We start from the raw sequence: 72089 nt of genomic DNA, 5'->3' as shown, positions 1-72089 counted from the left end.
GGGCACCTGAATCACAAGGGATTAAGAACATTGGCCTTCAAAAAGATGGTAATTGGCTTATCTGTTCTCAAATCTCCCAATGAGTTATGTACAACCTGCCTAACTGGAAAACAACACAGAGATACAATGCCAAGGAGGAGTTTGTGGAAGGCATCAAAACAGCTCCAGCTAGTACATTCAGATATATGTGGCCCTATCAAGCCAGCATCCCACAGTGGCAAGAGGTACATTCTAAGTTTTATCGATGATTATTCTCGTAAAACTTGGATTTATTTCTTACATGAAAAATCAGAAGCTTTTATTACTTTCAAACATTTTAAAGCTAATGTTGAGAAAGAGATAGGTGCATTCATAACTTGTTTGAGGATTGATAGGGGTGGCGAGTTCACCTCAAATGAGTTTGGAGAATTCTGTAAATCACAGGGCATTAGTAGGCAATTGACAACAATCTATACACCGCAGCAGAACGGAGTTGCCGAGAGAAAGAATCGGACAATTATGAATGATGTCTGATCCATGCTAAATGAAAGAAAAGTTCCCAAAACTTTCTGGTCCGAGGCTGCAAAATGGTGCGTTCATATTCAGAATCGACGCCCGACAGCAGCGGTTGAAGATAAGACCCCAGAAGAGGCATGGAGCAATGAAAAACCGGTGGTAGATTACTTTCGAGTTTTCGGATGTGTGGCACATGTTCATATACCAGATCAAAATAGGACCAAATTAGACGACAAAAGCAGAAGATGTGTTCTTCTAGGAGTGAGCGATGAATCAAAAGCATGGAGGCTTTATGATCCAATCTCAAAGAAAATTATTGTCAGCAAGGATGTTGTTTTTGAAGAAGAAAAAGGTTGGGATTGGGGCAGATCTGTTGAAGAAATAAAGCAAGATATATTGGAGTGTGAAGATGAAGGAGATACTGTGGCGGATCAAAATGAAGAACTTGGTGAAACAAGCCCAAATAACTTGAGTGGCAGTCCTGGAATTTTCAGCAATTCCAACATCTCTAACAGCAGCTCCAACAAATCAAGTAGCCTGACAATTTCACCTCCAAATGAGCCAAGTTCTGATGATAACGAATTAGTTGAAGGGAGAGGCATGCGAGTAAGAAGAGAACCAACATGGATGGAAGATTATGAAACAGAGGAAGGTCTCTCTGATGATGAAAATCTGAATGCAATGATGATGGTAACTGAGAATGACCCTATAATGTTTGAAGAAGCAGTACAATGCAAAAAATGGAGGGAAGCAATGTCATCGGAAATTGAATCCATTGAGAGGAACCAAACTTGGGAACTTACTGTGATTCCTAAAGATATCAAACCTATTGGAGTCAAGTGGGCATTTAAAACAAAGTTAAATGAAGATGGTACTGTGGAGAAGTTCAAAGCGAGGCTCGTAGCAAAAGGGTATGCACAACGCCATGGTATTGATTATACTGAGGTATTTGCTCCGGTGGCAAGACTCGACACTATCCATGTAATTCTTGCAATAGCTGCACAATATAGTTGGGAGGTCTTTCAACTTGATGTAAAAAACGCTTTTCTTCATGGTGAGCTGAAAGAAGAAGTCTATGTTGAGCAACCCGGGGGGTTTGTAAAGAAAGGAGAAGAAGAGAAAGTCTACAAACTAAAAGAGGCATTATATGGGCTCAAACAAGCACCGCGAGCTTGGTACAGCAAAATCGAATCTTATTTCTTACGAGAAGAATTCGAAAGATGTTCTAGCGAGCATACTCTATTTACAAAATCAAAAGGAGGTAAACTCTTAATTGTAAGCCTTTATGTTGATGATTTAATTTTTACCGGGAATGATAGAAGCATGTGTGATGAGTTTAAAAATTCAATGATGTTGGAGTTTGATATGTCTGATTTGGGGAAAATGAAGCATTTTCTTGGAGTAGAAGTGAAGCAATGTGCAGGTGGAATATTCATTTGTCAAAGAAGATATGCAAAGGAGGTTTTAGCTAGATTTGGTATGGAGGACAGTAATGCTGTGAAAAATTCCATTGTACCGGGTACAAAATTACGCAAAGACGAGGGAGGTGTTACCGTTGATGAAACTCTGTATAAGCAAGTGGTTAGAAGCCTTATGTATTTGACTGTAACTAGACCTGACATGATGTTTGGTGTTAGTTTAATAAGCAGGTTCATGGCTAGGCCTACTATGGCACATTGGCTGGCAACAAAGAGGATTTTAAGGTATCTAAAAGGTACAATTAATCTGGGTATCTTTTACAGGAAGCAAGAATACAATCTAAAACTGGTGGCCTTCACTGATAGTGATTATGCTGGTGACTTAGACGATCGAAGAAGCACTTCCGGATTTGTGTTTAAATTGGGAGCGGGAGCTATTTCTTAGGCCTCAAAGAAACAGCCGGTTGTCGCTCTCTCCACCACGGAGGCGGAATACATGACAGCATCTTTATGTGTGTGTCAATGTGTTTGGCTTAGAAGAGTGTTGGAAAAGATTGAAGTCGAGGAAAAAACAGCAACTATGATCATGTGCGACAATAGTTCTACTATACAACTATCCAAAAATCCTGTGTTTCACGGAAAAAGTAAACATATCGATGTGAAATTCCACTTTCTTAGGGACTTAGTAAACAACAGAGTTATCAAGTTGAACTATTGTGCTTCTGAGAATCAAACTGCGGACATTATGACGAAGCCATTGAAATTGGAACAATTTGAAAAACTTCGTGGGATGCTTGGAGTTATGGATATTACTTAAGTAAGCTAAGTTCAGATGAATTAGCTTAAGGGAGGGATTGTTAGAAAGTTTATTATTATTAAAATATTAGCTGTAATTTGTTTGTTTAGCAATTCCTAGTTTTTAGGAAAGACCTATTCTTTAGGAAGAATAGGGTTTGTTTCTTTTTTGATTATTATCACGTTTCAAGTTTGTTAGCAGTAGATTCTGTTTTGCTTGTAAGGCTATTTATAAGCCCTATTCTCTTAATGAATAATTATCCCTTCCAGCTATTTGTTATTCTAAAACTAACATCCGATAGTTTATTATTTCTTTTTAAATTACAAATTTTTGGCAACGATTTAAAACATGGCTGAAAGTCGTGTAATTAAACTTTTAGGACATTGTTCACTTTAGGCAACGTTGTAATTGTCTTTCTTAAACTCGTAATGTTTTAGATGACTTTCTTAAATGAGGCCGGTTAAATTTGTTACTTTAGACAATGGTTTAAAAAGTATTGTTAAAAGGCTTTTGAACCTATTAGACCATGACTTTCTTGTGTTGCATTAATTGGATAACTTATAAAAAAATTATTCGAAATGTAATTTTTTTTAACCATAAATTATTCTTTAAGGGTATTTTTGTCCAATTACATATATTGTAGTGTAGAGGAATAATTATTAATGTTTGGGGTAAGATTTTCACTCTTTAACCTTAATAAATTTTGATCCTTATGCAGTAGTTTGTCTTACATAGCTTCAAAGATTGATCGTAATTTATAAAAAAAATTCAAAATGAAATTCCAACAAACACTATTTGGCAACTTTAAAAAATGTACAAAATTTAATTTTATTAATGGAGTTCTTTTAGATTTAATTAGTTAAAGAACTTTGAAAAATATAGTGATCATTATTTTCTTTTTGTAATCATCTTAAATATATATATATATATATATATATATATATATATATATATATATATATATATATATATATATATATATATATATATATATATATCAATTAAATAACAAAATATATAGAAAAATAAAGTAACTAAAATGTATTATAAATAATTTCAACATCAGTTATATTATTAAATATATTATAAATAATTTCACAAAGATTAAAATGTTATTATTATACTTATAATAATATTAATGAAATGATAGAACAATTTCGTTTACATAATTTTAATATTTTATGGTTTTTTCATTAACCAAATAAATGTTTTATTTAGAAAATATTTTTTCTTATAATAGGTTTTTAAATTATTAGTATTTTAGTATATTAATGTTTCTAATACGATCTATCTATTATTAATAATTTAACTAAACCCGTGCATTACGGGTGTAAGGACTAGTATCTTCTTATTTTGATGAGTTAAATTATAATTTTTTATAAAATCCACTTTTCGTCACAACAGAATCAAACGCATGTTATTATTTGCAAAGTTTTCTTTTCTATTTCTTAAACTAACTTTTAATTTGATTCTATAAAGTGCACTAAATTTTATGTTTTAAAACATATATCGACAAGGAGTTATAAATTAAGACGACAAATCATAGAGTTTTAAGTCAATACATAAATATTGTTAGCAAGTCATAGTCACACTTTTCTTTTTCCAAAAAAAATAAATAAATCAAAAAGTAATATTATTGTTAAGACTTAAGTGCAAAAGCTTCACTAGCGTGCCCTAAGGACCATGACGAATTCTGTCTTTTTTCTTTTAATACAAATAATGTCGATTGAAATAATGTGACATCAAAGATTGAATGGTTGATAATACATATAACGAAATTGTTTTTGTTTTCCACTTTATGAAAAGTGCAAACTTATTTATCACGTTGGTTGCAAAAATTCATGTAAAGAGTGCTTTTCATGTATGTTTAAGGTTTGTTTTCCAATTCTATGATTTGTTTTATTGTGCTAATTAATTAGGTTATTGTTAAACTAAGTTCAGTATAACAACTTATACGAAAAAAGAAAAAAGAAAGATTAAAAGCTTGTTTTATGTCATATCCCAATTTTCTCAAAATATTTTAAATTTTTATTCATTAAACTTTATTTTATATTTTTTAGAATAAAATTTTGGTTTATAGACATATCTATTAAATCGATTCTTAAATATATGTAAAATTAGTGGACGAAAAATTTAAAGATCGTATTTGCAGACGTCAATTTTATTAATCTACGATTCAGATAGTTTAACTTGGTGTGCTCGTTTTATTTTTTCTACTCCTTTCATGGTCGTATTTTGATCAACTTAAGCCTTTATAACCGAGTAATTTTACTCCGAAAGTGGATCAAAACCTATCTTTTTTCCAGCCTGACCACCAACCTTTTATTCAACGACACAATCCTCGTGAGATATTTTTGAATCCTGAGTACGATGTTGAGACATCTTGTCTGACATCTTGGTAGGTCTTTCTTTATCAATCTTCAGACCTTGTAAGCCCCTAATTTCTTCCTCAGATATGCCCTTCTTCTTAAGAACTTCTTTACCTTTGTTGGTGACACCACATTTGGATTTGTAAAAGTTCATATTCCATATTTGATCATTCATATGGTATATGTTGATCACATTGGTAGATGAGCCTTTTCTCAATAGCACCCACCCTCGATTATACTTTGCCAATTTCCCTAAGTCCTTGATTCTTCCATTTTCTCTATGAACTATCTTTTCTTTAGACATGTCTCTGGTACCCCCACTATTACAATGTCAGTCTTCACTCAAGGGAACTTTACTCGTTGTATGAGCTATGAGGCTAGTTGAAGTAGCATTGGATTTCCACTTCTTCTTATCTTGAACTTTCTTGCATCTTCTGCTCATCAGCTTTGATGGACTATCAAGCTGAGGATATCCAAATTTACCATAGTGGTGACATTTTAGCATCAGTTTCCTGTTACTACTATGAAGAGATGACATATGTTTCACATGAAGTTGTAACATGTGGTCCGACCTTGGAACCTCGGTCTCCATTTCAGGTAGAACAACCTTTGTTGAGGGAATCTTCATGTATTAGTTTTTCATGTTCATCCCAAAATTTATTATATTCATGTCTCTAGACATTTCTATAAACTCCACCATTTCGTAAAGCATATTCACATCACTTTCATATTGAATCATGTGTTTAGTTTGAAGTTTAGAGATGAAACCTCTTTTTCTACACTTGTGAAGGTTAAGGCAAGATTCTTTGTTCCTTCTAAAGCACACTTATGGTTTTCTTCTGATTGTCTATAGTTAATCACGCTTCTCCCCTCTTAGTGTGCAAGAGCATGTATGATGTATCAAGTTCTTCTTCAATAAGATCTTTAATACTTGAATCACCTTCATACTCATATCTTCCAGAATAAGCCATCACATTGTTGGCAGTTTCTTCCTAACTTTCATGATAAGAGTCCGACCAAGTAACATAAAGTACCTTTTTTTGTTTCTTTAGAAAGGTACGACATTCTTCTTTAATGTTTCCAAAGCCATCACACTCAAAGTATTGAGTACCCTTCCCACCATTGGGTTTGTCTTCACTACTGCCTTTGATCTAGGGGTTGATGTCCGACCTCTTGTCTTGGACATTTGTCCTTCACTTTTTGTTCATATATTTCAAGAAATTGTTGAACTTTTTACCAAGAAAATCTATATCATCTAAAAATTTCTCTTATTGACTCTCTCCAGTATTCGAAACAAAGATTATATCTTTATTCTTCTTTTCTAGCCTTTCATTGATGGATATCTCAATGGTTTGGAGGGAACCAATGATTTCATCAACCTTAATATTGGTCAAGTCCTGAGCTTCCTCAATAGCATTCACTTTCATATTAAACCTCTTAGGTAATGATTTGAGAATTTTATGGAAAGCTTTTCTTCAGACATCTTTTCACCTAAGGCAAATTAAGTGTTGACAATATCACGCAACTTGATGTGGAATTCACATATAGATTCATCTTCATTCATCCTCATATTCTAAAACTTAGTGGTAAATAGTTATATCATTGACATACAAACTTTGGACGTGCCTTCATGTGCAATTTTGAGAATCTCACATGCATCTTTAGCTTCTAAACATGTGTTGGTCAACCTGAACATGTTCTTTTCAAACCATTGAAATATAATTAAAAGCCTTGGAGTTTCCAAGAGTTTCCTCATCTTCAACATCATTCAATTCAGCTTATGGTTTTAAGCTAGTAGTTCCATCTTCAAAAGTAACCACTAGATATTTCCACTCTTTTATCACAACTTTCCATGTTTTGTTGCCCATGAATTTGAGAAAGACCACCATCACAGTCTTCCAATAATCCTAATCGGTGTCATCCAAAACAGGTGGTTTGTTGACTGATCATCCATCTTTAATTGTCACCATTTAAGAAAATTTTAACTTTCCTAGAGCTCACCCAACAGGTTAGGGTTCCTGCTCGGATGTCAAGTGAAATTTTGTTCCTCACTAAACGTGATGTCCTAGACAATAGGTTCGATAAGTTAAACCAAAATCACCACAATTAACACATAATGAATTGTACAAGATGATAGAGCAAAAAAACAATAAAGAACACAATAATTGGTAACTTAGTTTGATGCAACAACACCTACATCTTGAGGGTTTGGATTCCAACCCAAGAAAGGAAATTAATTACTAGTAGTTTAGTATAATTAGTCTTATATGAACCAACAAACTCTATGTTGTTCAGTGCCTCTTCTTAACACTAGCCAATGACTTTCTATTTAGGACTCCCCCTAAATATGACACCCCCTCTCACTTTCTCTCAATCACTAAATCTAGTGATCAACTTCAATTCACAATATTAAATGTTAATTTACAACTCAACTAGACAAACCTATAACTATGCCAAGTTACTAAAACATAATATGGTGTACATACAACAATAACAATGACTTAAATAAACCATAGTACACTAATATCTTCAATGTATTGCTTTCTTTCTTATTTAGATTTTGAGCTCCTTATATAGCAATATTATTGTGGGATTTTCTCCTTGGATCTTTGATTTAATTTTGTTCAGAATCTTTGCATAATCTGTTGGATATGATTCGTTCCATAAATATCTCTAACAAAAATATATAATTTGGTTTGTTTTAAATTCAAATTTAAAGCACATTTAAATATGATTTGATATTCACAGTTGTCCAACAAATCATATAATCATATTGCTAAATAAAATAAATAAAATCTAATTGAATCTTCAACAAAAAAACCGCCCCAAAACGTGGCAATCCGGATGTTGAGCAAGGCTCAGATGTCGTACCCACATGCTGTGACATCGCATCTAATATGTATCCTTTCTGCACCAGAAAAACATCTTAAAGTAGCTAAGCAATTTTGAACACTTCTCTATTTATTTTGCAAAATGAAGTCAATCCAAAAAGGAACAACTGAAGTAGGCTAAGTGGTATGTCGAACTTGTATAAACCTCTGATTTAGTATCTCTAACTTTATCTTGTTAAATTTTGTTATTTACTTTTATTTTATTCTTGATCTTCTTTGTATGCTTCTTCTCTGTTGTGTTATCTCTTATGAGCTAATATAAACAATTTTAAAGATTTTTCTTTATAAATAAACTTTATTTCTAAATAACACAATTCAACCTCTATTGTGTTTGGAGTCACTTATTTAACAAGTTTAATTACATGGGGTTTCTAGTTGGGGATAATCCCTTTCTTGAAGCCATTTGGGACATTTTAGTAATTTGTTATCCACGAGGCTCAATTCTTGGAAGCACCGGTATGTCAGCTTGGAGGTCGAGTGATCTTGCTTAATTTTGTGTTTAATACTATCCCAAACTTCTTATCTGCATTGAAAATACTTGTGAAAGTTTGAAAGAAGCATGTGAGGATCCAAAGAAGGTTCCTTTGGGGAGGTGTGAAAGGAGACTCTAAGATCTTCTGAGTTAAGTATTATGATGTATGCAAATCTAAGAGTAAAGATGGTTTGGGGGTTATGGATCTCCCTTTGGCTAATTTATCCATTTATCTCATCTAATTTAGTTGGGATCCTTCTAAGGTTATGGTTTTTTCTTAAAATCTCTTGTAAGATAGGTTTCTTTCTAGAGAGAACATATTTAAACGAATGGTGATTCATGATATAGATGAAGTCTCTAATCCTTTTTGTGGGAGTGTGGTCGAATCAAACTCCCATATGCTTGTTACATGTGAGATAGCTTTAACTATGTGGGATATAATCTTTACGTGGTTGAGGTTGGCATGTGGTTCTCCCTAGGGATCCAAGGCTTGTTTTTTACTTCATTCTCTCTTTAGATGGTAAGGCAAGGGTCGGGGGTTTTGCTATGATTTGGAAAGATGTTGTTTGGATTGTTTGGTATGTTGTATGTTCGTAATGATATTAGTTTTTCCAATTTTTCATCAAATGTGAAAGAAATGAAGGAAAAAAAATAATTTTTTAGTTTGAAAATCATTTTAAGGTAGTTTAGTGGGAAACACATTGTACTCTCTTTAATTGGCTTCAAAATCTTATCTCTAACTTAATCAATAGCGAATCGAAGCTTTTGATTTGGTTTTAGAATTGTTTGTCGTTTTGATACTCTTCTTAAAGGTCTATGTTCTATTGATGGGGTGAGATCTCTAGTTGTTTCAATTTTCCGGTTGGTTGGTGTTGTTGTTGGTTGGCGCTGTTGTTATGCTAATTTTATTTTGTATTTTTTTGTCTTAGCTCTTATTGAATCGGTTGTTTTTCAAAGTTTTTAGTTTGATACGTCTTATAATGTCAGATTATCTTTTTATATTTTGTTGAGTTACTTATCTCACTTCTATTATTAATCTATTAAAAAAAAGAAACTGTGGATAAAATTAAAGTCATTTTTCCTCTCCTATTTTATTGTTCCTTTTTTAAAATTTTGTCTCTCTTTTTCATTAATGATTCCTTAAACTAGTTTACTATTTCAATAATTCAGTTTGATCAAATCAACAAGTTTTTAAATAAAATATGTGGGCAAGGTACTTCCAAAGCTTATTATTGTTGGGAAAGTGTATTACTCAAACAGGTTCATAACATTGCATTCAACTTTTTCCCGTAGTTATTGGAAAAGTCTTTGTTCTATGACCAAGACTATATGAATATTTATATTATTAATAATAATGAATTACATAATTATCATCAATTAAACGAATGACCCATAAATAAAACAATTTATACATTTATATAAAAAATTTAGGAGATATATGAATAGGAAATCATGGCCAATAATTTGGCACGTAGTTTCATATTAGTGATACCAAATATATACAAAAACATGAACATGAACATGAACATGAACATGAACCTTTACAAGTACATAACACACCAACCAGATATCTGTCATTTCCTTATTTGAGATGAAGAGTGTGTCTGTATTTGAGTGTAGTGTGTCCATCACCATGTAACTTTGTGACGGTCACCAAATATATAATTACTTGTTAGGTTTTGGTTTAAATGAAAAGACTCATGGTGTATGTTGGGATGACTAAATATATGGTTGAGCTGCATATGGTGTAGCTAATTAATTAGCGCATGATCAGTTGGTCTTTCTTTTTCCTTTTGAATTATTTGATACGCTCTATTTTTCTCTCTAAAAATTATAAATTAGGTATATTCTACATGAGATTAAAAGACTGCTTTTTTAATAGGAGATGGCCACAATAAACATTAATTTAAAATATATATATATATAATATTAAAATTTATTAACATATTATAATATATATGATTAAGTTTATACATCATAAAATAAAATGCAACATTTCTTCTTTTTGGGTGACAAAATTAATTCTCTTAAATACTGTATAAATGATTAAAAACACACATGATTATGTATGAGATTTTTGATTATATGTAAAAGATCACCGTAATGATACTAAGAAATCAAAAGTTTAAAAAAAATTATATTAAAATATGTTGATGTTCGAACAAGTTTTTTCATGTTCGATTAATTTACTTGAAACGATTTTGAGAGTTGTCTTTCTCACATTAAGACATTTAATCCTCGGTCTTGCCTGTAAAAAATCTCAATCAAATTCGCACATGCATGTTTTCCTCCCATCCAAATGTACATCAAAGTATATTTCGGCCTAAATGCCGATCTCTTCTCCAATAGGTCAGTGAAGAAATTTGCAGACGTCTCTTTTTTCACAAATACTTCAGTCCGTTAAAATATTTCAAATAAGACATCCCTACCACAACCATGTCAATATTCAAAGCCCAATTTCTTTTACAATGAATCATATTCTTCAAATATTCCAAACATGTCTTGTGACAAATAAGATAAACCTTGTCAATAGAAAATAAAAGAATCATAAAGCAATATTATTCTATCAATAATATATCAATAAGAATAGTAATGAAAATATTCTCAACATATGCGGCTTACAAACAACACTTCTATATCTATATATCTTGAACAATTTTTATTATAAAAAAAAACATTTACCAAAAAAATATATTGTGCTTTAGGAGAACCGGTGTTAAATATCATAACCAAAGTTTGTGGTATGGAAGTGCGTACTTAGGAAGTTAGAAAGCTCGATTGAAAAGATCCTATAACAACTTGATAGTCATCAACATGATATGAAAGAAATTAAATATTATTCATTTTGTGAAAGAAGATTATTGGATGCAACTATACGTCCGGTCAAAATCAATGAGTGGGATCCAACTGTGAGGTGATAACAATATGCCATTATCCAATTGTTACTTACTTGATTTATTAATGTCTTAAAAGTGATAATGTTAAATGAAAGGTAAAACTACACTCGGAATCCTTTAAATGATTTAATTATAATTGATTTTAAGTTATTTAACATCTACATTATTGTCCTTTTTCTAAATTTTATTTCAAAAATGAATATTTGACATTAGCGTTGGTGATGTGGCACTAACAACGCTGCCATACAATTTTATTTTATTTTTCTTTAAATAATTACTCAAAAACCTTTTCTCTTCTTCTTCCCCACACTCAATAGTATCATGGATTTATATATGATAACAAAAGCAACAGAACCATCTAAAACATATTCTTTCCCTTTTTCTCATTTTCCTCTACAATGGTGGAGCAGAAGCTTTTGAACTCTGTTATGTTCTGCTATAGAGTTTCAATCAACAACAATAATTTTTTTGTCGGAGTCTCTATGCGGTAAATAACGCCCAAGCCACCATTTTCGACAATATTTGAATCCGACAACTTTGAGACCACGTCGTTGATGTTGAAGTTAAACTTTTGGAATGGAGTGAAAGACCATTCCATTTCAACTTCATCAAAATTATTTTTCCCATAATAACTATCCCCTTGAATCCATAGTGCTAAAATAACTCCAGAAGTGACAATAGTAGAAGTTAAAATAACATAAAAAAAATGTAAATGATATATTTCTCTAACCTCGTGCTCACTTCTATGTCAAACACATTGATGAAGGTTCCCATAAATAGGCATAACTTTCTGAAATTAATATCAAAATTGTTTTATAAGGAGATTGTTGTAAGAGATTCAAATGCTTTCACCATTTCAAATATGGAAGATGCTCTTGTAATGACTATTGGTAACATATCACCTGCAAGCCACCATAGAAGAACAATAAGAGAGAAGAATAATAGAACAATGGTGAAAACTCAGAAATTTCCAACTTTTTTCTCTTTCTTCAAAAGCTATGTGTCATAGTTTTATTGAGGAGACACAATTCTGGGTTGACTATTTCATTCCATGTCGGCAACATTAATTTACACATCAGCAACGTTAATGTCACACAATCATTTTTGGAACAGAATCATTAAAAAATATCAAAAGTGTAGACGTTAGGTAACTCAAAGGACTGACTTGTAGCAAAAAAAACTTAAATGACCAACATGTTATAATTAAATATCTTAAAGGATCCCGAGAGTAATTTTACCTAAATAGAAAGATGTCAAGAACCATATGCATGGTCCATTATTAATTAGTATTTTTTTATCGAAAGTTATTTGACCATGTAGTTTTGATAGGTACAACGGATATCCAAAACCCAAATATATTTTAAAATTTAAATTTACTTAAAAAATACTTAAATACAATATTGTTTGCAAAGTCTATAGTAAAAGGCAAAGAGAGGGCATATAAAATAGTTAGACATTCACTTGACTAGAAGTAAACAATTCTCCACTTCGACGCATCAATCACCATATGATCAAATCACAGGACTGCTTGCGTAGCACGCCACATCATACATGAAAGATTTCAACCTCTCTTGATATATAAGCGTGAAACGCGTCAATTCATGTATTCAAATTCATTCTTATTCACACATTAATTATGATTTCTCTCTATAACTTTGGCGTTGAAGTGATAATCTTGTAGGTCAGTTCCTTTTCCACCGCATAGTACAGATCCGCCATAGCAAGACACACCTTCACTACCTCACCTTTCAATTCTAGTTCCTAACCGAATAGATAGTGGTGTCGTATGTGACAATTGGCTTTTGATTCCCGCTAGTTTCCACGAAAAGACAATCGTCTCTCCATCAAATATCCAGGTCTTCTTTTCTTGAAGTTTCAACGATCTTCTTCCTTGAAGTTTCAACCTCTTCCTCCTGCAGACCTATCATCAAATTCATCAAGCATGATGACATCCAAAGTCACTCGCATTATCACTCAACGACAAGATGCAGTTGTACTCGCTAAAGCTATTAGTGTTCCTCCTCTTCCTCATCATTTTCTTGCAAAAGACAATCCACTATTGGTGGCTTATCCTTTTGAACCCACACAACAAGATTTTTCTCTTCCATGAATTGGATAAAGAACATTCGAGGCTCTTTAATTCTTTGATTAAAACAACAACTTCACTAAGGTGAGCCATTGCAGCGACCACCTTTACTACCTATTATACTTGGACAAGAAATGCTCCTAAGCTTTCAACTTTTCCATGCGAACCTTGGATACCAGGGAGCCACATACCTTCTATACAACATCTACAATATAGTGGGCATGCAGAATTCATAATTCGAAGCTAAAATGATTGTCAAGATTGAAGAGAATATTTAGTATGTTCAAAGAAGATACAGTATTGTACATGACGCATTATCCATGGGCAATCAATTTGTTGCACTAAAGCCAGTTCCCGCTGGTACAACTATGCCACAGATATAAGTCTTAATGTCATAAGCTCACGATCAGTTCCAAGCAAAAAGCAACAGGCATACTCCTCTTGAAGCCTGCCACCTTTACCATTCACCGACACGTCATTCCCAAAGAAGGAAATACATGTCGTAGAAGCTTCAACTCTGGAACAAAAGAAGAACTATTTGTTCGTCTGCATCCTCAAGAACATGATCTCATGGTCTTTGAAGAAGCTTCAAATGTTGCAAATCTATGAGAGAATAGGGTATCCAAATGAATATTTTAATCATGTAGACGACAAACTTGATTATGACCATATCCAAAGGGCATGGAAGTGAAAGCTCTTTGCATTAAACTTGATTTGAGTTGCAATTATATGGTTCAAAACCCTCAAAGATGGGATCATAAAGTAGTGGAAAGACCTCTATAACACCTTCACCGCAAACTTTACTACACAAAATCAAAAATTGATGATATTGGTCGTCTTCAACGGGGCCACTCAGCAAAGAAGGAAATCCTACACGATTACATTGACCACTTCTCAAAAGCGGTTGTATAGATGAGGGCAGAAATGACGGCCGATATACTAGATGTATAAGAAAGGATTGAGACCATAATGCATGTCCTGGGAAAAGATGGGGCTCGAGGGAGCCTGTAGTTTGAGCAATTGTTTAAATAAGGATTATCCATATATCGAATAGGAAGATGAACTTTTGGATAAAGTGGGAGATAGAGTTTGGAGAACATGGAACTCTGGGTACGACAAGGCACCAAAAAGAGATAACAACCATCTTAGGAAGGGCAGGGATTGCGGACTTTGATCCAAGTTTAACGCTTAAACTCCAATGAACAATTTGAGGAGAAAGTTTGGCAAGAGGTTTTGAACGCCGAGTTCAAGAAAGCCATGATCGAGAATCAATACATGGTTAGAGAATCAACTAGGATGGACAAATCAAAATGTCATATTTTCCGTAAGAATCACAACCACACAAAAAAATGCATCCATCTAAAGGATATGATAGAAGAGTTGATTAAGAAGGGACAACTTAATGAGTACACTAGGTATTATGAATGAAAGGGAGGTTGGTACAATAAGTAAGGACGTAGGAGCTAAAAGGATTCTCAAAAGAAGAAAAACTTCCTTCGCAAAGAAAAGTCATCCTCTAAAAAATCTATTGAACCTGACACTGAGGAAAAATGAGTAAAATAAAGCATGAGTAAAGAAGGTGAAGACCGTACATGAAAGGGCGGGTACATTGCATCAAATACTAGTGGTCTTCTAAGGGAAAAGAGCCCGTACAAGGGGAAGATGAAGAGGAAAATTGTTGAGCTAATGTCCGTGAGAAAAGAGAGGGGAAACCTTTAACCGAGGCACCATAAAGACCTATCCCTAGATTTCGGGATAGTGAAAAGGCAGGAGGGACCCCAAACGAGATATTTTCTTTTATCATTGTTGGACAAGTGACTTTAAACACAAGTGTGTGTGTGTGTGGTGGGGGGGGGGGGGGGGGTGAATTGTGGTTAGGGGTGTTCGCGGTGCAGTTTGGGCGGTTTTTGCGATAAAAATCATCCGAACCGCAAGAGAAAAAAGCATGAGGTTCGGTTTGGTTCGGTTGACTTTTAGAAATAAAACCAAACCAAACCAAACCAAATCAATGTGGTTTGGGTTGGTTCGGTTGGTTCGGTTTTTTATAATATTTTTATTGAGCCATATATACTCCTATAAATAACGACATAACTTTGTGTTTAGTCATTCATACATTACTAAATAACATCAAAATTCATCATATTTAGACAAAAACGTTTCATTCAATATACAAAAAATCAGATTAGACAAAAGTGGAATAAAAGACAAATATAAATAGTACCATAAAATAATATCGAAGACATTATAATAAAACATAAAAAAAAATATGAGATGAGAGATTAGAGAAGATGAAAAAAAGAACATAAGAGATGCGAGATTGAGAAGAAAAGTGCAATAAAAACGTAATTGGAAGAGAAAATAGTAACATAAAAGATAAAAAAGAAAGAACACAATAGATGACTTATTAGAGTAGAATAGGAGAGACCTACATAGAAAAGAAGATGAGAAGAACGTGTGATACTACTATGAGAGATTTAAAAAGGTTGAAATTGAAACCCTAAGTGTGATTAAGAGAAAATTGTTTGTAATTGTAAGGTTAAGGCATACTAGGTTTGAGGTTTGGGTTGGATGTGAGATAAGTGAACTTTGGGTTGTAACATAATGCGGTTTGGTTTGGTTTAGTTCGGTTTGCAAAATACAAACCGCAAACCAAACCAAACCGTGCGGTTTTATTAAAAAATGACCCAAACGAATCCGAACCAAATGCGGTTTTTTACGGTTTGGTTTGGTTTGGTTTGGTTTGCGGTTTTCTATTGGGTTGGTTTGGTTTTGAACACCCCTAATTGTGGTATTCAAAATTCATGATTAATTTTAACCTTTTCTCTTTTAAGATCATATTATTAATTTTATGTGAGTAATGGCAGCGAAAATTTAAATAACGAAAGTAAATTGCAAAAAAGTAAAAGGATAGGGTTAGAAAGATTGCACTAGAGATTTGTAGAAGTTTGTCCGAACATTGGCCTAATCCTGTCACCAAGAGGTCTTCTTGAGACTTTCACTATAAAATTTGAGCTTTTAAAGGTTATGCCCATGAACCTTTATACAAATTACCCCCAATCAAATGACAAATTTTACCCAGGCTACGTTATCAAACCATTTACAGATTTGTGGCTGATCTCAATAACCAAAACAAAGTTTTTCTGACAAAGCTCAGTAAACCAAGAATAGAGATTTATGGTTGATCTCAAGAACCCGACAAAAGTAAGGAGAAGAGTACGCATATAAGTTTGCACACTTAGTTGCTGAGAAGATTGCAAGTAGATTATATTGTCAATAATATTAATGGCAGGTTACTTCATTTGGCACTGAACTTTTATTTGTTTTGTAGAATTCGGTTGGAAAGACCAGTGAAGGTTCCTTTTTTCCACATGAACACCATGATATATTAGTAAAAGCCAGTGAAACAAATGAGCATGATGGGTGTGTTCATGGTATTGGACGAGGTATCAGCTTGAGGCAAAATTTTAGAACATCTTTAGTTAATGTAGATTTGTGCTTTAGAGAGATAGAAAAGAAACTTATTCAACGATTGCAACACTAATTGGAGGAGGGTATAGAAAATTCTATGATTGTGGTATGTATATGTTTAGTTTTGGAACACTCGTTTTTGTTTGTCTGTTTAAAATCATGTGTTATTTGTTCCTGTTGTTTGTGTTTTTAAAATTATGTGTTGTGTGGTTCTATTATTTATGGTTTTAAAATTATTTGTTGTGTGTTGATTTTATTTTTATGATGTAGATATTGATATCGATGAGTTTAATCTCTCAATAGAATACAAAACTAGTAGACTATTCTGAAAAAGTTGTTGGGCGTGCAAGCACAAAAGGTAGTTATTATGCCGTCCATGACAATAATGAGAAGTCTTTTCCACTAGATGCATTAAAAAGATTGACATGCTTGGTCATGGATCTTAAACATCTTGTCAGTATACAATTAGATCATGATCCAAAACATATACATCTTTTTTATCTTTCACCGAAGAATATTAGATATCTGGTGTGGAATATTAAGTGGTTTGACATATCTATAATACATTTTTGGTGCGCGCAAGTACATTTTTTAAAGTGATGCCAATTTATGTATTGTTCTCAATTTCTTATAATTCCATGTCTCACTTTAATATTTTACTTTTGTTTTAACATTTAAATACTTGCATCATCTTTTTAGGGAAGCAAATAAGTCTGATTTATATGGATTCTTGGACCCCTACCATATTCATAATGGGAAATTAAGACACAATAAACGGATATAAAATTCCTCGTACTTGTAGGAACCTTGAGGATCAACAACAAATATAAGACAACAAATGGAACAAATAAAGACACAAAAGAACACCGATATTTTTAATGTGGAAAACCCCTCAATATGTGAGTAAAAATCATGAGTCGTCTAGACCATAGAAATAACTCCACTATAATCAATTAAGGGTACAAGATAGTTTTAAAGTGATTCATAAACTAGTGCTAACAAACGCAAATCACAAAGCAAACTAGCTTATAATTAAGAATAAAAATGTTGAAATTTTTTCCAAATCCGCGGCTTCAGTGCAAAGCAGATAACTCTCACCTTAGACGTTTTTTTTTTAATTCTGAATGAACAAAAGTTAGATATATGTGTTACAAACCTGTCATCCAAATTTGAGCTCGATTTGACGGTTAACGAATCGGGGATCATTGATTTAGTGAGACTGGCTGTAGAAAAACGAGAATGAGTTTCTCGTCTCTTCTCTCTCTTTTGAATCCTTATTTTCTCTCTATCTTTCAATCCTAAATTGATCATCTCCACTTAAATAAGTGAGACAAATAGACTAATCATATTTGAACATTTCTCTACATAGGAAGGGAGCCCAAACCCAACAATTCAATATTCAGGGTGTCAACTAAGAGATATTCAAGCCTACATGTAAAATCAGTTAAATAAATAGAAAAAAAAGTTTACTATTTAGCATCATTTATGTGTGCGTAAGTATATATGAATTTGTGTTCTCTCTTATTTAACATTTAATTTTATACCCATTACTAATTATTCTCATGTTAATGCAATGATCATTTAAAAATAATATTTATTTGTCCCACTGAGAATAACATAATTATGTTATGTTCGATAGATAAAATAATTGATTCAAAGATAAAAAATATAATTAACTTGTATGTTTATATTTTATTTGAAATTATAATATATATTTATAATACTAATGTGTACATTTTATTTTTAAATATTTTTTATCAATGTTTAAATTATTTTTAACATATAGAGTTATGCAGGGATACCATTTATTGCATGGTGTTATAAATAAAATGTCTAATTTATTATCTCTAAAGTAAATGTATTAATTATGATATTCATTTATATCCCTAATAATTACTTCTTTCCAGAATTGTCAATTTATGGAAGCACATAATATATTTATAATTATCGAATAATAGTTTGTTATTATTTTAAGTGTTTTTACATTTATTCAATTTATAGGTATTTAACAAATGAACCTCATTCACGAAAAAAGATTTATACGACATCCGTGGATGTCACGAACTTTGTTTTCTTGAGTTTTATGAGTGACTCTAATTTATTGTTTGTTGGTTATTGTTTTGTTGGTTTAACCATTTAATATATTTTTGTTTTGTTGTAAAAAACAAAATTAACATGTATAGTTTCAGAGAGTCACTCTAAGTATGTTTGAGTAGTCTTATTTAACCGGTGTAAATATATATTCATTCTGATCACATTTGGAGTCACTCTAAATACTATTTAAATATATGATATAAAATATGTGTTATTTAAGTTTTTGTTAAATATTTACAAATGTTGCTTTGACCTTATAGCATTTTTGCATTTCAGTCTTCATCTTTTTATATATAGTTTCCTTAAATATTCCAACACCGATATATGAAAAGAAAATTGTTGTCAATGGCTTGACACGTACATGTGCAATAAAAGGTTTGATAAGAACAAACCTCTTGAGCGACACGTAGTTTCATATTATATACCAAATGTATACATAAGCATGAACCCGAACAAAAGTAGACTAGACACACCAACCATGTATCTGTAATTGCCTTATTTAGGATCAAGATTGTGTGTTCATGACCATGTAGCTATATATGTAATGGACACCTAATATAATTACTCGTTATGTTTTAGTTTAGATGAAAAGAGAAAAATGGTATCAAAATCAAAATCTTAAAGCTTCACGATTCATATATATCGTGTGTTATTGGATAAATATATGGTTGAGCTACCTATTAATTAGTGCATCATCACTTGGTCTTTTTTTTAACCTCTTAAATTATTTAGTAGCTTCTATCTTATAAGAATTAGATTTATATGTTTGATCAAAATGAATGAGTTGGACCCAAGTGTGAGGTTATAACATAATGCCATTATCCAATTGTTAGTTAGTTGATTTATTAATGTCTTAAAAGTTAATGGAAAGAACCATATGCATGGTCCATTGGAATATCACGTTCTCAATATCTCAAATTTTCATCAATAGACCAACTCCAAAGAGTTCACAATATTAAATTAAGTTTTGCCTATCAACAAAATTAGGGTATTTTAAATATTTTACTTCCATATATTTTATGGTTGAGCTACCTATTAATTTATTATTTTAAAATATATGGTTGAGTTTTATTACAATATTAAAACTTCCAATGAAAAAAATATAAATAAAATTGAAAAGAGTTTTAGAATTTTTTTTAAAGGATGTGATTATTTTTATAAATTCTTTTATTTATGAGACCGGAGGGAGTATTACCTATTATACAAAATAAAATTTTCAAAAATTTATAAATATTTTTAGTTATAAATTGTGGTCACCTAAAATATTACACTCTAACCTTCAACAACCACAAATTAGTATAACTTTATGGCCAAAGCCAAATCTCTTTACCTATATATATCACCATTCCTTTGCACTTTATTTTCACTCAAAAACAAATCCTCTCATCCATTCCTATATACACTTAGTTACCTCTTCCCACATAACATTTTGATACCATGCAGACTCCATTTTCTACTCATATGAATAATCTCTTATTCAATTGTTTCATTGCATATTTTCTCTTCTTTTCTCTCTTGTTTGTGCATGGTAAAGAATTATCATGCAATCAAACACCATACCCTCATGTTTGCAACCATTACATTGGAACCACTAATACACTATCAACCATTGATTCTTATTCATTCCATGATGTTTCCCTTAAGGTTACCATGGACCAAGCTATTGACGCATACAAACTTGTGTCCACCATGGATTTGAATAATTTCAAAGACAATAGAGCCAAGTCTGCATGGGAAGATTGTGTAGAGCTTTATGAGGATACAATTTATCAACTTAATCGCTCCATAAACTCAAACAATTTCAATGACAAATTAACTTGGCAAAGTGCTTCCATTACCAATCATCAAACTTGCCAGAATGGTTTCATTGATTTCAATCTTCCGTCCCACTTAAACTACTTTCCTTCCATCTTAACCAACTTTACTAAGTTGCTTAGCAATTCCTTGTCCATTACCAACACTCTAGCTGCTTCGTCCTCATTGTCATCCTCAAATCCGAAACAAAACGGAGGTAGAAGGTTGTTATCAGAAGGATTTCCCCATTGGCTTTCCGGTTCAGATAGGAAACTTCTGCAGACAACACCAAGCGCTGATATTGTGGTGGCACAAGATGGAAGTGGAAACTATAAGACAATCTCAGAGGGTGTAGCAGCTGCTAAGGGAAGTGGAAAAGGAAGAGTTGTGATTCATGTGAAAGCAGGTGTATATAAAGAGAACATTGATATAAAGAAGACAGTGAAGAATATAATGATATTTGGAGATGGAATGGATTCCACCATTGTTACTGGTAATCATAACGCTCAAGATGGTTCTACTACTTTCCGTTCGGCAACTTTTGGTAAGTTCTGAGTTAATTGTCGCTAATCTAAATGTAAATAACATTTGTATGTAAGAATATTAGACTTGTGTCTACATACATGAAGAAATCATATGATGAATGAAATAGTAACACTAATAGTAATAGTTGTAATATAAAAACACTTTTGAATTAATTGAATCAATAATTAAGAAAGGGACATGCAGTACTTTTTATATACAAATTGTGTTACAGATATCATAAACTTTTTGTCATATATATTGCTATCAAAATATTAATTAACAATTACTGTGAATAATGACTGCAGCTGTTATGGGAGATGGTTTCATAGCAAAAGATATGACCTTCGAGAATACTGCCGGACCACAAAAACACCAGGCGGTGGCTCTCCGTTCCGGCGCCGATCACTCCGTTTTCTACCGTTGCTCTTTCAAAGGCTATCAGGACACTCTATACGTCTATGCCAACCGTCAATTCTACCGTGACTGTAACATCTACGGAACAGTCGATTTCATCTTTGGCAACGCAGTTACAGTTCTTCAAAACTGCAATATCTTAGTTAGAAAACCTATGGGCAACCAACAGAACACCGTAACGGCACAGGGAAGAACAGATCCAAACGAGAATACCGGAATAGTGATCCATAACTGCCGTGTAACCGCTGCTGGTGATTTGAAAGCATCTCAAAATTCAGTGAAAAGTTATCTAGGAAGACCGTGGCAGAAGTATTCAAGAACGGTTGTAATGAAAAGTAACATTGATGGTGTTATAAACTCTCAAGGTTGGGCTCCATGGAGTGGTGGTTTTGCTCTGAGTACACTTTATTATGCAGAATATATGAATGTTGGTGATGGTGCTAATACTAATGGGAGAGTAAACTGGTCTGGTTTTCATGTAATTACAAATCCATCAGAAGCTGTTAAGTTCTGTGTTGGTAATTTCTTGGCTGGTGAATCTTGGATATCTGGTGTGCCGTTTGATGCAGGTTTATGAAAGTGATATGGTGAAGTGAGTGGTGACAATTATTGTGATGTAGTTTTTTGTTTGGTTTTCGTTTGTACAAAGGTTATGAAAAGATGTCATGTTTATCGGTTGCCTCTTTTGTCAAAAGAGTCAACTATAGGAACTATAGATAGTGTTAAGTTAGTTTTCCTCTTTTATTACTAGTACTATTTAATTTGTTATTTTGTATATATACGTATTAAAGTCTTTGTCTTCTGCTTAAATAAATCATTATATATATATTTATTATTAGGTTTAATAATAACTACATGGGTTTAATTTTTGTATTAACGGATTTTATTTATTTATTATAACTAAGTGACTGCTATTTTTGAATTTTTAAGATTGTAATTTTTAATACCTTAAAAATTATAATTTTGCAATAAAGAGAAGTTGAACTCAGATGCTGTTCCAATTTTTTTTATTTAAAATAATCAACTTTTTTAAATAAATCTTTAAAATAAACATTATTTTAAATTATTTATTAATATCACCGCGTTTCATGAATCCTTTTAAAGCATGCGTCATTTGGACTAACGCATGCATGTTACTGTTGAACTAAGATGTCAATTGAAATGATGCATGCATGAATATGAAGTCAATGCAATTGACGCATGTTTTATGATATAAAATGCATGATGCAATGGTGGCTGATGTGAAGGTCCGGTGGAAGGTCTAGTAGTATTTGACAAATTGGTTGTGAGGTTGGGTGTTTGGTGATTGGGTGTATCTATTACTATATATAAAGAGGATAGACAATTTTGGCGTGGCTCTTTTTATGTTCCAAATTTATCCTTGAATAATAGCATATTTTATACCAATTATACCCTTTATTATTTTCTTTATTTTTTTTTCTTTAATTCTTAATATATATTTTTGATTATCCTATTTCATGACAAATATAATGTAACTCCCCCTTTAGAGTGGGAAGTAACTTCCACATAATATTAACCGTATCTTTTTTTTTATAAGAATGAAAAACCAACATTTTTATAAATCTCATATTTTTCATTTTATTATGTAACTTCCTTCAATAACTACCATCTTTAATTTACACTTTCAAATTGTATAATAAAATGACCCTTATTAACATTGTAATTATTGTTTGTTCTAGATCTTCATTTTTCTCCTACAACGATGTTCTGTGTGACCGTGGAAGAAAAGAGGTTATAAAATGTCAGTTTCATTTCTCTTGCATATTTATCATTTCTCTTAAGTAAGTTCCTATGATAATTATCATTTTTTATTGACACATTTTTAATCATTATTAAAAGTTAACCAATAATAGAATAAATTATCGCTGTACACATTCATATTGTTGTTTGTTGATTTTCTTTTTGAAATATTAGAAATTCTCTTACATATTTATTATAGTTTTTTTTGTTGATTTACTTCTACATGTTTTTTTTTCTCTTTCTCATTTCTATTTTAATTTTTTTTAATCTTTTGACCGGGTAAAAGGAAGGGAAAGAAAAAGGACACAATTTTATGGTGGTGATAATAACTAAGGTGTAACAATAAAAAATTTATTTTTTTAATACACATAAATATTTAATTTTAAATATTTATATTCAAATTATAAATTACAAAAGTTATTTTGTAGAGTTGTTACATTGTTTTTTTTTCTTTTATGTTTCTATTCAAATTAAAAAAAAAAACTGCATCTGCATTTCACTTTTCTATTCAAAATTTGTAATATTTTCTTTTTTTATTCAGTTTCTCTCTTTATCATTTTCAATGATAATCTTTTATCATTTTTTATATATGCTAATATTTTTTTATGTCAAAGAAATAAAAACAATTTAAAATGTACATAAAAGAAAAATCTATAAGTATATTGGATATGATTTTCTTTTCCTAATTACAAATTAAATTGGTTTATTTACTCATTCTACTTACAAAATTGTTGTCTCACTGTTGTGTAATAGATAATACATTAAAATGTTAATAGTAAATTAAGTGTGAGTTGAAATCTTATATCTATATCTATAATCTATAATCTATAATCTATCTATAACAATATATAAAGGCAAATCATTATTTTGGTGTAGCTTTTTTTTCTTTCAATTTTCTTCTGAATTCATCTATGACAATATACTATTTTACCCTAAACATAATAATAAATTATCGAAATAAAAATTAAAACATAAAAGTCAGGCCATTTATTTTATGTAGAAGATACCGTCAAATTCTACATCTACTATTAAAAAAATATTTGAATGGTTATAGAATATAAATATATTTATTCCAACTTCCATTACAAGAATCCTATTTCTTTTATCTTTTTCTCTCTCACTAATTCTCCATAATTATCTGTGAGTATTATTTCTTTCTCTATGATTTTTATTCCTTATTAAGTTTCAAAATTTTATTTTGAAATTTGTGTTCTTTAATGTTTTTGGCATGGGGATGCAATGCACATCACATACACATGAAAATAATTAAACGTCTCTTAAACAACATAGTAAGAATGCAACGGTAATATAGATTAAATAATTAAAAATTGCATCTTTCAATTTACAATGTATTTTACGTAATTATATCTATATATTCTACTCCAAATTAAATTATATAAATGATAAGATTAATCTATTCTATCAATGACTATCTATAACTTTAAATATTAATAGTATATTATGAAGTAGTTAATCATCTCTCTAAAACATAAAATACACAACGATGGAACAATTTATACAAACAATTATATTTATTATCTCTTCTATTTCTTTTTATACAAACAATACTATTCATCGTAAACACTCCGGAACACTTAAATTTAATTGAGTATTAATACTTTCATTCAATTAAATAATATCATTTTTGATATTTATTTTATTTAAAAATATATTAATATTTTAAATCGAATTTCATTAAAGGTACTGATACTCAATTACTTATCATGAGTATCAAAGAATTTGCCACTATTTATTATCTCTCTTTTATTTCTTTTTACTTAAATTTTTTTTTTTGCATTAATATGTTTCAGTTTTTGTTTCTTTTCAATTTTTATATTTTTTTATATATAAATTAATTTTGAATATTTATGAGTTCATTTATTTTGAATATTAATTTTATTTATTTATTGTTTTTTTAAATTTAGGTTACTCGCAACTACACAACTCAAATATGAGAGGGAAGGAGGGAGGGAGAGAGGGATAGGAAGAGATAGGGAGGGAGAGAGAGGGAGAGGGAAAAGGAGATAGAGAGGGGGGAGAGGAGAGAGAGAGAGTGAGAGAGAGTTAATGTTTATGTTTATTTTTATTTGTTTAGTAAATTGAGAGATGCAATTTTTAATTATTTAATCTATATACTTTTATAGGTTGTATAATGTATTTTTATTAACAACTTTAAAAATAACATATCTATTTTAATTTTCAAATATTGACAGACTACTACATATTATAAATAAAATTTAATATAGATTTAAACAGATATCACATGTTTGATCATATAAATAATGTATATTAAAATAATTTTTTTTCAAAAAGACATTGTTAATATTTCTAAACGTTTGTGCAATAAAAAAAATAACAATGTCACTTAATGTCTCTGTTAACGTTTATGTTTAATTATTTAATAAACACATTTTTATCTTATTTTATCTAAATCTTCTTATGATTTTCAACTATCTATAAAGTTATATAAATACAAAACTTAATTAAACCACCAAATTATTCCACTTACATTATTGATTTGCTTGAAAACAACTGGTTGAACAAAGTCACGTCAAAATGCGGTTTTCTCAATTCAAACAAAATTTAACGCACGAATATTACACGTTACAATCAAAACTTAATATGTATCTGAATAAATACCAATATAATTCATCATATAAATAATTTATATTAAAATCAAATATATATAAAAAGAGACGCTGTTAATATTTTCAAGCGTTAGCGCAGTAAAAAAAAGCGGACAAACGGGCACGGAGTGCCCGTTTGGACGCTAGTATGGTATAATGATGGTGTGAGCTTGGTCGTTAGGTTTTGGTGGGTTGACATTGTTCTTGGGTTTGGTAAAGGTGTGTGGTTGGTTGTTGGGCGGGGATTTGTAGTTGGGCGTATGATGACAAAGCTCGTTGGCATGTATCAACCAAATACATTTGCTCAGACATAAACTGTGGCGTTGTAACCGACCTAAACCATGCCATATAATATTGAGTTGGTCTAGCACCATGTATGATTAATTCGTGTAAGATGTGCTGACGTTGATTCCTCAAATGACGACACATATCTTTTGCGAAGTCTCTCTAATCTAAATAATCCAATTGACCATCGACGATTTATTGATGCCAATCTCCCAAACACGTCGGAGGTTCTGGAATTTGTTGTTGCATGCCGAACTGTAGTTTAACACTGTCACTCTAGTGTATCTCCACAGTAGTGAACTGGATGATTGGTGTGTTTGCTGCCCAAACTGCAACCTCGTCGTGGTTAACCTGATGGTCAAGACCCAAATACGACCTCCATATAAATTGTATAAGAATTTGACATGATTAAAGGATATGTAATTGGATAAATTTTATAAATCAAAAGTAGAGTTGTTTAGTAGTAATACATCGTTTGGTCCAATGTGGTCTAAAAGATTGTGATAGACTACTACAACGTGTTTGGGACACTTGTTGTTGTTCATCCCCTAAACTGACCATCTAGATCGAAAATATTGAAAATATATTAGTTACAGTCGGTTGTAGTATAAAGTTTAACAAATTATAAGATTTAAGATAAACTTACTTTGTTGCGTAGGAGAAAGTGAATGGCTTCTCGTTGACCGGGGCAAGTGACGACATTCTTGACCAACCCAATGCTTGTAGCAAATAGGCGCAACAATAAAATATACAAGTATTTTTTTGGCAATAAGGTATAATATCTATTGTCGTAATGAGCTATGCTTGTTCCGGTTGTCAGCATCTTACCGGAAGAGGAATGATTCTTGGAGATATGTTCTATTGGTCCAGTTCAAACTTTCTTAATCATGAACCCGATGCAGGACCATCGCAAACTCAGGTCTCAGTTAATATGCGATGAATTTTTTTCTGTCAGTAGCGACAATCCGTCGTTAAAGGTGAGTACAATAATCTCGCATATTGTTACACAATACAACTATACTCCATCATACAGGAAGACATGAATAGTTAGGAGTAAGGCAATTGAAAAAGTGTTTAGCAATTTGGAGGAGTCATACAAAGAATTTCCAAAATACTTGGTGGCACTTAAGCATTATGCTCCAGGGACTATTGTCAATTTGGAAACGTTGTCAGTGTATACCCCAAACGGGACTTGTGCTAGTGGTAATGGCATATTCCACCGACTCTTCTGGGTGTATCAACCATGCATCAAAGGTTTTTATATCTGTAAACCTATTATACAAATTGATGGTACATGGTTATACGGGAAATATAAAGGAACACCACTCATGGCAATGACACAAGATGACAATAACAACATTTTTCCAATCGCCTTTGCACTAGTTGAAGGGGAGACTGCTGGGGGATGAAGTTTTTTCCTAAAAAATATATGATTACGCGTTGCTTCTCAGCCTAACTTATGTTTGATCTTAGACAAATACCCATCAATTGTGAGTGCCTATTAAAACATTGATAATGGCTGGCAGGGTCCTCCTTCGACGCATGTCTATTGTATCAGACATATCACTCAAAATTTCATGCGGGAGATCAAAGAAAAAACGCTACGGAAGAAGGTTGTCAACGTAGGGTATGCATTAACAGAACCTTCCTTCAAACACTACCACGAAGACATCAGATTATAAAACGCATATGCAGTAAGGTGGATCGACAATATTCCATTGGAGAAGTGGACTAGGGCATACGACAACGATCAACGATTGGGCCATATGATAACAAATCTTGTGGAATCAATGAACTTTGTCTTCAAAGGCATCTGAAACCTACCAATAACCGCTTTAGTGCAAGCAAACTATTTTAGGCTAGAGGCGTTGTTTGAGATCAAACGGTCAAAATGGAGTTCAATGTTACAATATAGACAGTTATTCAATGATGCTTCAATAAAAATCATTAAAGAATAAGTTGTCAAAGATAACACGCATGTGGTCACAGTGTTTGATCATACTAAAGATTGGTACAGTGTTATTGAGTCAATGGATCACAATGAAGGCATGCCGAGAGGACACTATCGAGTGGAACTAGATAGAAGTTGGTGCGACTGCGGAAAGTTCCAAGCCTTTTGTATGCCCTGCTCCTATGTCATAACGCCATGTTCAAAGGCTCGACATGATCCTTCCAACTTACTATATGTCATTTACAAAGTGATAAACATATGCAATGTTTACAAATTAGATTTTCGATGGTAGCAAAAGAGAATTATTGACCTGCATATCAAGGGGACATACTCTGGTACAATGAAATAATGCGAAGAAAGAAAAAGGATTGCCCAAACAACACTTGTATTCAAACCGAAATGGATACGACGAACAATATGGTTAAATTATGTACTTTATGTCGTTAGTCTGGTCATAATCGTACAAACTGTCCCAGTGTTGGACCAAGCACAACAACATAATTTTAATTTTAACCCTTTTTCTTTATATTAAAAACAACAGTCATTTCATAAATATCATAAAATTCAGTTACAATAACTTGAAAACAACAATTAAACAATAATTTAAACAACAATTCAACAATAATTAAACAACAACACAAACAATTACAACAATAAAATAACATCAAAAACAAATACAATAAATAAACAACATAATCATGCGATTACAACCATCAAAACAATTTTGTGAGAAGTATACATCATCCTGTGAACGTCTCTGTCAATTTTAACATTCACCCAAATACGAACTTCTCCATTTTGGTTGAACGTGATATCAAGCCATTGAATTCTTCTGATCTTTTCACCCTCTGCAATTTCTCCATCTAACCAACGGTTCAAGGTTTTGTTAAGATGTTCAAATGTATCTACATTCCAAAGTCGAATCTTTATAAGAGGTTGCATTGATGAAAAAATAAATCAGCATTTCTCTTGTGAATATAAAGACACATATACGAATATGAGGACATCTTAAAAAAATGGAAGGAGAATGAAGAAAAATGGAAGGAGATAGTAAGAAGATGTGTGAAAAATTATGGGAGGGAGATGTTGTATTTATAGATGAAGTGCAGGAGCAGCAGCCACATACATTGGCGTCTCCACTGAGTGGACTATGCATGCGCCATTACATGTGGCGCATAGGACATGCATGTGCCACTTCTAGTGGCGCCATGGACATGCATGTGTCAATGCCAATGTCACCTATGTACAATATTTTCATTGGATGCGCCAACGCAACTAGCGCCTTTGTTACATTTTTTTTAAAAGTCGTTATTTTTGGTAAATATTTTGAAACATTGGTTATTTTTGAAATTTATTTGAAAAACTTGGTTATTTTAAATAAAAATTATCCCCTTCCTATTAAGCCTAGCCCATTACCATTGGGCCAAGTTGCTTGCTTTAAATTTTCATCTCATTTAAATATACATATTACATCCTTAGTTTGTTTGAATAGGATAAATATATTTTATTCTAATATATTTTAAACTTTTTTATTACATTTTTGTTTCAAAAATATTTATTCTACATTTAGTACATGATATTTAATACATGATTATTTAAAAAAAATGATTTAGTATTTAATAATAGGGTTAGTAGCTTTTGCCCTTGTAATATTGACCATTTTCGAAAAACTCTTGTAAAAAAAGTTTGATGAATTCCCTCAACATTTGAAGATTCTCTCACTTTTTACCTTCGTCAAGCCAACTTATCAAAAAAGTTGATGTGACACTATTTTTTTTATCATTCAAACTAATTTTCACATGTGTATTATGGTGTGTAAGATTACATAAATGTCCCTAATATTACAATAAAACATTTAGAGGACAGAGAGAGAGAAAGAGAGAGAGTGATTCCTTAGTTTACGAAAAAAAAAACCTAACATTCCATCCAGTCTTTTTCGTCTTCTTTGTTCTTCCCTGTCCACCATTGAAACACACTGAAGCATTCAACGAACAACATATTTCATATATTTCACGTGTTATTTATTTTCATAGGTCCTTAAGTGCGAAAAAAAAGGTATGATTGTAATAAGTTAATGGAATTTGCAGGGGTCCTGAAGTGCAACAAAAAAGGTACAATTGTAATAAGTTAATGGAATTTGCAGTGGTCCCAATGCATGTTGCATTAAATTTTAGTATTCAAAATTTAGATTTTTACTGTGTAGGTAAATCATTGTCATTTTCTTAAACTGTGAATGTTAAACTTGTTAATCGTATTTTAACTTGTGGGCATATTTGTAATTGCAGAAATGGGGTTATTCAGTGAGATTTTTCACCATGGGGGAAAATTTGTTCACGACAAGCACAAGTTTTAAAGAGGGGGGAATGAAACTTTTATAGAAGGGCAAGACTCTGGTAAGTGGTTTTTTAGGCAGTTAGCTTAGTTAAAGACTAGGGCTATGATGAATTTAGACTTTGGAGAAATATATCAGGACTTAATGAAGGGTTTACTCACTTCATTAATGATGTACAAGCTATAGAACATTGTGTTGATGGACATATATGAGTAGAACATGATGTTGAAGACATGTTAAGCAAGGTGTTGAAGCCTGATGTTGATCAATTTAGTGAATGTAGTGATGATGATAGCACTGATGATGATGATGAAGGAATAAGCTTTGATGATATTGAACAAGAAATTACTTGTAAAAGAGGAAGGATTTGTTCAAGTTGAAGTGGAAAGACCAATTGACGGTAATAGGGTTGAGGTTAATGGGAAGTCTCTAAGATTCAAGGTTATGGATTCCAAAGGTACAAAAGATATTAAATTCCCAAGAAAGGTGAATATACTTGTTCCTGCAAGTGTTTTGGGAGCTAGTTCAAAGTGGAATACCAATAATATTGAAATTTAAGATATGGACTATGATAGTGAAGACTTGGAAAGCTCTGACCCTGATGATAGTGACAATGAAAAAAATCTAAGCCTAAGTATGTGAAGTTCAGAGCAGAGCTGTTGAACAAGGATTTCCAATTTAAATTAGGTATGAAATTTAATTCTTTGTCTGAATTTAAAGATGCAGTTTGGGAGTGGTTTGTTTTAAATGGTAGAGAGATAACATTTGTAATGCATATTAGGTGCACATTTTGGATCAACATGTACTGATTTTGTAACTTCTATGATATGCACAATATGTTCTACTGTTATATGATTTGGTGCACATTTGTGTTCATCTACTTTTATTCTATTTTGTGCACAACTATGTTGAATTATGCACCAATTACTCAATCATCCTAAATGTGCCAATTATGCACCAATTTTATGTCATAACATATGTGCACATGGATGCACCAATTACTCAGTTATCCTAAATGTGTCAATTATGCATCAATGTCATAACATAAATGAACCATTTATACAATACCAATTATGTCAACATATAATAGCATTTGATTCATTCAAAACAAGTTACAAATAATACCTTACAAAACAATTACATCAAAACATATTACATAAGTTACATCAAACCCTATTACATGATCCTAAACCTAGAAGGAAGAAAACCCAGAAACAAATAAGTATAACTATTACAATGTTCATCTTCTTCCTTATATGGTCAATATTTTTCTTCAGATCTTTCATCCCTCTTGAACCAATCTATTTCCCAAACTCTTTCTCCATTTCCTCATCAGTTCTATAATTTCTCCTTCAGTTAGAGTAATGTTGCAGCGGTAAAAAATTTGAGATTAAGCTATTGATTAACTTAACTCATAAAGCAAGAGTCGCCACCGTGCTTTTATTATTTCCAAAGGAAAAGGGAAAAAGTACGAACAAAATCCAAAGATATTTTAAAACAAAACTAATAAAAAGAGATAAGGGTCCAGGGGTTAGTTATGCAAAGGAAAGGTATTAGCATCCTAAACATCCATGGTACTCCATGTAAACCTATTTGAAAATGTACATTTTAATTTGAGAAAGGTTTTGTTTGGAAAAGATTGGAAAGATGGGGAAAGAAATATGTTTTTTTCTTAATTTTGTGTTTTCCAAGACTTTTGAATTCTCATGCCAACGTACCAACAAAGTGAAATGGAGGATCAAAACCTCGTAGTTCATGGTAAAAATATCAAATATGTTTGTTTTGATTCATTTTTAAGGAAAAAACATTTTTTCATTTTTAGGAGGATACTCAACTAGCCACCCACGAGTATGAGAACTTTGCATCACCATAGAGAAGGGCTCCAACTTGGATAAAGATCAACAAGTATGCAACTAGGTCTCTTAGATGGGGAAGAATTATCATCAATACTACGGGATAGGAGATTTATATTTCAATTATTGAAGTGACGCATGTCTAAACTTTGAGAAAAGTTTTAAAAGGAAAAGTGCATAAAGGAAGGCATAAAATGATTTGAATGAGTTATGCATTTTTAAGTCTTTTGAAATTGGTCTGAATATGCTTAAGATGGATTAACATTTATTAGGAAAAGGTTTTGAAAATCACTTGACGAAAGTCAAGGTTTATTGAGAAAGTAGTTCAAGTTTGAAATCAAGAAGATTTTTTAAAAGAGGGAGAAGATTTTGAAAATTAAAGAAAAAGATGAGAAGAAGAGACTATCCTAGAGCATAAAGTAAAATCTAGGGAGGAAAGATCTAACCAAGATATAGCAAGTTTTGTTACATAAGTCAAGCAAGAATTCCCTCATTTGGATTAAGCCTCAAGGAAACCAAATAAGCAAAGAATAATCATCCATCAGATGAAATCAAAATAACCAAGCCAAGTCTTCATAAAGAAGTCCAAAGTCAAATGTATCAAATGAATCATAAGGTCTCAAATCACAATCTCCCAAAGCAAAGGTCAAGGTCCTAGCTCTAAGTCCATAACTCCATAACAATGCTAAGGATAGTAACCTCAAGTCCATGAATAAAGGGAAACAAAACTTTTAGGGGTTTTTTCTTTATTAATATTTTTTACAAGGAAATGAAAGTCCCAATGGACAAAGAACAAATTATATGCCACAAAATAATATGATATAAGATGTGTTCTGGACTGGGCCATGACACTAGGCACGGCACGGCCCAATGCTCGCCAAGCCCACGTCCAAACGACCGTGTCCAAACGACCACGAGGACACGTCAGGTGAACGACCGTCCGCCCGACGAACGTCTCCCCGGCCCCTTAAATACGTGTCGGACAACGAGCGGGTCCTCCTCATATGATCTCCATCCACTCATCGTCAACCCACGTCGCGGACACCTAAGTTGTGTCGGGCAGAGCCATAACGGCATCTCACTCACCACGTCACCCAACTCCCCTATATTGTCTCCTTAGGGATAGGGGCAGTTGGACCAGGGGGCAGACCTTGGTCTAGGTCTTAACGCTTCTTACGCGTCCCCTGGCAGCTCCTCCTTGGGCCTAGCTAATCCAGCCCATTAGGAGCCTTGGCCCAGCGCTGGGGGCTCAATATAAATACCCCTTTCATGGCAAAGGGGCAGGTATTCTAACTCACACTCTGATAACCTCATTCTGTACCTTTTCTGACTTAAGCATTGGAGCACCTTGCAGGTACACCCCCCTCTCATTTCATTCTCTGGCCCATTCACCAAGACCTTGGAAGGCCCTCCTGATCAGGTAAGATCAGTGGCGCCGTCTGTGGGAAATAGCTATCCCCATCTTCATCAAACGAGGATCAAAAGCTCATTTATTTCTGTCCTTCCAACATGGCCGGAGAACAACATAGCGATCACAGCCGTCCCCTCGACAACTACAATATGGACGACGGCCCGCCATCCCATGAAACGGGCGCTCGGGACGGTCATCCATCCACCCCGTCTCCAGAGCCCCAAAACAACGGGGATGCCTCTCACGCCCACAATTTAGGGGCAGAGACATTTCATCCCATTCCCGTTCCCGTTGAAGGAGACGCCGTAATGATTGCCATGGTGAATGCCCTCAATCAGGCCGGTTCTATGCTCCACCAGCAGCACGAACGAATCATGGCCCTCGAAGCCGAACGACAAGAAGCCCGGCCCCAGCCGGTGAGTAGGATACAACAACGTTCGGAGCCAACGAAGAAGCGGGGACGTCGCTCTCCAGAACCCCACGTCAGCAGGGCACGCGCCCGTCGTGACGGTGGTCGAGCGGGAACATCACCAAGGCGCGGACACAGCCCCGACAACAACGAACTGTCTCCCTTAAGGAGCGACGAGGAAGATTTGCATTGCCCCCTATCTCGGGCAATAATGGAAGCCCCGCTCCCCAAAGGCATGGAGAAACCACCAAATCTAGCTGTGTACGACGGGACTACAGATCCCGACGATCACGTCGACAACGTCAACGCGATGCTCGACTACCGCAATGATATAACCGGGCACCTCAAATGCCGACTGTTCTCAACGACCCTCAGGAAAGGGGCCATGGCTTGGTACAAAAGCTTGGCCCCTGAGTCCATTACGTCATGGAGAGTCATGAGGTCCATGTTCACCAGGCACTTTACAGCTTCCCGTCGTCACCCCAAGACTGAGGCGACCCTTGAAGCCATAGTGCAGAAGAAGAATGAAACACTGCGCTCATACATCGAGCGATTCAACCAGGAAGCTGTCGAGGTAGATACCACCGAGCACATGAAGAAGTATCTCCTCGAGAGAGGTCTCTTGCCCGGCAGTGAACTTAGCAGAGCCGTAGGGATCGAGCCTCCCCGCACCTTAAACGAGCTCCTGCATAAAGCCCAGGCCTACATCAGATACGAGGAAAAGCAGGTGGCACACAATGCCCGCAGCGGACGTAACGCTGGGGAAACCGAGCACTCAAAACGCGAGGACACGAGCATTTCCCGTCGCAACGGAGACAAACGAAGAGAAGAAAGACCTCGCGAGCTCCGGGAAGGAAGAGGCCCCGCGGGCAGATATAGCGAGTACACCTTACTGACAGCTCCTCGGGAGCGCATCCTCGCAGAATGTATCAACTCTGAATTTAAGCAGGGCAGGGTCAGGTTCCCAAAACCGTCTGCACCAAAGCCCCACACCGACAAATCAAAGTACTGCCGGTTCCACAGAAGTCACGGGCACGTGACCGAAGACTGCGTCCACCTGAAGGATGCGATAGAAATTTTAATCCAAGAGGGGCACCTGAAGCAGTATACGAGGAAGAACGAAGCTCCCAGACACGACGAGCCAGAGAAGAAGAGACCCCGGGAAGACACACCCCCTGACAACTCTCCCTATCAAGTGGCCCTCTGCGTGTCACGACCGGAAGATTTCTTCCTCCCCGAACCATTGCCCGAGGACAAGATCACTGCACTCAGCCCCTGGGAAAACTTCCCTGCCACACTGGTGATATCAGGAGGAGGAACTAACGGGGAATCCGCGGCCCTCTCCGTCAAACGTAAGTTCGACGAACTCCTACTGACTGCCCCCGAGCAGAAAGCGACATTGACAAAATACCGGGGAAAATCCAACCCAATATCCTTCTTCCTGGAGGAACTCCCGGGCGGATCCCCGAACTCGGGCATCCCACTATTGATAAGGGCAAAGATGGCCCAATTCGACGTACGACGCATCCTGGTCGACCAAGGCAGCTCAGTGGATATCATGTACGTCCACCTCTTCAAGACTCTGAAGCTAGACAAGACCAACTTAGCCCCCTACGTCGGATCAGATCTCCAAGGATTCAACGGAGCAACAACCAGACCGTGGGGATATGTTGAGCTCCTCGTCACCTTCGGCGAACAAGAAACGGCCAGGGAAGTCAAAATCCAATTCCTGGTCGTAGACTGTCCGTCTCTCTACAATTGCATCTTTGGACGCCCGACACTGGCCGAACTCACCGCGGTCCCATCCACCGTCCACCTGAAGATGAAATACTACACCAAATTGGGACGTGTCGTCACCATCCATGGTGACATCGAAGCAGCCCGGCGATGCTACGACGCCGCAGTAAAAGGACAGGCCGTAGTCAGCACGAAGAGCAACTGCGACAACAAAAAACTCAAGACCGAGGATCCTGCCCGAGGAGTCAACGCCATCGACCTCGACTGTCGCATCGGGCTGGACGAGACCGAAGAGGGGAGGTTCCCCAAGGAACGCTCTCTCGAACACCCGGTCCGACCAATCCCCGACGGGGAGTTCGAACTCATTCCTCTTGGGGACGATCCGGAAAGGACGGTGAAGATAGGTAAGGGACTACCCGAGGAAACAAGAGAAGAGCTAGTAGCATGCCTCAAAGAGAACTCCGACCTCTTCGCGTGGAATGCCGCAGAAATGCCCGGGCTGGACCCCGAGATCGCGTGTCATAAGCTAGCTTTAGACCGGGCAGCCAAGCCCATAGCACAGCGTAGACGCAAGCAATCGCCCGAAAAGGCAGAGGCTGCCGAGCGGGCTGTAAAAGACCTCTTAGAGGCAAATTTTATTTCTGAAGCCCAGTACACAACCTGGCTCTCTAATGTAGTCCTCGTTAAGAAAAATAATGGAAAATGGCGTATGTGTGTTGATTATACTGATCTTAATAGGGCTTGCCCGAAAGATGCTTTCCCCCTCCCTAATATAGACTTGCTCATTGACAACTCTGCAGGTTTTAAACTCTTGTCCTTCATGGACGCATATAGTGGATACAACCAGATCCCTATGTCGCCCGCAGACAAGAAACACACAGCGTTCATGACCCCAACGGGCAATTACTATTACAACGTGATGTCGTTCGGACTCAAGAACGCTGGCGCTACATACCAACGCATGATGAACAAAGTCTTCAAGGACGAAATAGGGGACATGCTCGAAGTGTACATGGACGACATGATCGTCAAATCACATGAGGAGATAACCCATGCTCGACACCTTGCGAAGGTATTCGAGCAGGCGAGACAGTGTAAAATGAGGTTCAACCCCGAAAAATGCACGTTCGGAGTCCGGGCAGGCAAGTTCCTCGGTTTCTATCTCACCGAAAGAGGGATCGAGGCCAACCCCGACAAATGCCGGGCATTCTCGGAATTTCCGACCCCGAAAACCAAAAAATCGATCCAGTCACTCAATGGAGTGCTCGCCTCACTCTCCCGTTTCATCGCCAAGTCCGCCCAGCACGCATTGCCATTCTTCAGACTCCTTCGCAAAGAGGCTACCTTCGACTGGACCGATGAATGCGAGCAAGCGCTACTCCATCTAAAGAAGGTTCTGTCCCAACCCCCGGTCTTATCACGGCCATCAGAAAAGGAAACCCTATACTTATACCTATCCGTGGCGACCGAGGCCGTCAGCGCCGTTCTAATAAGAGAAACCGACGAAGGACAAAAGCCCATCTATTTTACGAGTAAAGCACTCCAAGGTCCCGAGCTCCGATATCAGCAAATCGAAAAGGTCGCCCTGGCCCTCATCAACACAGCGAGGAGACTACGATATTACTTCCTCGCACACACGATAAAGGTGAGGACCGACCAGCCAATCAAACAGCTGCTCGGGCGCCCTGATATGGCCGGGAGGATGCTCAGGTGGTCACTAGAACTCTCCGAATTCGACATACAATACGAAAGTAGGAAAGCCTTGAAAGCTCAGGCACTGGCCGACTTCGTCGCGGAGATGACCCACTGCCCGACTCCAGCAGAAAGCGCCCACAAATGGACGATCTTCGTCGATGGCGCCTCTAGCACATCAGGCAGCGGGGCCGGGATCATCCTCGAAAATGAGGAAGGGATCCTGATAGAGGTATCATTGGCGCTAGCGTTCCCAACATCAAACAACCAAGCCGAATACGAAGCCTTCCTCGCAGGCCTGAGGTTAGCCGAGGACCTGGGAGCAAAAGAGGTAAAAATATCCACCGACTCCCAGCTCGTGGCCTCACAAGTGCGAGGAGAATACCAAACCAAGAACGACAACCTCCTCGAGTACTTGTCCCTCGTCAAAGAAAAACTTGATAGATTTGAAAAATGGGAAGTTCAACACATACCCCGCGAGCACAACACACGGGCAGACGTTCTCTCGAAACTAGCCAGCACGAGGAAAAAGGGTGGGAATAAATCAGTAATCCAAGAAATTCTCCCTCGGCCCAGCATCGACAAACTACCGCCTCCACTCGAGGTCAACGCTATTGGAGATGCCCACTGTTGGATGACACCCATCTACAATTACCTCACACGAGACGAACTCCCGGCTGACCCGAAAGAGGCGACCACTGTCAAACGACGCGCATGCTCGTACGTACTCCTCGAGGGCAAACTCTACCGGAGAGGATTCTCCATCCCACTACTCAAATGCGTCGAGGAAGAGAAAGTCCCCGACATACTTGGAGAGATACACCGGGGAATTAACGCTCAACACCTCGGCGGACGATCGCTCGCACGAAAAGCCCTTCGAGCAGGCTACTACTGGCCGACCATGCAAAACGATTCGAAAGAGCACGTCAAAAGATGTGACAAATGCCAACGACATGCCGACATGCACCTCGCACCCCCGAACGACCTCAAATCACTGTCTTCCCCATGGCCCTTCGCGTGGTGGGGCATGGACATCCTCGGACCCTTCGTCACCGGATCATATCAGAATAAATACCTCATCGTCGGGGTGGATTACTTCACCAAATGGATCGAGGCGGAGGCACTGGCTAAAATAACCGCGCAGAACATTCTCCGGTTCTTCAAACGCAACATCCTCGCTCGGTTCGCTATACCCCCGGCACTTGTCACAGACAACGGGACACAATTCACGGACGGAGGATTCCAGGACTTCATCGCCAGCCTGGGCACCACACAGCATTTCACGTCTGTCGAGCATCCACAGACGAACGGGCAAGCAGAGGCGGCCAATAGGGTAATCTTACGTGGCCTCAAACGCAGACTCGGTGAGGCAAAGAGGGCATGGGTCGAGGAGCTACATAGCGTGCTATGGGCCTACCGCACGACTCCACATTCTACCACCGGGGAAACCCCGTTCCGACTAACTTACGGCACCGAGGCAGTCATCCCGGTGGAGATACGGACGCCAACGAGGAGGACGGAGGAGCCCCTAGACGAGGAAATGAACGATGAAACCCTTAGAGCCGAGCTCGACCTAGTCGAGGAGATACGTTCCGAAGCAGCTCTCAGGGAAACAACCCTCAAACAAAAAATAGCACTACGCCATGACGCGAAAGTCATAAAAAGAGAGTTCCAGGTCGGCACCCTGGTCCTCAGAAGAAACCAGAAAAACCCGAGAGAGGGCAAACTGGCGGCCAACTGGGAAGGCCCTTACCGCGTCCGCGACAAAACGAGCAACGGGGCCTATTACCTGGAAAACCTACAAGGAGAACAACTCGCTCGACCATGGAACGCAGAAAAACTTAGACAATATTACAGCTAAATACACCACGGGGAGACGTGGCAGGTACGACCACGCTCTTCGTCCCCAAAACCCCAGGGAGGAACCACGAGACCCGGGAACGATCCGGGGTCACATGACAAACACAACCCTCCCCGACGGTTGGGATCTTGACCAAGACTCAACGTCGAAGTACCAGGACTGGCAGGGCACCCAGCTCGCGATGGGAGGGCCCAAGCCTCGGGACCAGGGTTCGAACAACGGACCCGGGCCTCGATACCCACGGGCACAAAGCCCGACACTTCGTCGGTTCCCTAAACCGAGGAGATTATCAAAGTCGAGCAGAGTACGAATTCATACAAACAAGTATCAAACACAAACGAGCACAATGAATGATAACGTAAATATTCATGCATTAAAAACGATAAGAGCGGCCGAAGCCAAGTACGCCCGAAGGCCATATTACAACGCCCGAAGGCCAAATACATAAGGCACGCAGGCCATGATAACTAAAATCAAAGAAAAACAAATAAACTAAGACTCCGCTCGGAGCACCTCTTCATCCTCTTCTTCTTCTTCTCCCCCCAGCTCCTCCTCCGCTTCAAACGGGCAGATAATCTCACCGTCCCGGACGCAGCAGTTATAGGCCGACCCTACTGTCACCAACTCAGGGTTCAGAAGCCCGAGCTGCTCGACAGCATTGTCGAAACCCTCTTTGAAGCAGGCCACGAGATCTTGGTTGAGAGTCCGAATGTGCCCTAGCAGCTCACCGCGCGAACCAAGGGCGTGTTCCTCCTCGGTCTCATCTGCCAAAGGACGGACCTTTCCCTCGAGAGACTCAACCTGAGCCCGTAGGCAAGCGTTGTCCTCGGTCAGCTTCTGATGGTCGACCACCTGCTCTTCCAAGCTCGCCTTAGCAGCCTTCAACTGGTCCCTCTCCTTTTCCACCTCCTCCAGCTTCTGGCTCAGCCCTTCCTGCAGCTGATGCTCTTCTTTGTAGTCCGACAGATCTTGAGATAGTCTTTCCTTCTCCGTCCGAACCTGCAAAAGGGCATCCTCCAGCGAGGCGGTGGAGACCGAAGTGTCGGTCAAAACCATGGCCGTCTCCATCACCCGGATGACAGCAGCAATATCCCTGGCCAGATCTTTCCTCCGGGCAGCAACATCCTGGTCCAGAATAGCCTTGGCCTCAGGCGCAGGCACAGCAATCGACTCCTCGGCCTTGAAGAACGACCGTTCCACATAGCAGGGAGGTAGAAGATAGCTGCCCGGTCCATGCGAACTTCCTGGAGACGACCTGGTAAGGGCCCCAGCCGGACGCTTCCGTTTATGGAGGGGAGAAGCCGCTGGCGACGGACTGCTATCAGGAATGTTGATCGGGTTAGATCGAGGAGGAGAGGAAGGAATCACGCTCGCCGCCTGCGAGGGACTAGCCCCGGCATCGCCAGCAGTCTCCAAGGGACGGGCCACAGTTTTCTTCTTCTTCTTGGGCACCCGGTCAGGAGCGCCGACCTGATTCGCTAGCTTCAGCACCCGATCACGAGCATTGGGCATGGCACCTGCAAATAAATTACACACCAACATTAGCGAGCGAAGTCATAAACAGAAATAAAAAGCTAAACAAAGTCTGCCTACTCAATAACGCCAGAGCTTCCTCCTCGGTATCACACTCGAGCAGAGCCTTCGTATTGATATAACGCGCCTCGGTGATTAGTTCCCCGGCCTCATCCAGGTAGGGCACGCCCTGTCGATTCGCCCAGAACCCCAAGCTGAAGCTCTGCACGTAATCGACCAGCTTCTTGTACGCGAGCCTATCCTCCTCGCCGAGCATCGCATACTTGACTCGGTAATGCGCCGTGGAGAGATCGAAATGATCACGCTGCCACCTCAGCGGTATCTTCGACATCAGCGTCTCCTCCCCATTGGGTGTCCGCTGATAGTAGTATAGAGAGTGAAGGGCAGCCCGGGTAATCGGCATCACCACGTACCACCGGTTTTTGAAATGGCGAACAGAATCCTCGTACGTCTTGAACAGACGCACGGGCTGCTTGAAAGAAACCCAACTGTGGCGACCACGGGAACCGGACCTCTGGAGATGGAAAACGTGGAAGAAGAGAGCCCGGGTGCAACCAATGCCGAGGAACTGGCAAACTAACTCGAATGCCCGCATAAATGCGAGAGCATTAGGATGTAGTTGGGACGGCGCCAGCCGGAGCCACTTGAAGACCGACATCTGGAAGGAGTTGAAGGGCAGTCTAATCCCCGCCTCACGGAAAGCAAATTCATACATGGTGAACTGCTTCCCCGGGAAATGATGGCAAATGCGGTCTTCTTCCTTGGGGGCGCAGCAATACCAGTTCGGTGGATCCTCCCGGCTTATGGTCTCGACCATAGCGTAAGCAATGACGGCCTCGTCACAGAAGTCTGATTCCTCCTCCAAGGGCTCGTCCGCAACCCATGAGAAGTCGACCTGCCCGGAAGAGGAGGCGTGTTCGGTACCATCTCGGACACTCCCATCCCCGACAGGGAGACGAGCGATTGTCGCGTCTTCGGTGGAGGACCCAGAATCTTCCCTCCTCGGTCGTAAGCGCCCGGTAGCACCTGAAACGCAGACAGAAAGAGTGAATTCGACGTCGTATCAAATCCACCCTTCCACCGCAGGTCAAGTGAAAGGGCGTAGCGGCGACGGACACTAACCGTGCTCAACTCGGTGACGCGCGCATTCTATGGAGACCGGGCATAAACTTCATACAGCCTATGCAAGTATTGCCCGGCATATGAAATTTATGCCCGGTACAGTATGATCCCAACCCTATTTTCTACCACCTAATATACACCTACAGTCCACTACACTGTTCCTAAGTTAAACCTAACCACATTTCTACAAAAATAGCACGCGTTTGACAGAAAACAACAAGGAAAAACAGTGGGTCACAGTGGAAAATCATACCTGTCATAGTTAAGTTGAAAGGGGTACGGTGGTGCCCGAGCAGAAGACGGTGGTTCAGATAGGAGGACGGGCGGAGACGGCGGTCCAGACGGTAGAGCGAGCAAACGAGGGAGAATGTGGAGAACTCCGGTGAACGTGTGAGCGAAAAAAGTGGAAATGAAGTTACTCAACCCCTTTTTTATAGGGCTTGGCACGTGGACCAACACGCTAGGTCATCATTGCCTAGCCTGCCTACGCCGTCTTTGCACACGAAACGAAGCGACCCCACTAATTCTGAGACACGTCTATCAAAGATAAGAAACTGAAACGACCCGAGCACCTATCCGTCTCCTCGACTCACCAAGACGCCACCTCCCCGCGTCATACCCACGTTTACCACAAGGAAGGTGCGGACCAACCGATCACCTCCATCCCCGACATTCCCGGAGAAAGGGTCGGTCATGAACAGGTCTGTTACGACCTCACCTGTCTAACGATGAAGCTTCCCCATCGCCTCGGGGAACCCTTAGTTGAAACATAAGTCATCTCTCTGGCTCAGAGACTCGACTTGGGGGGCTCCTGTTCTGGACTGGGCCATGACACTAGGCACGGCACGGCCCAATGCTCGCCAAGCCCACGTCCAAACGACCGTGTCCAAACGACCACGAGGACACGTCAGGTGAACGACCGTCCGCCCGACGAACGTCTCCCCGGCCCCTTAAATACGTGTCGGACAACGAGCGGGTCCTCCTCATATGATCTCCATCCACTCATCGTCAACCCACGTCGCGGACACCTAAGTTGTGTCGGGCAGAGCCATAACGGCATCTCACTCACCACGTCACCCAACTCCCCTATATTGTCTCCTTAGGGATAGGGGCAGTTGGACCAGGGGGCAGACCTTGGTCTAGGTCTTAACGCTTCTTACGCGTCCCCTGGCAGCTCCTCCTTGGGCCTAGCTAATCCAGCCCATTAGGAGCCTTGGCCCAGCGCTGGGGGCTCAATATAAATACCCCTTTCATGGCAAAGGGGCAGGTATTCTAACTCACACTCTGATAACCTCATTCTGTACCTTTTCTGACTTAAGCATTGGAGCACCTTGCAGGTACACCCCCCTCTCATTTCATTCTCTGGCCCATTCACCAAGACCTTGGAAGGCCCTCCTGATCAGGTAAGATCAAGATGCTAAAATAAAAGCGTAAAGTAAATAACAAGAAATAGAAACAGAAAATAAATGACATTAAAATAAAGGTAATATAATAAGATGTTAGTAAATTATGGTAGTGATAAAAAATGAAATATGTTTTGGTCATTTTTTGGAGAACACTCAACTAATTCACCCACAAGCATGAAAATATGAGCCCATACATCACCATGAGAAGGGCCCCAACTTGGATAAAATCAACAAGTATGCCACTAGCTCTTACAAATGAAAAGGGAACAATATTTTCACACAATACCATGAGGAATAGGAGACTTACAATCTCACTTGTGAAAATTCCTTACTTTCGGGACAAATTTAGCACTATGTTAAGCAATCGTAATTGGACTTATATAGAAGTCACAGCTATCTAAGGTCGGTCAATAATAATGCTAGTGTTAATACATGCTAGAGAAATGATATGTAAACCATTATCCTAAAAACATGCCACACAAAAAGAAAAAAAAGAAATGATCAAGCACAAAGACTAGAAGGATGGTCCATTACATCAATCCATACTTCATAGTGCTTAGGACAAACTTATGCATTAATCCAAAGTACCTTAAATGATTCATGATCAATTAGGAGGTAGATTTGAAATGATGAAAGTTTATCAAGTATCAATCCATACATCATGAACAAGATGGACACAAGCCATCCATTTGATCTTGAGGAAAGAAAGAGATGAAGAAGAAGGGGACAAGAGAGACCACACACAAATTGGATCAAAGGTTTGATCAAGTCATCATCAAAATCAAACATCTATTTTGGTGGATTATGGTTTTTACCCCATCAACACCCAAGATCCATTGAGTTTGATGAGACCTATGGTCCAAACCATCATGATCCAAGACCAACAGAAGTCAACAAATTTTAAAAACTCCAACAAAGAAACATATCAAAAGGGTGAATGTAGCAACATCCATGGTGGATTAAATAATGAATATATGGAGGTGGAAACTATAGAGGAAGAGATGGGAAGAAAAAACTTGACAAGAGAAATGTCTAATGCTACAATTGTAAAAATTAGGCATTTTGCTGATAAATGTTACGACAACAAGAAAGATCCACAAGAAGATGAAGAAAATCTTGATAGGCAAGAAAATTATTATGAAAACACCCTGCTAACAATGATTGATGAAGAAGGAAGTTGTAGTTGAATACATGCATCTAGTAGCTGAATACCAAAATCCAATTTTCAATTACCAATTGAAGAAAATGTGCTTGTAACCACCATAGAAGAGGAAAAATGCAATTATCAATGGTACCTTACCTCAGGGGGCTCAACTCACATGATTGGTTGTGTAAAATTCAATTAAGCTATGAAGAATAAGTAGAAATATGTAGACAACATCACTATTTCAAACGGGGGGGATTGATGATGTATCAATTAGGAGGAAGAATGGTGAGCATTCCCTAATTTCATATGTGATATACACTTCTAGGATCAAGAGTGATGTTTTAAGATTAGTTCAATTGCTTGGAAAGAATTATAAGATTCACATGGAAGACAAAGTGATGAGGGTACTAGATTCAAAGGGAAACTTGGTCCTCAAGGATCCTATGTTTAAGAATAGAACCATCAAGATTGAGCTCAATGTAATAGAGCATAGACACTTGGAAATAAATGCTACTATAGAGGGATGGATTTGGCATTATAGACATGGGCATCTCAACTTTGGAGATCTCAATTCTACAAAAATGAATGGCATGGTTTTAAGCTTACGAAAGATACCTATGCAATATGAGGTGTGTGAAGAATGTGTCTAAGCCAAGCAGCATAAAGGTAGTTTTAGCAAAGACGCGAGGAGTAATACCTTGTCTTAACTTGAGGTGGTGTATTCTAATGTATGTGGTCATATGCAAGTGGACTCAATGGAGGGAACACATACTTTGTCTAGTTTATTGGTGACTTTAGTAGAAAGCTATAGACATACTTGATCAAGAGAAAATATGAAGTATTTGAAGTGTTCAAGAAGTTCAAGTCCACAGTGGAAAGGAAAAATAGTCACAAACTCAAAACCTTGAGGGCAGATGGTAGAGGTGAACATGTCTCAACGGATTTTGAGAAGTATTGTGACCAAGAAGGTGTTGTTCATGAAGTAGTGACACCCTATACACCTTAACAAAATGGAATTATTGAGAGGAAAAATAGGTCAATCATGAACATGGTAAGGACCATGCTTAAATGTAAGCATTTGTCAAAAGAATTATAGGGAGAAGTTGTATCCACTCTCACATACTTGTTAAATAGATGTCCAACAAAAAAGTTAAGAAACATTACCCTTGAGAAAGCTTTGTTAGTAATGAAACCAAATGTGAGCTATATAAAAGTTTTTAGATCAATTGCGTACAAAAAATGTATCTCATAAATTAGGAAGAAAACCTGATGATAAAGGAGAGAAGATGATACTTGCAGGGTATCACTCAACAGATGGCTACAAAACTTATGATGTGGTAAAGAAGAAGGTTGTGATCAGTAAAGATGTAATCTTTGATGAAATTAAAGAATGGAAGAAAGTGGTAGTTGAATACCACAAACCTGGAACAATATAAGAAATGTTTGAAGAATCAAATTTTGCACCAGGAAGAGTTTAAGAGGAAGGAAATGTGAGGATATCAACAAGGAAAAAAGCATGCATGCTAGATTACAAGATTGTGATGTCTTTCTTGATAATTCAATACCTGATAGTGGTAACCTTGTCCATTTTGCACTCATTGCTGAATCTCAACCTGTGAATTTAAAGGAGGCATTAAGTGATCCAAAATGAATATGTGCATTGAATGAAGAGCTGTAGTCAATTGAGAAGAACAAGACATGAGGGATGATTAATCTACAATAAAGGAAGAAGGCAATTGATGTGGAGTGGATGTTCAAAGTCAAGACAAATCCCAAAGGCGAGTAATCAAGCACAAGACTAGATTAGTGGCAAAGAGATTCTTGCAAAGAGAAGGCATAAATTTTGAGGAAGTATTTGCACATGTGGCAAGGATTGAGACCATTAGACTATTTATTGCAATTACAAATAGAAAAAAAAATCCATCTATCAGATGGATTTTAAGTTAGAATTTTTGGATGGTCCAGTAGAAGAAGAGGTGTATGTAGCACAAGCTTATGGGTTTGTTGTAAAAAATTAAGAGTCGAAATTTTACAAATTAAGGAAAGCTTTGTATGGCCTCAAGAAAGCTCCTAGGGCTTAAAAAAAAGGATTATGGTTTCCTAAATGAATTAAGATTTTACATAAGTGTATCTGAACATGACGAATGATCAAGAAAGATGCAAGCAAATGGATAATCATTCTATGTCTTTATGTTAACGACCTTCTGAACATACGAGAGGATTACATTAGAGGGTTTATGAGTGACTTGATGAATGAGTTTAATATGATATATCTTGGCCATATCACATAATTCACTTCCATTGAATTTCAGAAGACAAGAAAAATGTTTCTTATGCATCAAAGGAGATATGCACTTGAAATTTTGAATAAGTTTTAAATGGAACATTGCAATGTTGCAACAACACCTAGAAAACCAAGGATGGAATTGTGATAAGAAGAAGGGGGAAAAGGGTTGATTCAATACAATATAGAAGATTGATTGAAGCATTGAAATACTTGTGCAACACAAGACCAGACCTAGCATATAGTGTGAGAATGATAAGTAGGTTTACGAAGAAGCCAAAAGTCCATCACTTAGTTGTAGCCAAAAGGATCCTTATGTACATTAAAGGACCAACGTATTGTGGCATCTTATTTCCAACAATTAACAAGGGAAGAAGTCGCAAATGACTTGGATACACTAGTTCTAATTGGTGTGGTGACAAAGATGACATGAAATCAAGTGAAGGATACAATTTTCTGTATGGAAAAGCAACAATGGTGCTCAAAGAAACATGTACCTTGTCATCATGTGAATATGAGTGCATTGCAACATCCTTGTCTGCTTGTCATGATGTGTGGTTGATGAATTTGATGAAAGAGTTGTGCGACGAGAAATATGATGAATTGGTATTGAAGATTGAATAATGTGTCTAAAATAAATCTTGTTAAAAATCTCATAGTTCATGGGAGAAACAAATACATAGAAATGAAATTTCATTACTTGATGGAGCAAGTGAAGGGAAATTGAAGTTGAAATTGTAAAACATTGTAAAACTGAAGATCAAGTGGTTGAACTATTGACCAAAAGTGTAACATCTGAGCTATTCTAGAAATTGAGAAAGATAATGAACTTGGAGACATTAGTAAACTTAAATTAAGACGTTGTGTTGTGATCTTATATATTCAAGTTTTTTTTTGGTATTTGAATACAGAATAGTCGAATACTATATAGGGGTAGCCGAATACATGTATGATAAATTTAATTTTCTGTTAATCGGTTAGTAGTGTTATGTGTAGACAATGTTATATAAATAACCTACTTGGAGTTTAAATTACAGCTCATGCGTATTAATTATTCAAATGTCGTTTTCTTCTCACTGTCCATCTGCCCACTGGCGACTTGTTTTCTGGTAATTAATTATGGACATTGAAGGAAGATAAGCAGCAATTTGAACTTGAATGCTTGGTTAATAATTTCAGATAGTGTCTCTTGTTCGCCCTCAATCAAGGTTTTAATATTAGCCACCTAACTATATTTTCCAATTTAAATTAATGTTATTTTTATTATTATAAAATAATTAAAATATATGGAATAACAAATATGAGAATATAATTTATTAATCACTATTGAAAATATGTTTAACAATTTTATTTAAATACAAAAGAACATTAAAAAAATATGATAAAAATAAAAGAGTTGTAAGACATACAATACAAAAATATTTTACAATTAGAATTTAAAAAATAAAATATTTCTCATATTAAATAAAATACTCCCCTCCACTAAAAAATAAAAATAAAAATAAAAATATATAATTATAAATTAACAACTATAACATGTCTTATCTCCTTAAATGTAGTCGGTTACATGAATCAAATTTTGTATTGGTTTATTCAATATCATGCTTCTATCTAATTCGTTTATTTGGAGATTTTTCTTAATAGTTTCTCTTAAAGTATTTTAAATCTTCTTATACTTCTAGTTGTTTGACTCTTCTCCATATATTTACTCTCTTTACAATATAATTTATCGGTCTTCTCTTTACATGTCAAACCACATAGGCCTATTTTTCATAATATTTTTTATTATAGGTGTTACCCCAAGACTCTCACTCATATTGTCATTTCTAATCTTATCATGTCTAATTTTACCATACATCAAACACAATATTCTCATCTCTGCTACACTTAACTTATTCTCGTGTAAATTCTTAACCGCTTAACATTGTCCGTACAACATCACAATTCTTACCAATGCTCGATAAAAAATTTCTTTCAGCTTTAACGGTACTTTTATGTTACATCAAATCCCTGAGACCGTTCTCCATTTCAACCATCAAATTTGAATTTGATGGCTTACACCCCTTCTATTTTCCCATCATTTTGTATTATAGACTCAAGATATTTAAATCACTTGACTTTTAGGATAGTATGGTCTCTAACTTTTACCTCTAGGTTAGAAACAATATTTTGCTGAACTTACATTTCATATATTCTGTCTTACTTATGCTTAGGCAAAAAACATACATCTTGGTGATAGCTCTTGGATGTGCTCCCTTAGTATATCAAAAATTAAAGTAAAAAGATAGGGGCATAAGGTTGAACTTTGGTGCAATCCTGTTGCAATTTGGAAATCGTCCATCTCTTCAATTTGGAAATCGTCCATCTCTCTAGACATTATATCATGCGCCTTTTCCAAGTCAATAAAAATTAAGTGTTAGTCTTGTTGGTTCATCCAATATTACTCTATCATAGGTCATAGTGGATATATCACTTTCATGGTCGACCTCGTGCATTAAACCAAATTGATTATAAGTAACTTGAGTCTTTTTCGATAGTCTTCATTAAATCACTATTTCCAATACTTCATGGTATGACTCATAAGTTAAATCCTTTTATAATTTGCACAATTTTGTATATCACTCTTGTTCTTATAGATTGGAACTAAAGTGGTTCTTCTCCATCCATCAGACATTTGCTTTAACCTTCTATTTTTACGATACTTTTATTATTTATATGTACTTATGTGTTATAAGAGTAAGCTAAATTTGATGTTTAATATATTTTGGATGTATTATTGATCAATTTACAATTATATCATATTTTTTTAAAGAATTAATATATTTAATAGTGGTTAAAAACCTTCCTAGCATGTTTTAAAAACCGTTGCAAATTACATATTTATTTAAAAATGTACATCACATTTAAATTTAAAACATCATAAATCAACTAACGATAGTTTACACAACAGTTTTTTAAACTGTCACAAACAATGCTCACGAGACCAAGTTTTATGACGGTTGACAAATTATCACAATGTTAATTTTACGGCGGTTCTAACTCCCACAAGTTTCTCTTAAAACCGCCGTAAAACGTATTTTCTTTCCTAATAATGTACCCACTTAGCAGGTATTGTGACCAAACATTTAATTGATGAGAGATTTAGTTCAAGGAGAAAAATCTTCTTTCCATATTATGCGGGAGAACAAGTCTTCCACTCCCTTCATGTTTTTGGTAATTGGAGGAATTAAACTGCTCCTTAACCTAAGTCTAAGGATTCTTCATAAATGTTTTAATTAAAATTGAGCAATGAGATTCACTAATTCTACGTAAACACCACTTACATCTATTGTAACTTTCTTAGATTTTCACTGCCATTGTATTTTTTAATAAGTATAATTTTATTTTTAAATATAATTTTATTGGATCGATAATAATAATATATTCAATTAATTATCTTCTTTTATTTTTCGAAAATTATTTTTCTTCTTAAACTAAAGGTAACAAAACATATTGTTATTCTTTTGAAGAAAAAACAGAATATAATAAGTGATAAGTACGTGTGTATATATATATAAAATGTTGGAAAAATTGAATTAAAGTCGATTCGCTTATGATAAAAGTACAAATTTCACACTAAGTTTTTGATTAGGTTTGTCAACGATTATAAATTCTTAGAAGAATTATTTCTAAAATGGACAAAGACGATTATTTTATAGAATAATGACTAGTAAAAAGGTGGCTCACATGATTTAACAAGCTACATCAATACATATACAGAATTAGACTAATAATGGTCCTTTTGTTGATTTAACATTCTAATTGTAATTACTGATAGTTACATAAACCAATAAGCAAAGACCTCCACTATTGAGGTTTTTTTACCGAGATAACCCAGTTTTTCGAAATAATTCCCAAAATATCCCACGTTTCAAAAAAATTCTCAAACTACCCGACTTTTAGGAGGTGTCGTCAATTGGATTGGCGACTCCTCTTAAAACTTAAAGGGAGGCGCCAATCCAATTGGCGACACCCTTAAAAAAACCTCAAATGAGAAAATCTCCAACATGAAAGTTGTAGATCTTTTCAAGACAATGAATTTGGACATAAACTTTGCATCATTTGGATTTTTGTTTGAGAAAGTTATGGGCAGTTGAATTTGGACTACTGAGTTTTTCAACTGTTATTTGACCTATAATGTTTTGCATTATCGCATGTGTTTCTTTTAGAATTATGAAATTTTGTCCAACATAACATTTGAAGTAGACATCTCAAAATTTGCAATGCACTTGGTCCCACCTCAAAATAATTAAAAATGAGAGAGTTAGGTCCTTGCGAACTTGACCCAAAATTAGGGTTTCTGTCAAAACATGTGTATGTGAATTTTGCCAAAAGGGACCAACTTCAAGCCCTTCTGTTTGAATGATAAAAGTCTCAAATGACAAAACCTTAAACATAAAAGTTGTAGATCTTTTCAAGACAATGAATTTGGACGAAAATTTTGCATCATTTGCATTTTTTTTAGAAAGGTATGGGCACCTGAACTTGGACTCTTTGACATTTCAATTGTTATGTGGCCTATAATGTTTTGTATTATCATATGTGTTTATTTTTTAATTATGAAATTTTGTCCAACATAACAATTTAAGTAGACATCTCAAACTTTGCAATGCACTTTGTCCCACCTCAAAATCATAAAAAATGAGTGAGTTAGGTTCTTGAGTAGTTGACCCAAAATTAGGGTTTCAGTCAAAACATGTGTATGTGAATTTTGCCAAAATGGAGTTTAGACAAAGAAACCTAATGTTTGGAGTTTACACAAAGATAAATTTGATATAATACGACTTGATATTAATAAAATTTGGAGTTTACACAAAGAATCCTAATGGTGATGACCGGGATCACCTAACCGACCTCCGGTCCCACATCCCCTAGCTACCCTAACCCTTGGCCCTAATCCACATTGACAATTCTGCACCGGTGTTTGTTCATCTGAGAGGCCAGAAGCGTCATTACCTCCTACAGGAGAAGATCCGTTGAGGTATTCAGCCAACTCAGCATAGTCTTCAGTATTCAATGATGGTGTACCGGCGTAGCTGAGCTCATGACCCATGCCAGAGAAGTTGGGGTGTGGTTGACTCATGGATGGGCGACCGGGACGGTTGAAGGGAGACATGGGTGTGAATGATGCGTCTAGGAAAGGTTGGAAAGGTTGTTGGGGTGTTTGGAAGACATAGGGTTGTGGGATGTTTTGGTTTTGTGATGTTTGGGCTTCTTGGCTACGGTAGGAGGAGGGGCGGTTAGTGTTTTGGCTAAGGTGACTTTGGTAGGGTGATGGTGTGGGGGCGAAGCGATGTTCGGTCTGAGGTTGATGGTCCATTTGTTGGTGGTGGTATGGGGTATGTTCTTGGTATTGGGGTTGGGTGAATGACATGTTTTGGTTGTATGTTTGTGTGTTTGTGGAACGGAAAGTTTGACGGATAGGTGGTTGTGAGAAACCGGGCTGAGAATGTTGTTGGGGGTTAGATGTTAATCCTTCTTGTGTGTAACTTGTCTGGCGTGGGTCGTAGAGGTACATATCATCGGCAATGAATTGAAAACCAACCGATCTGTACCAAGCCATATAAGTACGGCTTGGTTTTACCTCATTTGGCATGACTGCGTCAGTTAAGACATGGTCATGACGGTGCTTCCACTTGCGACACTCTAATCTTGCGAAGGTTTGCCAAGGGTTGAGGTTCCATTGGTCGTTCACTTTACGCATATGCCATTCTCCTAGACTAGATGGGGGATCTGGGATATTCTGGACCATACCGAACTGCAGCTTCACACGATCGATGTTGTGCATCTCCACAGTTGTGAACCGTATTATCGGTGTGCATGCTGTCCATACGGCTGCGTCTTCTGCGTTGACCTCATGCTCATGATCCAGATTAAGGTATGGACGCCAAATGAACTGAAATGTTAAAGAAGATAGGATTATAATGAATGTAGAAAAAGTTAACATAATATGACGAAATAATGAAGTTATTTTGCTTACGTCTGTCGGTCGAAGGTGATCCAACAGGTTGCGATACTGAGTAATACAGTGTCTCGGACATCTGCTGTAACTCATACCACGTACCGACCATCTACACCAAAAAGTTAAACAAAATTAGTTTGAGGTAATAAACTTTAAGGAAGTAAGTAAAGATATAGCAATTTAAACAACTTACTTTTTTGCATATGGAAAAGTGAAAGGGTTGTTATTGACCGGTGCTAGAGACGGTAGTCTTGACCAACCCCATGCTTGTAGCAACACAGCACATCCAGAAAATGTAGATGTGTCTTTGTGGAAATTTTTGCACAACGAACTATAGAGATAGGCTAGACAAGCGGATCCCCAACTGTAACTACCTATTCTATCTACATGTCTAAGTAGAGGTAAGTACATAATATGCATGCTAGAACCACTACCTTCGGGAAATAAAAAGGATCCTAATAACAGCATAATGTAACACCTAGTTTTTATTATTCGAGCATCTTCGGTAGAATGCTCATCTAAATATAAACTATTATAATATGACTTTAGGCGTTAGAGTAGTATACCTTGACCTCTAGCATTATCATCTAACAAATCAGTTTCTAAAAGCTCCATGCAAATTGAATTTGCATAGTTGGTCTTACCATTAACAGCTTTGCCTTCAATTCGTAGTCCTAAAAGCATGTAGACGTCTTCCAACGTCACGGTACACTCACTGGTTGGAAACCAAAATATGTGTGTGTCTGGCCTCCATCTTTCGCATAAGGCTAGAATGAACTTGTTATCTATAGACCAAGACATAATCTTGCTAATATGACCAAAACCGGCGAGTTCAACATAAGGTTGAATCATCGGGTCCATTGGGACAAATTCGTGGACTCGAGTTCGAAACCTTGATACATCCTATAATAGAAATAATATAACACTTGACTAAGTTGGTATTTCAAAATAAAATGGGGTTGGTGAAGATGAAAGATAAAAAGTTAACAAAAGAAAAAACTTACATATGTTGCGATGTTTGCAACTGTTCCTCTGTGTGCTTCGCCCATTGTGAGTAAAGACATATTGTTGGGGAGTTGGTGTAGATGAAATTGGAAGATGTTGTTGAAGATGAAATTGTAAAAGAAGTATTGTAGAGGAAGTAATGAGAATGTTGGTGTGGAAGAATTGTTGAAGGAGTGGATGTATTTATAGGCAAATGGAAGAGAGCATAAAAATTTGTGTTTTCATGGTGTCTCCACCTCATTTGGCGACCATGTACAATCCTAAAGAGGGGTCGCCATTCAAATTGGCGACACCATAGGGCCATGCATGCAAGGCTAGTTCTGAATGCTTGGTTTCGAGGTCTGATTGCATGGGGTCGCCACTTGAATTGGCGACCATGTACAAGCATTAAGTGGAGGCGCCAAACCATTTGGCGACACCATCTGCATGTCTGACACGTGGCAGTCTTGTCTCCTGCATGCTGAACAAGTCACTTGTGGATGGCTTGCATGATTGAAACATCATCTCTGACTACCTTACATGTCCGACACGTGTCTGTCTTGTCTCCTGCATGCTGATGACTAACTTCTTGATAGCTTGCATGGTTGACACATCATCTCAGACTGTCTTGCATGACTGACACATCATCTCAGAACTAGCTTACATGTCAGACACGTGGCTGTCCTGTCTCCTGCATGCTGAAGAGTCACTTCTTGATAGCTTGCATGGTTGACACATCAACTCACACTGTCTTGCATGACTGACACATCATCTCAGAACTAGCTAGCATGCTTGACACATCATCTCAGAGTAGCTTACATGACAGACACATCATCTCAGAACTAGCTTGCATGCTTGACACATTATCTCAGAGTAGCTTCAATGTCCGACACATCATCTCAGAACTAGCTAGCATGTGAGACACTGATACCATCTATTTAAGTGTCTTACTATCAACATCCAAGACAATTCACTCACATTCATCTGCACTTGCCAAATAGTTTTCATCTCCATAATGTCATCTTCATCATTATACAGTGTCAACGTTCATTGCAACGGTGAAACTTTTGAGTCTGAGCTTCATGGTTTTTGTTTTCGAAACATTGATACCATTAGAATCACGATCAAGAGAAATGCAACCTTTTTGCATTTGAAAAAAAGAATACAATCCTTTATAGGATCAGGTATTGTGTCAAAGATCACATATCAAAATCCAATATTTTTTGAGAATGGTCAATGCAAGTTTTTCCCCCTTAAGGTACGAGACGATGAAGATGTTGAAAACATGTTTGTTAGTCATGAACATTCAGGCATGGATTGTATCGAGTTGTACATTACTCTACAACCATGTATACCGTCTCAACAGTCTCAACTAACCGATCAGGATGAAGCTGGTGAAGATGATGCACAATGGTCAGATGAACTCAACCCAGAAGCAGAAGTAGAAGTCGACGTTGTTGATGAAGAAGAAGAGGAGACTGAGATACAGGTTGATCACATGCTGAACAACGACGATGAAGATGATGCTCAACCACCACCAATACCTCCTAGTCATGCCTACAATCCTCCTCAACATATGACAAATATGGATCTTCACGACGATGAAACATCCGACAGTGTCTTCTATAATCCATATCCGAGACCAGTAGGCGAATTAAAGGTGGGAGACATGTTTCGTACCAAAGAAGAATGTGTCTTGGCAATCAAAAAATTCCACATGAACAACTTTGCTGACTTTACAGTGAAACGCACTGATTCTAGAAGGTATGTTATTGAATGTCATAACATGCTTTGTAAGTTTCGTTTGGCTGCGTCTTACAAGAAGAAAAATGACTCTTGGGAGATCGCTTCAATAGACCCACCGCACAGTTGCGTTGCAACTAACGTTGAACAAGATCACCGTAAACTGAGCACAGCTTTGATATGTCAAGACATTCTGCCATTGGTAAATAAAGACCCATCAGTGAAGGTGAGTATAATTATATCCCATATCCGAACATCATATGATTATACTCCATCTTACAAGAAAGCATGGATTGCGAGGACAAAGGCTGTTGAACAGGTTTTCGGCAACTGGGAGGATTCATTCAAGGAATTGCCACGGTTTTTATGGGCACTAAAAACTTATGTCCCAGGAACTGTGGCAATTATGGAGACAGTGCCAGCAATGATGCCAGACGGAACCTGTGCTACAGGTAATAGAATATTTCACCGTCTCTTTTGGGCATTTGACCCGTGCATCAAAGGTTTCGCTTTCTGCAAACCTCTCTTGCAAATTGATGGCACTTGGTTATACGAAAAATACAAGGGTACTTTGCTCATGGAGGTTGCACAAGACGGTAACAACAATGTCTTTCCCATTGCCTTTGCTTTTGTTGAAGGTGAAACGGTTGGTGGATGGGGTTTCTTTCTTCGACATCTCAGAACGCATGTCGCTCCACAAGCCAATCTATGTTTGATTTCTGATATACATGCTGCCATTGAGAGTGCCTACAACAACCATGACAACGGATGGCATGATCCTCCTTCTACACATGTCTACTGTATCAGACACATTGCACAAAACTTCATGCGTGCTATAAAAGATAAGAATCTTCGCAAGAAGGTGGTGAATGCTGGGTATGCTTTAACTCAACCGTCATTTCAATATTATCGTGATGAAATTAGACTGTCTAATGAAAACGCGGGGAGATGGATAAATAACATACCAGTAGAGCAGTGGACAAGAGCATTTAACGGTGGTTGTCGATGGGGCCACATGACAACAAACATTGTGGAATGCATGAACGGGGTTTTCAAAGGAATTCGAAATATGCCGATAACCGCCTTGGTAAGATCAACCTATTATAGGTTGGCTTCTATGTTCGCAACCAGAGGTGAAAGATGGAGTGCAGTGTTAATGTCCGGACAAGTATTCAGTGAGTGTTGCATGAAGGTCATGAAAGAGGAGAGCATCAAAGCTACGACACACGCTGTAACAGTCTTTGACCGTCATAGACAAAATTTCAGCGTCCAGGAAACAATGGGCAACAACGAGGGGAGACCAAATTTAGCCTACGCTGTTAGACTACACAGAAGTTGGTGCGATTGTGGAAAATTTCAGGCCTTCCGCATACCTTGCTCCCATGTCATTGCAGTATGCGCTTATACTCGTCAAGACGCTTACACCCATTTATCTGATGTGTACAAGGCCAACACCATCATGAATGTATATAGTCAAAGCTTTTCAGTACTACCAATGGAGGATTACTGGCCTCCATATGAAGGAGATATTGTTTGGCACAATGAAGAGATGCGTAGAAAGAAGAAAGGAAGGCCAAACAACACACGTATCAAAACAGAGATGGATTCCACAGATAAAATGATATGATTATGTAGTATCTGTCGTCAACCAGGACACAACAAAAACAACTGTCCCAATCAAGGAGCATCATCTAGATCTTAAGCTTTTTGTAACATTGTATTTCTGTAACAATCAATCATTATATATCATTAAGTTCTTGTTACAACGAGTTTCATAACAAACATCAGTACAAAACATCTGAAAACATAAATGATTCTAACTGATTACAACAATCAAATTAATGTCGTCTCGACCGAACATCATTTCCCTAGCATCCTTATCAGTCTTCATTCGCACCCAACCAAAGATACTGTCAAGTCTCTCAATACTTCTGATTTTTTCCCCTTCTGGTATTTTCCCGTCTAACCATCGAACCAGCTCCTTCTTCAGTTGATCTAACGTGGTGATGTTCCAAAACAACATCAGCAATTGAGGTTTATCTCTCGCATAAATCACCTTACCGTATCAGCGACGAACACCAAACATGATAGCCAAATGATTATATGAGTTGTGGAACAATTGGTCACACAACGCATCTATTTATAAGACAAAAAGGGTATTTTATGAGGGAGTCGCCAATTGAGTTGGCGCCTCCTCTTAAAACCTACACATAGGCGCCAATTGGATTGGCTAGGGCACCTGCCCTAGCCAATCCAATTGGCGCCTCCATTCAAGTTTTAAGAAGAGTCGCCATATGAACAACTTTCATGTTCATCAAAAATCCATTTGTTACTTGGAAGCTCATCATTCATTTCAAAACATTATAGGTCATTTTGACAAAAACCCTAATTTTGGGTCAAGTTCGCAGGGACCTAACTCACTCATTTTTAATTATTTTGAGGTGGGACCAAGTGAATTGCAAAATTTAATATGTCTACTTCAATTTTTATGTTGGACAAAATTTCATAATTCTAAAAGAAACACATGGGATAATACAAAATATTATAGGTCAGATAATAGTTGAAAAACTCAGAAGTCCAACTTCAACTGCCCATAACTTTCTCATAAAAAATCCAAATGATGCAAAATTTATGTCCAAATTCATTGTCTTGAAAAGATCTATAACTTTCATGTTGGAGGGTTTGCCATTTGAGACTTTTTTAAGGGAGTCGCCAATTGAATTGGCGCCTCCTCTTAAAACTTACACATAGGCGCCAATTGGATTGGCTAGGGCACCTGCCCTAGCCAATCCAATTGGCGCCTCCTAGCAATTTTTAAGAGGGGTCGCCAATTCAATTGGCGCCTCCTCCTAAAAGTGGGGTAGATTGGAAATTTTGCTGAAAACTGGGGTATTTTGGGAATTTTTTCGAAAAACTGGGTTATCTCCGTAAAAAAACCCACTATTAATTTGAATTAATTTGATTTGAAACTACAACTCATTTTAAAAATTATTCAAATCTCATTTTCTTCGAAGATTAGTCAAATAAATATTTTTTTTTAAAATTTAAAATTATTAATTAAATAAAAGTTGGATGGATCTGAAAAAATGTAGTCGGATAATCTAACTTGGACAAATTAATAAACAAACTCACATGGTTTAAGTAGCTATATTAGTACATAAACACAATTAGACCAATAATGGTCCTTTTGCTTTGTTGATGTTAACATTCTAATTTTAATTAGTGATAGTTTCATAGGCCAACAAAAAGAAGACTCCAACTATATATTGATTTGAATTAATTTGATGTGAAACTACAGCTCATGCTAATTAATTATTCAAATGTCATTTTTCTTATGGATTAGTCAAATTAGTCTGTTGACTGTAGCATGTTGTAACTAGCATGATGCATGCATCTTATTTTGTGATAAATATTTAATTAGTAGGATAACTAATTATAGTTATTGAAAAGCAAAGGAAAATGAACACATTTGATTGTTAAGGCATACTTTGAACTAGAAAGCTTATCTTACAAGTTACAACAAACTAACACATCCTTCTATCATTTCAGATATAGCACTAATAAACTATTTCAACAACAAAATAAATTCTTTTTAAAAAAAAAAAAATTTATATGCAATCACATTAAATAATGTATTTGTCAAAATTTGGATTTATTACTACTACGACAAAAATCAAGTCTTATCTCACAAAGTGAAGTCAACAACATGGATCAACTTTTGTCATATATATTTTTTAATCATAATTCTCTACAAATCGTTAATCTTTAGATCTTTTTTAATAACTTCTCTTATAATTTTTATAGATCTTCCTCTACCCTAACACTTTGATTCTTCTCCATCGAATTTACTCTCTTTACCATAATATCTACAAGTTTTATCTCTGTTTGGACAAACCACCTAAGTCAATTTACCACAATCTTTTTTATTATAGGTGTTACACTAACACTCTTTCTAATATTCTCATTTCTAATCTTATCACGCATATTCTTACCACACATCTAACGCAACTTCCTCATCTCGACTACACTAACTTTAGTCTGATGCTGATTCTTGACCGCCCAACATTTTGTCTTGTACAACATCGTATGTCTTACCGCAATCATATAAAAATTTCATTCAGCTTGAGCGGTACTTTTGTGTTACATAAAACCTCTGAAGCCCTCCTCAATTTCAACCACCATGCTTGAACTCAATGATTTACAACTCTTTCTAATTCTCTATCACTTTGACTTACAGGCTCAAGATATTTAAACCGTGTGTCTGGAGGAATGATATAGTTTTTAACTTTCACCTATGTAGGTGTTTAATTGGCTGCATTAGATGGTAAAACACTAGCTGGATTCTAATGTCTTGACTGATGTCATGACATGGTGTGTATGTGTGACTGCACTGTAGGTTAGAATATCTAACTGTACTCTGATGTCTTGACTGATGTCATGACACACTTGAGTAGTTACTGCAGGATTAGCTAATACAGGATTTATTGAATGTCAAACCGGATGTTGTGACATTCATCCTTGTCAGCAGATACTAAAGAATAGAACAGCTGGTGTTCTGTTAGAACTTAGTATTTATTTCCAGTCTGGTTATCAAGGAAATACCAGACCTGGCATAAGGCCTGCTGACTGAATGTCAAACTGGATGTTATGACATTCATCATTGACAGCATATACTGAACAATAGACAGAGTGGTGTTCTGCTATACTTCAGCATGTTTCTTAGTCTGTTCTTTAAGAGGATAACATAACTGACTTAAGGCCAAATGTGTAAATGTCAAATTGGATACTTTGACATTTGTTAATGTAAGTTGTTACTGTAGTATGGTCATTTTGGTCATATACAGGTCAGCAAAATTGTACAGTCTGTTTTCTGGAAAAACAGACTTAGCATATGATCCTTGATGTCAAGCTGAATGTCGTGACATTCATTCCTGACAGCATATGCTATATTGTAGGTTGTTCAGTTTTCTGTTTCAGCTTTTTCTCAGGCTATTCTTCAGGGATTCAACAGCTGAGAGAAAATCCAGGAAATCAACAACCAAGTTACATTTAATGAACCTAACAAATAGCCTATTTGTTAGTAACCTAGATGTGGAATTTAGGGGAACTCACGTGACCTTAAATTCAGGAGAATACAAGTGCAAAAGCCCAAGTACTGCAATATAAAAGGAAGTCGTTCCTTCATTCAGAACTGGGGATTTTGAGGCGTGAAGATTTAGTGTGTCCATCATACTTCACTGCTGTATTTTTGTGAGTCTTGTATTAGACATATCTTGTAAGCCAAGCCTTTATCACGTAGATGATTGCTTTGGCATAGGGTGTTCATTGAGTTGTAAGTGTTGTGTCGCTCAAAGCTTTTAAGCGTGAGTGCTGTGTATCTTGATTAAAGCTGTTAAGCACAATCAAGAGTTGTTTGAAGTGTGACTTCAAAATTATCTTTAATATTGATTAAAGGTAGTAATCAATGAGGTGATTGAGGGGGAGTGAGTAGGAACTCTGATCTTAGAGTAAGATTGAAATTGCATTGGGTAGGGATTAAGTGAAGAGTTGTAAACGGGTGAGTTTAGCTTTGAATTAATACTACTGATAGTGGATGTCCTCCCTGGCTTGGTAGCCCCCAGATGTAGGTCATGTTGGACTGAACTGGGTAAACAATTACTTGTGTTATTTACTGCACTTACTTTTAAGTTCTTCATAATTCTTGTCTGTGCAGAATTGGATGTCATAACAACCCGTGTGACATCTAAAGTCTGATAACTAGAATTTCAATTGGCATCAGAGCAGGCACCCTGCCTGTAAATTTCTGGGTGAGATCTAGGGAAGTTACTTTCTAGTACCATGGACAATGATATAGGACACTCAAATAGACCACCCATGTTGGATGGCTCTAACTATGATGACTGGAAGCCTCGTATGATAGCCTTCTTAAGGTCTCTAGATAGTAAAGTCTGGAGAGCTGTCAACAAAGGATGGGAACATCCAACAAAGACAGGTGAAGATGGAGTCAGTGTGCAGACTCCTGAAGAAGAGTGGGACAAGGAGCAAGAGGCATTAGCTCTTGGAAATTCCAAGGCCTTGAATGCATTGTTCAATGGAATCAGTAAGAACATCTTCAGGCTGGTGCACCACTGTGAACTAGCTAAGGAAGTTTGGGATACCCTCAAGGTAACTCATGAAGGTACTTCCAAGGTGAAGATGTCCAAACTTCAGATGCTGACCACCAAGTTTGAAAATCTGAGGATGAAAGAGGATGAGACTATTCATGACTTTCACATGAATATTCTTGAAATTGCAAACACCTCGGGTGGACTAGGTGAGAAAATGTCTGAAGAGAAACTTGTAAGAAAGATTCTCAGGTCCTTGCCTAATAGATTTGCTATGAAGGTCACAACCATAGAAGAGGCTCAAGACATCTGCAAGATGAAGGTAGATGAGCTCATTGGTTCCCTCCAAACCTTTGAAATGGGCTTAGGTGAGGATACTGACAGGAAGAACAAGAGCATAGCCTTTGTTTCAAATACTGAAGAGAAATCAGAAGAAGGAAACTGTGGAGGAAATGAAAGCATCGCAGAAGCCATAGCCATGCTTGGAAGACAGGTCACCAAGTTCATAAAGAAGGTTGATAAACAGGGTAGACCCAATGTCAAGAACATCCCGTCTGACATAAGGAAAGGATCAACTCCTGAAGAAAAGTTCAACCAAGGCAAGGGAATCCAGTGTCATGGATGTGAAGGATATGGTCATATTAAAGCAGAATGCCCTACCCTCCTCAAGATGCAAAGGAAAGGGTTGACTGCCACCTGGTCAGAAGAAGACACTGAGAGTGAATCTGAAGGAGAGTCTGCTAAACACGTCACAGCTCTGACCAGTGTTTGTGCCTCAGAGAATAACTCAAGCGGAGATGAGCTTACCTTGGATGAACTTGCTGCCTCATATAAAAACTATGTGTTAAAAGTGCAGAAGTATGCATCCAAGGAGAGAAGCAGAAGAAACTCATCAAAGAGCTGGAAGCTGAGAAACAGAAGCAGCTGAAAATCATAGAGGGTTTAAAGTGTGAGATTTACTTGCTGACTTCTAAGCTAGACCAAATGACCAAATCCATCAAGATGTTGAATAAAGGAACTGACACCTTGGAAGAGATTCTAAAGGTAGGACAGATGTCAGGATCCATGTCTGGCTTAGGCTTCGCTAAGAATTCTTCGTCTGAACTCAAAAAGTCTAAGACTGGAGTTCAGAAGTTCAAGCGGAAGTCACATCCGATGTCTCAACATCAGGGAACCAGAATTAGTAAACATCAGAAGAAGAAATTTCAAAGATGGAGATGTCATTACTGTGGGAGATTCGGTCACATAAAACCCTTCTGCTACAGGCTGCATGGTTATCTAAACCATACTTCTCAGGGAAGACCTAAGAAGAAGGCGTCCAAGCACAACGCCCCCATTAAGAAACAAAAATGGGCTGCGAATCAGACACCTCATGTCAAACCAAAGCAGCAGACATCTGAGATTAATCTCTCCCATGAAAATCAACAATGTGTTGCTAAACTAGCTCACACTTCTCCCAGGGCACCTACCAGACACGACTGGTACTTTGATAATGGCTGCTCAAGGCATATGACTGGGATGAGCAACCTATTGGGGAATCCACAACCCTCTACCATCAGATGTGTGACGTTTGGTGATGGAGCTAAAGGAGAAGTGCAGGGTGTGGGTGAACTGGATTATCCTGAAGCTCCAATACTGAGCAATGTACTGTTGGTAAAAGGATTGACTGCAAATCTCATAAGCATAAGTCAGCTATGTGACCAAGGATTCAAGGTGGAATTCACTAAGGGAGGATGTGTGGTGTTGAATGGGTGCAATCAGGAAGTGATGAGAGGAGACAGATCCAAAGATAACTGCTATCTATGGAAATCTAAAGACTCAAGCCACCTTCCCAAGTGCTTCTTAGCCAAGGGAGATCAGGAAGGGAAGCTGGGACATGGAAGAATTGATCAACTTCATGTAAAAGGAATAAAGAAGAGCATTTCCAAGGGAACTATGAGAGGAGTCCCATATCTGTCCTTAGATAAAAAGACAGACTGTGGAAAATGTCTGATTGAAGGTTATGAGCCAGTGGCACCGATTGGTCATGATATGACAGCAAGGGAGAAACAGATGGGTGTACTATTGTCATCGGTAGAAACCAAATACCTAGCCTCTGGTAGCAGGTGGTCAACCCCAGTATGGAGGAACCTGATGCAGACTGAGTACAATGTCACCCAGAATGTCATGACATTGTACGTTAATCAGTTTGAAAATAGTAAGGGCAAAGAGGGAATGTATACGTCTGATAAGTTATAGCAACTAATGAAGTTAGTTAGCTACTGTTTAGTAAGTCAAATTATTAAACAACAAATAGTGTGCTCTGAGTGGTCAAAAACTAATAGACCTTACTCCTGCAACAAGCGTTTCACATTCCGTCGCTTCAACTCTCATTCGTGCAAACCTTCTTCCAAAGAAACGGTTCAACTCACCTCTGAGATATTCAGCATGGCTCACCAATCCGATTCCACCTCCTACACTACTGTGTCCGATTCCCCCAGCACGGAGTCCTGCAACCCTAACCGGGAGGAGATTGGTGTTGACGCTGCAACATCTTCTCATGCAAGAAGACCGAAAGAAACGGTCTCTAGAGTCTCCTCAGCTATCGCTCTGGACAAACCATCCAAGGAAGGATCGAGGTATGTGCATAATGCCATTGCTTCTATTGTCACTAAGATTCTGTCTGGTGATCAGAATGTTCCTGGGGTTTCCGTTCCCTTGAACACTATCATACCCGATGAGGTTGCATGTCGAGAAACCGCAGTCGTGGTAAGAGAGAATGTGTCTGGAATACCTGAAGAGGTCCCTAAGAACGATAAACCTGTAAACAAGGTGAGAGGTGAGAAGGTCAATGTCACTCAAGGTGTTGATGACAACCCTAGAGCTGAAACAGTTAACCTGGAAGAGTTCTCTGATAATGAACTTTTGGCTTCAGTTGTCCCTAGCATAGCCAAGAGGGTTAGGACTAGGAGGGAGAAAAAGACTGTGGTGCAGAGGTCCCCAACCAAGGAGGTCGATGAGACAACCTCTCCCAAGCAAGCAGTGACAGAGAGTGCACGCAAAAGAAAAGGGCATGGACCTGCAAAATCTTGGAGCAAAGAGGTGCCCAGGAAAATGAAGACCAAGGCTGCTGTGGTGGAGTCTGACTCGGATGTTCCTTGTGATGTCACAACATCCCTGTCCAAGAAGAAGCCAACCTCTAGTAAGTTGGCTGCTAGTGTTCCAGAGGTACCCATTGACAATGTGTCCTTCCACTTTGCATCTAGTGTGAACAGGTGGAAGTATGTCTACCACAAAAGACTGGCCTTGGAGAGGGAACTGGCTCAGAATGCCTTGGAGTGTAAGGAGATTGTGGACCTGATTAAAGAGGCAGGGCTAATGAGAACTGTGACTCAACTCCCAAAGTGCTACGAGACCTTGGTGAAGGAGTTCATTGTCAATCTGTCAGAGGAGTGTGCAGATGGGAAGTCCAGAGAATTTAGAAAGGTCTATGTGCGTGGCAAGTGTGTGACTTTTTCCCCCTCAGTCATCAATCTGTATTTGGGACGAGCAGATGAAGTGCAACCAGAGCTTGAAGTGACTGACAACAGAATCTGTCAAGTCATCACTGCAAATCAAGTCCGGAAGTGGCCTCTTAAAGGGAAGCTGGTGGCCAGCCAACTCAGTGTGAAATATGCCATGTTACACAAAGTTGGAGCTGCAAACTGGGTCCCTACTAATCACAAGTCAACTGTGTCTGTAATGTTAGGAAAGTTCATCTATGTTGTTGGTACCAAGGCAAAGGTGGACTATGGTACCTATCGCATTACGCGAAAAACCGGCGGGAAAACAAGAACAACAGAGCCGCCACCGTGCGTTATTTATCCCAAAAGAGGAAAAGGAAACGCTCAGAGTAAACCTGGAAAAGACATGGTCTCGCGACCAAAGAGAATGGGATCGGGAGTCGGTTATGCGAAGGGAAGGTATTAGCACCCATACGCATCCGTCGTACTCGACGGGATCCACGCACAAAAGGAAGGAAAATGGTTGCTAAAACACTGCTCATAAACAAACAAACACTGGCTGAAAGAGACACAAGAAAACAAACAAGACTGACTCGGCAGGATATCGCATCCTGGGCCTACTTAGTCTATCAAGCATAGACATCAGAGTCAAAGTAGTTCGAACTGGGGCAACGACACATGCTCGCTAGGATGTCGCATCCTATGCATACGTATCTCCTTTGGACGAAGGAGAATCAGAGCATTCGTAGCTCGGCTAACACGCACACAAAACCATGCAAACACGGGCAAACATGGAACCCGATTGCCAATCGCTGGACTTACATCAGCTTCCGAACCTAACACACACACACTGGAACCCGAATGCCACTCGATGGACTTACATCAGCTTCCAAGCACACCACAAGACAAAACAAAGACACAGGCGCCCGGAGAGATCTGCTCATCTCCTGCCTACGTACCTCATCTGGTATGAGGATCAGGGCGACGTAGTTCCCCTACGAAGGGATACAGGACAAGCCTAACCAGATAATAGAGGGAGACACAACTAGGGAGACTACGACTCGAGCCTAGATGTTATCATGCAAAATCATCCCTAAGTCAAGGTTTCTAGCTAACTTGCACAGGAAGCAAGCCTATCCTAAAGCACAAGCAATAGCAAACAGTCACAAACAGCACACACTATATGCACACAAGTGAGGCTCTAACAAGGGTGGGGCTGCAAGAGCAAGCCATTTGTATATGGGTAGTGTCAGCTCTTAACCTTGACATTGAGAGTCAAGGTGAAGCCAGATGAAAGGTGAGTGAAGATGAGACTTCACAGCTCTTATCCCTGGTCAGGGAGAGCTTCAGACAATGAAGTGTGGGTCCAGAAAGGAGGAACCCTTCTACACTTAAGACTCTGACACAACTGTACAACTGTACAAGATCTTGGGTTTGTATCCCAATGCATCAACACAGTGGTGTGAGCAGAGGGATGACTCAACAGAATAACGGGAGATAGATTGCATATCTCTTATATCCGCCAATTGCATCATAGAGGTCTTTACCTGCTTGGGGACAAAAGTAAACAAGCACAAACATCGCCTCTTAAGGAGGACTTCAGACAGGTGCCTGGCTAGGTAACAAGCCAGGTCTTCTAGACTACATGGAGACAAGAATGTTATACCTCAGTGCAAATTGCTTATTAAGCAAAGCAAAGCAATCTTAGCAACTACTGTACCTGAAATCAATCAAATACAATCAGTATACCAATCACAAAACCGAACAGCAAATGGTTCACAGTTAACTATATACAGACAAATACAAGCCAATGCACAAAGGTGCAAGCCAATAAGGCTCAAACTCAAGTATCAATCCCTGCAAAACAAAGTCAAAATTAGCTATACACAAGTCACAAATCAAGTCCAATGGAAGCACACCATCAAGCAAAGGCCATTTGTGCTATTAACCTGAAACACAACTCAAAAGTGAGATCACAAGCCACTAGTCCAAGACTAGGGTCAAAAGGAGATGAAAAATCCAAAACAGAAAGTGAAAAATGATTAAAACCAATATAAATCAATTAAGAAGAGAATCCAATTGGCCTCGCATCAAAACTATGCACCAAATTCATTTCATGCACAATTTAAGTCAAACTAGGCAAGTGTGAACCACATATGAGCAAACAGAATGATCACAATCAAACAAATACCAAAACAGCTCAATAAATTCCACAAAAATTCAAGTCTAAACCGAACACATTTAATGAGCTTCATATCAAATTTCATGCTATTTGGCCAAGAGGAAGTAGGGAAATTAAATTCAACAAGTCAGGACATGCAAAAACCAATCCAAACTAGGTCACAAAGCATGTGTCAACCTCAAGCAAATGCAAAACAGAGAAAACAAATGAGAAATAAATGGGACCAAAGCCAAAATGACATTGAACATGTTAAGAATCACTCCACCAAATTTCATCTTCATATGATAAGGGATAAGGATTTCACAAAGCATGGAAGTTAATCACTCAAGAAAAACCCTAAAATGACTAAACAGAAAACAAAAATCCCAATCAAATAGGAAGTGGTTCAACAAATCCTACAAAAAATCATGGCAAAACTAGACATACATATGGTATCTCATGCAAATATTGGGAGCAAATGGCATAGCATAGGCATGGAAACAAAATTCATGAAGTTGACATAACATAGTGTAACACAAATTGTCACACTCAACTTGATCACATCATATCTCTCTAACCAGGGACTCAAAATTAACAAACTATACATCAAAATCACCAGAAAAGAGTCAAGAATATGCCTATAAAATTTCATGCATTTTGGAACAATCATCATCATTTTATGAATGAAATGGTGAAACATACATCAAAAGCATACATGTCCAAAGTCTCTAGGCAAAAATAAAAATCAGCCAGGCACAACATTGACTATCATACCTAAAAAAAACTAGAGAAAATTTGGAGATCAGTGCAAAAATTCCCACTCAATTTGGATTAAAAATGAATTAATTATGATTTTTTGAAGTTTATTGATGAAATGAAATTTTTATTTAAACATGAAAATGATTTTAATTGAACCGAGTGACGTATCCGTAATTACGCCTGGCCAGGGATGAAACGCAGCGTTTAACTAAAAACGCTGGCAACACGTGATTCGCTAGGATCCGCGGGAAACGGAAATTCGAAATGGAAAGCCAGGCAATCGGATCGAAACACGTATTGGTCGTCTTCTTCATCATATTCGTCAACTAAATTTCCAGAAATTCACCATGAACGATCTTTCACCAAAATGAGCAAATCATATACCGTTGGAACCGTCTAAGCTAGCACAATCACAATATCACCATGAAATTTCCTAATTCCTAATGTACAGAACGGATCAAGCAAGAAAAGGTTTTACATCCAAAGTTCAATTCAAGATTTCTCTCTCAAATCTTGATGATTTTCAGTTCTACAAATTGCAATGAACTCTATGATCTACGCTCTACAAGAACCACATCATGATTTTGAGAATGGCGAGAATCGAATTCCAACCTTTAATGATAGCAGCTGTGGAATCCTTGGCTTTCAGGTCTTCAATGGTGAAAACAGATGGCGTATGTTGATGTAGAAGGAGTATGCAAGTGATTGTTTAGCTCAACGATGCTTGAATCAATGGAAATTTGTAACTGCCATGTGAAGCTCAAGCTTTGCAACAGTTGGTTTTGGCACGATTCTCCCTCCAATTGCTTCAAACAGCACTCCAAATCCACCTGCAGATGAAGAATCAACAAAGAAATCGCACCGGTATTGATGAATTCTTGATGAAATGATGAAAAATAGTGTATGTGAAAGTGGAGAAAATTGAGAGAATTTTGAGATTTTTTTGTTGGATCTGAAAAAATGAAATGTAATTATCTGTTTCTGTTACAATTAAGACTTTATACCTCACACTAATCCACTTGTTAATCTCAATTAGGCAAATTGGAATGATTAGTACAAAATGCATTTTTATGATTTTGGCCAAAATTCCCTTTCCCTTGTGTAGCCAATGTATCAGTCTAAAAACAGTTCAAGCAAGTTCTAAATGACATTTTGGATGTGTAGCAATTGGTCCCAAGTGCATATGGCTTGTAATTTTGAAAATCACTAATTCACACCAAAAATGCAAATTAATCTACTTGAAAAATGCCATTTTGCTATGATGACTTTTGATGAAATGTAATAATGCACCATGAAAGTTCATGTCAAATATGGTTTGCTCAAAGAAGAATCAACCAAATTGGCCTTTCCATGTGAAAGTTATGGCACTTTGAATTTAGGCATTTTCTGAAAATGATTGGACCATATCTTGCCAACCACACATGAGAAATGAGTGTTCTTGGACTTTTTGGAAAGGTGAGATCAAGATCTTCAACTTTCATGTTGGACAAAATCCCATTTGAAGCTTGTATGATGAAGTAATTTTGAGGAGAAAAACTTTCCATTTTGGGCAGTTGAAATTACAGGTCACCTGCTATTTTTGGAAACTTTCTGTCTGACCTCCAATTCTTCAACCTTGGTCTTTGACATGTCAAATGAGACTTATATGGACATGAATGAGGCCTTTCAAACCATCTCACACCTTCCAATCCATAAAATCAGGCATAGTTGACCACAGTTGACTTTCTAGGGTTTCAGCTGAAATTCAGCTTGACTGATGACTTCTGAGCATCCAATCTCTGGCCAAACCACTTCAAAATGATCCTTAGACCATATGAACTTGATAAATTAACCCTAGGGCCTTGTCTCAATGGAAATGGCACATGCTTGTTTGTTTGACCTGATCTCCTGACCAGTTTGACCTAATTTGTCAGCTGGACTTGCACTTGGGCAAATGGCTATGCAATGCTATGCAATGGACTATGTTATGTTAATGACCTAAAAATGAAAATGTATGCACAAAAGGTAGGGTGCAAATTTGAGGTGCTACAGCTGCCCCTATTCAATCAACTGGGAACCCGAATGGATGAGAGCAACGGTTGTCAGACTTTCAGGGTAAACAGGGATTGAATACCAAGAACCGTAGAATTTGCACAATGCTGGGAATCCACCAATGGAAACGTCCACTGGGATCTGATATTTATTCACTGGGATCTTTTTTTTTCTTCTCAAAGGATAAAGTCACCCCCAGACATCTCAACGACGATGAATGGGAACAGAAATCAACAACTAGATGCCAACGGACAACTAGGAAAAACTCGACGTTTACCAAGACCAACGGAGAGGTAACCAGACATCAACGGACGACGGATGAACTGGAAAGACACAACCACATGTCAGCGGACATAATGGGAAAAACTCAACGTTTACCAAAACCAACGGAGAGGTAAATCAGCTGGGACGACCAGGAAAAACCCTACTGGGGACGACCAGGAAAAACTCGACGTTTACCAAGACCAACGGAGAGGTAACTCTACTGGAGGACGACCAGGAAAAACTCGACGTTTACCAAGACCAACGGAGAGGTAACCAGACATCATCGGATGAATGGGAAGACTCGACCAGACGTCATAGGACGAAAGGGAGAAGCTCGACGTTTATCGACACCAACGGAGAAGGAGAAAGCCATTTCACGAGGGAAAGGCACCACAATCAGAAACCGAATAGGACGTCTACTGGGGATTCTGGATGGGAATCAACCAGACATTAATGAATGACTGGAGAATAGGATGTACAATCAGACGTCAACGGACGAATGAGAAAAACTCGACGTTAATCGAAACCAACGGAGAGGTAAATCCGCATGGGGAAGGGCACAACTAGACGCCATCGGACGACTAGGAAAAACTCGACGTTTATCGACACCAACGGAGAGGAGGAAACTCTGAGGGGAACCTTATGGTATTACCAAATGATCTGCGGGGAATAAGCAACTATACATCAACGGACGCATAGGAAAAACTCGACGTTTATCGACACCAACGGAGAGGAGAATTCTTCTGGGGATAATGAACACAACCAACAGTCAACGGACAATTGGGAAAAACTCGACGTTTATCGACACCAACGGAGAGGAGGAAACTTCACTAGGGAAGGAGGACGACGTTACGAACATCGAAAGATGATGTTTACCGACACCAAAGAAGACCAGACACTTACGCATGACTGGGAAAGCACCGAAAGATGGTGTTCACCGACACCAAAGAAGCAACACACGCGGGTGCTGACAGGATACTGACATCTACATGTCAGGGCAAGGCTAAACACTTGCAGGGGATCTCACTGGGGATCAAGGTCACAACAGCGAGCAAACAAGAATGCACACCAAGGATATCGGGTTGTAGGTATGAAACAGGTGACCGACTAAAGCGTGAATTGGTTTGTGTTCCAAAACACTCAACATCCTGAAGAGGGCTAGAAAAGCGGTCTTGTTAAAGGATGGACATTCGATTCCACGAGGAATACGACTCTTACTCGACTGGGGAGGACGACTTCGACCCAAGAGCGCATGAGACATATTATCTATAGCCGTCAAAACGTAGATAATACACTCGCATGGAAGATTATCCATAACCGGGTTGTAGGTTGTTAAATGGATAAATCGACCGACATCATCCTGAAGAGAGCAAAGGCAAACTTGTTAAAGGATGGATATTCGATTCCGCACAAAGGAATACGAATCTTAC

The 72089-nt window shown here is 37.6% G+C and overlaps 3 protein-coding genes across 3 annotated transcripts; 2 read left to right on the top strand and 1 right to left on the bottom strand.

Moving 5' to 3' along the window:
- Nucleotides 1–20341: 20341 nt before the first annotated feature.
- LOC127104141 (pectinesterase) lies at nucleotides 20342–22524 on the top strand. Its single transcript, XM_051041344.1, has 2 exons — nucleotides 20342–21324; nucleotides 21611–22524. The coding sequence occupies exons 1-2, from the start codon at nucleotides 20424–20426 to the stop codon at nucleotides 22294–22296; spliced, it is 1587 nt and encodes a 528-aa protein (XP_050897301.1). The 5' UTR covers nucleotides 20342–20423; the 3' UTR covers nucleotides 22297–22524.
- An 11513-nt stretch (nucleotides 22525–34037) lies between these two features.
- Nucleotides 34038–37951, top strand: LOC127101754 (uncharacterized). Its single transcript, XM_051039200.1, has 2 exons — nucleotides 34038–37730; nucleotides 37841–37951. The coding sequence occupies exons 1-2, from the start codon at nucleotides 34038–34040 to the stop codon at nucleotides 37949–37951; spliced, it is 3804 nt and encodes a 1267-aa protein (XP_050895157.1).
- A 2107-nt stretch (nucleotides 37952–40058) lies between these two features.
- LOC127101753 (uncharacterized) lies at nucleotides 40059–42553 on the bottom strand. Its single transcript, XM_051039199.1, has 4 exons — nucleotides 42547–42553; nucleotides 41232–42197; nucleotides 40220–41155; nucleotides 40059–40105 (listed from the first exon to the last, which is right to left on the bottom strand). Exons 1-4 carry the CDS (start codon nucleotides 42551–42553, stop codon nucleotides 40059–40061), a joined length of 1956 nt encoding a protein of 651 aa, XP_050895156.1.
- Nucleotides 42554–72089: the final 29536 nt, after the last annotated feature.

This window comes from Lathyrus oleraceus, chromosome 7 (genome assembly GCF_024323335.1).
Source record: "Lathyrus oleraceus cultivar Zhongwan6 chromosome 7, CAAS_Psat_ZW6_1.0, whole genome shotgun sequence".
In the NCBI taxonomy this organism is placed as follows: domain Eukaryota; kingdom Viridiplantae; phylum Streptophyta; class Magnoliopsida; order Fabales; family Fabaceae; genus Lathyrus; species Lathyrus oleraceus.
Note: the sequence above shows the minus strand (reverse complement) of the source record. Positions and strands in the feature narration are given on the sequence as shown.

Bases quoted from the DNA above. Each gene is read 5' to 3' on its own strand.
- LOC127104141 (XM_051041344.1), top strand. From the start codon at position 20,424: ATGCAGACTCCATTTTCTACTCATATGAATAATCTCTTATTCAATTGT. The intron at 21,325-21,610 runs GTAAGTTCTGAG...TAATGACTGCAG, and splicing joins TTTCCGTTCGGCAACTTTTG to CTGTTATGGGAGATGGTTTC.
- LOC127101754 (XM_051039200.1), top strand. From the start codon at position 34,038: ATGGCCGGAGAACAACATAGCGATCACAGCCGTCCCCTCGACAACTAC. The intron at 37,731-37,840 runs GTGAGGACCGAC...ATACGAAAGTAG, and splicing joins TCCTCGCACACACGATAAAG to GAAAGCCTTGAAAGCTCAGG.
- LOC127101753 (XM_051039199.1), bottom strand. The intron at 41,156-41,231 runs GTAGGCAGACTT...ATTTATTTGCAG, and splicing joins GGAAGCTCTGGCGTTATTGA to GTGCCATGCCCAATGCTCGT. The intron at 40,106-40,219 runs GTGAGATTATCT...CTTTGATTTTAG, and splicing joins TAACTGCTGCGTCCGGGACG to TTATCATGGCCTGCGTGCCT.